Here is a 72,089-nt window from a genome sequence, read left to right as displayed (position 1 = left end):
AAACAGCAGGGCTAGATAAATCTCAGAACATTAAGATTGAATATTAATAAAAAATAACAATACCAATATGCAGTGGGGTGGGAGCTGGAGGCAGCAGCTGCAGCAACACCCAGAAAAATAAAACCAGAACAGAAGCTTAAAATCTAGAGAAACAAAATGCAACAAACAAAACTGATTTGAGAAACCTAGCAACCTCTAATTAATTTTATATCATTTTCCCCATTACAGGCTCAAATAGTTATAGATTAAAAAAAAAAAAATTTTTTTTTTGACAAATCATAATTTTGAAAACTAAGAAACCCGTTGCCGTTGAGTCGATTCCAACTCATACACCAAAAAAAAAAAGCCAAACCCAGTGCCAGCGAGTCAATTCCGACTCATAGCGACCCTACAGGACAGAGTAGACCTGCCCCATAGAGTTTCCAAGGAGTGCCTGGCGGATTCGAACTGCTAACCCTTTGGTTAGCAGCCGTAGCAGTTAGCCGCTATGCCACCAGGGTTTCCTTCCAACTCACAGCAACCCTATATGACAGAGCAGAACTGCCCCATAGAGTTTCCAAGGAGTGAATTAGGGCCAACAGGCCAGAATCTATGAGAAATTTTAAAATAATTATAAGGTAGGTGGTCATGAAGAAAATTCTACTCACTATAAACAGGATGACATATACACTTTAAGGAGAGAGAGAAGGAGTAAGAGGGGAAAGAAAGGTGGAGGGAGGGGAGGGGAGGAAGCAGAGAGAAAGAAGGGAAGGGAAGAAAGGAAGAAAGAGAGGAGAGAAGAGAAAAGGGAGGGGAGGGGAAAAAGGCTAGAAAGAGAAAAGGATGAAGGGAGGAGAAGGAAGGGGAGAACTGAAAAAAAAATGGAAGAAGACACTCTTTTAAATCTCATATCTCCCTAGAAGCCAAGTGTTGTGAGGCAGAACCAAATGGGTGCTGAGGAAAAAGGCCCAACTCTCCTGTACCAACCTTGCATGCTTTGATTAGATTTAGAACCAAGACCAGGTATAAAGACATATCTAGAATTCAATTTAGTTGAACTGTATTTCCTGTTAAATTATAAGAGCTACTAATTTCCCGAAAGGAATGGAAAAGGAAGAAAAAGATAATTTAACATACAAAGAGTAGTGGAAATTATCTTGCTCCTGCAGAATTTCCAGAACCATTAACTAACCATTGCAGATTGGTCATACATGTGGATGTGCAGAGATAAAGAAAACAAAACAAGCAACAAAATAAACCCCAAACAAATGGGAAGATACAACCTTTGGAGAGCATTCTACATGACCTTCTTCCTCTCATAAGTGTCTACTAAGAGTTATGTTGTATGTTTTACTGAACTAGCAATATTCAGGTAAAATTAAAAGTGGAATCTTCTCTCTCTTTTTCCCTGATTTCTGCCTCTCAGTACCAATAAATGAAAAATTTAACTTTCCTTGCATGAAAAATTACCATAGATGTGGATTATTTCTCAAGAAAGCTTAAAGCTAATTTGAAAGCTGTTTTATAGAAAAATTGAAAAATGAACAATACCCCACAAGGATGGCTTAATTATTTTGTGGAATGACTAAAGATGAGAAGTTTGAATTTAAGACTTTTATATTTGGCATATATTTGAAGAAGGATCAGTCGTTGGAAAATACGGCCTTGGTGATAGAAAATGCTGGAGGTCGCATGACAGAGTTTTGCAAGACCAACGACTTCTTCATTGCAAATACCTTCTTTCACCAACATAAACGGCGACTATGCACATGGACCTTGCCAGATGGAACACACAGAAATCAAACTGACTACGTCTGTGGAAAGAGACCATGGAAAAGCTCAATATCATCAGTTAGAATGAGGCCAGGGGCTGACTGTGGAACAGACCATCAACTGCTCATATGCAAGTTCAATACAAATGTTTGAGAGATGATTTGTCCCAGTATTTATGAACGTAATTAAAATTGCCCATGCCTTTTGACCCCATAAACATTGATCCTACTTCTAGTTATCTGAAGACAGGAAAGGATAAGTGTTATAAACAGAATGGATAAGGATATTCATAAAAAATATTTTTGTTAGAAAACATTATAAATAATTCAAATATTCAATAATGAAATGCTTAATTAATTTTAGTACAGCAATAGTATGGAAGGGCTCTCTGGGTGGTACAGTTAATGTGTTTTGCTGCTAATATAAAGGTTGGAGGTTCAAGCCCATCCAGAGAAGCCTTGGAGGAAAGGCCTGGCAATCAGCTGCTGAAAACCCTGTGGAGCAAAGTTTTACTCTGACACATATGGGTGGACATGGGTCAGAGTCAACTTGATGGCAGCTGGTCAGTAAATATAATGGTATGAAAATATACTCACAAAATAATATTAGGGAGAGAATGTGAGAGTGTACAAAATCCCATATAGTCTGAAATTTGTTTTTAAAAAAACACCAAAATATTATACATATAGTTATAAAATGATTGAATGAAATACACAGCTCTTTTTACTGTGGCTTTTCCTCTGTGTTGGGATTACAAGTGATTTACCAACTCTTTGTTACATGTTTCTGCAGTTTTCAGATTTTCTGCACCAAGGACACATTTCTTTCATAATTAGAGGAAAAACATTTAAAAAATGCTTGGTGGCTATGTTTCCCACTTGGGAAAATGCATTTTTTGATGCATTTTTTCTTTCTATACTTCAAAGCCTCTAAATACAGATCTGTTACTCAAAGTTCATTCCCTTTCTAACAGATCCCTCTGAAACTTCTAATTGAGAAAAACTCAATAAGCCTGGAGACATCTTGCTGGCAATTCCCCAAGGAAATTGAATACCCTATGTAAGGAGACATCAACCCAGGTTTTGAAGAACACCCACGGGTTCTCAGCCATGCATAGGGATTTAATTGTGCCTAGTTTTTTTAGTAGCACAGAGGTGAGTTTAGGCAAGTTCAAAATAATACCTACCTTAGGAAAATGCAAATTGCTCGCTAAGAATGCAACAGCTTAAAATATGGGGACAGTTAACAAGAGGCAATGTTAGCAAAAGGCAACATAGTTCTCGTTTCCTTCTACTTCTTCCCACTCATTTCATCATGGCACATACACAAAAGACTGGGGACCCTGTATATTTTGATTCTCAATTTGTCTGGTGTAGGACTATGAAATAATTATTTCTCCACGTGGTGACATTTCTGGAGAGAGATTGTGAGACTTCCATCATGGGAAGGGATCGTTTATTTGAGATACCTCGGCTTAGGAACCAGAGACCATCAAACTCTAAAACTTGTAGTTCCTTTGTATGTCCTCCCTTCCATGGCAGCTTCTGTGAACTCTGGGCGGTAGGATCAGCCATATCTCCAGAAGCAATTTCCAGAAAGTTTAGGTTGCAGGAATATATTCCATGTGTCTTTATAGCCATGGGATCCATGCTATCGCACTGCAAGTGTCTATTTAGTTCTGGATGGCAGGGGTGTCTGGCATTAACTCTGTGCTGCATGGGCTATTTCAGAGGTTAAGGACCATTTTCTTATTAATTTTTTATTGTGGTAAATACATAGGGAATAAAACATTTTCCTTTTCACAAACCTTCACATGTACAGTTCGGTGCCATTAAATATGTTCATCCTATCATTTTCTTTTTTCATGTAACAGAAATACTTTAACCACTAGGAACCTTCAATTTTCCTCGTAACACATGAGTCTTATCACTCAAATCACATGGGTAATTAGAGGATCACTTTATTCTAACCTGTCCTTATTAGGAGCTTAACTTTCCAGTTTTAACAGAGCTAAAAATTAGCACTTTCGTCCTACCTTAAATTTGATATTCCATATGAAATTTTCCAATAATTACCCACATAACTTGCTCAAGATCATACATTGTTGATGCTCAATAACATATATGGGAATGAATAGATGTTTGAATTAGTAAACTTGTGGTATATTTGGTATGTTTGCTACTCCTGAATCTGTAAATGCCTTAAAATACCACTCAACTCTTTCTGCTGCCTCGACAAGAAAGAGCATGCAAAGACATGATAGTATCTATTGTAGTGATCACTTGCCCATTTAGAACAAAAGAGATATTATCTAAATTAAATAAGAAAAGGCAGTCAGTGTTCCTTAGGACTCCAAGAACCTTCTGGCTATAATTCTGCTATTGAGGATGGGTTGTTGTTAGTTGCCACTGAATCTGTTCTGACTCATGGCAACCTCACGTATAACAGATAATGTTGATGGATTTTATCTGTGACATCTTTATGGTCATTGATATGTTTGAGTCCATTGAGGATGGATAGAGAACTTAAAAAAAAAAAAATGTGCAAGGTAGGGAAACCAGAAGGAAATGATGTTGTATCTGACTGAATTAAAAAATTTTAACGGAACCTTCACTAAAATTTCCTAAAACTTACTAATGATGTAGCAATGTAAATACTTTTTTTTTTCTTCTTTTCAAGAACTTCTTTAGCAATTTCACATAGCGGAAAAAGCATGACATAAGATTAACAGAGTTTGAGTACTAAAAATACCAAATCTTTATTAAATCAAATATCCATTACTTTCAGTTATTTTACTGAGCATCTAGAATGTACGATCTTTGTGTGTGTGGTGTTATATAATATTTGTGCTTTTGTGATTGACTTATTTCACTTGGCACGACGCCCTCCAGATTCATCTATGTTGTAAGATGATTCACAGACTCGTTGTCCTTTATATCTGAGTAATATGTCATTGTGTGTGTCTACCAGAGTTTGTTTATCCCTTCATCCATTGATGGGCACTGAGGTTGTTTCCATCTTTTTGCTATTGTGAATAATGCTGTGATGAACATGGGTGTGCATATGGTTATTCACATTATGGCTCTTATTTCTCTAGAATATATTCCTAAGTGTGGGATTGCTGGATCATATGGTGTGTCTATTTCTAGCATTTTAAGGGAGTGCCATATCATTTTCCAAAGTGATTGTACTATTTTACATTTGTACCAGTAGTGCATAAATTTCCAATCTCCCTGCAATCTCTTCAATATTTGTTATTTTCTGTTTTTTTTTTTTTTTAAATTAGTGCCAGTTATGTTGGGGCGTGATTTTATTTCATTGTGGTTTTGATTTGCATTTCTCTAATTGCTAGTGATCCCGAGTATTTCCTCATGCGGCTGTTAGCTGCCTGAATGTCTTCTTTGGTGAAGTATCTGTTCATGTGCTTTCCCCGTTTTTAAGTTGGTTTGTCTTTTTGTTTTAGAGGTGTTGAAGTATTTTGTAGATTTTAAAAATTAGACTCTTGTCAGATATGTCATAGCCACTTTTGTTTTCACAGTCTATAGGTTTTCTTTTTACTCATTGGGTGAAGTCTTTTGATGAGCATAAGTGTTTAATTTTGGGGAGCTCCCACTTATTTAGTTTCTATTCTGGTGTTTGTAAATTGTTAGTTATGATTTATATACTATACATGCCACGTATTAAGGCCCTAGCATTGTCCCTATTTCTTCTTCCATGATCTTTATCGCTTTAGATTTTATATTTATGTCTTTCATCCATTTGAGTTAGCTTTTGCATATGGCGTGAGGTAAGGATCTTGTTTTATTTTTTCACAGATGGACATCCAGCACCATATGTGAAACAGACTGTCTTTTGCCCATTTAACAGACTTTGGGCCTTTGTCAAATATCAACTGCCCATAGATGGTTGGATTTAGGTCTGGGTTCTCAATTCTGTTCCACTGGTCGATTTGTCTGTTGTTGTGCTGGTACCAGACTGTTTTGACAACTGTGGCTGTATAATAGGTTCTAAGATCAGGTGCCGGGAGGCCTCCTACTTCGTCCTTCTTCAGTAATGCTTACGCATCTGGTACCTCTTCCCTTTCCATGAAACTTGATTTTTTTCTCCATCTTATTAAAGAAGGCCATTAGTATTTGGACCAGGATTGCATTGTATCTGCAGACTGCTTTGGATAGAATTGACATTTTTCACAATGTTGAGTCTTCCCATCCATGAGCAAGGTATGTATTTCCACTTATGTAAGTCTGTTTTGGTTTCTTGCAGTAGTGTTTTGTAGTTTTCTTTCCACAGATCTTTTATATCCCTTGTTGGATTTATTCGGAGGTACTTTATTTCCTGGGAGTCTATCATAAATGGTATTTATTTGTTGATTTCCTTTTCAAAGTTCTCATTGTTGGTGTAGAGGAATCCTACTGGTTTTTGTATGTTAATGTATCCTTTTACTTTGCTGAAATCTTCTATTAGTTCCAGTAGCTTTTCTGTGGATTCTTTGGGGTTTTCCGTGTATAAGATCATGTCTGCAAATACAGATAGTTTAACCTCTTCATTAGCAATTTGGATGCTCTTTATTTCTTTTTCTTGCCTTATTGTTCTGACTAGGACTTATAGCACAAGGTTGAATAAGAGCGGTGATAAAGGGCATCCTTGTCTGGTACCTGTTCTCAAGGGATATGTTTTCAGCCTCTCTCCATTGAGAATGATGTTAGCTATTGGTTTTGTATAAATGCCATTAATTATGTTAAGGAATTTCCCATCTATTCCTAGTTTGCTGAGAGTTTTTATCAGGAATGGGTGTTGGACTTTTTCAAATGCCTTTTCTGTGTTGAGACGATCACGTGATGATTCTTTTGTCTTATCTACGTGATGGATTACACTGATTGATTTGCTAATGTTGAACTATCCCTGCATACCCACCTGGTCAAGATGTATTATTTTTTGATATGCTGTTGAATTCTACTGGCTAGAATTTTGCTGAAAATTTTCATATCTATGTTCAAGAGGGATATTGGTCCGTAGTTATATTTTTTTGAGGTGTCTTTTCCTGGTTTTGGTGCCAGGGTTATGGTGGCTTCAAAGAATGAACTTGGTAGCATTTCTTCCTTTTCTATGCTCTGAAATAGTTTGAGTGGTATTGGTGTAAGCTCTTATCTGAAAGATTGACAGAATTCTCTGGTGAAGCCATCTGGATGAGAGCTTTTTTGTTGTTGTTGTTGGGATTTTTTTTTTTTTTATTATTACCTCTTAAATCTCTTTATTTGTGATGGGTCTGTTTAGTTTTTCTACCTCAATTTGTATTAGTTTAGGTAGGTAATGTGTTTCTGGAAACTTTTGCATTCCTCTAAGTATTCAGATTTGTTAGAGTACAATTTTTCGTAGTATCCTGTTATGATCGTTTTCATCTCAGTTGGATCTCTTGTGATATCCCCCATATCATTTCTTATTCATATTATTTGCTTCTTCTCCAGTTTTTCTTTTTCATTGGTCAGTGGTTTGTTGCTTTATTGATCTTTTCAAAGAACCAACCCTTGGTCTTGTTGATTCTTTCTATTGTTTTTCTGATCTCTATTTCATTTATTTCTGCTCACTAGTCTTTATTATGTCCTTTCTTCTGGTGCTTGTGGGCATCTTTTGCTGTTCTCTTTGTTATTTGTTTGAGCTGTAGGGTTAATGTTTTGATTTTGGCCCTTTCTTCTTTTTTGATGTGTGCACTTACTGCTATAAATCGACCTTTAAGCACTGCTTTTGCTGCCCCAAAGGCTTCAGTAAGATGTGTATTCATTCTCATTTGATTCCATGAATTTCTCTATTTCATCCTTGATTTCTTTTGTTACCCAGCAGTTTTTAAGCAAGATGTTGTTCAGTTTCCACATATTTGACTTTTTTTCTCTGCTGTTTCTGTTCTTGAGTTCTACTTTTATGGTATTATGATCAGCAAAAATACTTTGCATTATTTCAATGTTTTAGATTTTGATAAGGCTTGCTTTGTCGCCTAAAATGTGGTTATTCTGGAGACTGTTCCGTGTATGTTGGAAAAAAATGTATACTTTGCTCTTGTTGGGTGGGGTGTTCTGTATATGTCTATGAGGCTGTGTTGGTTGATTGTGGCATTTAGATCTTTTGTACCTTTATTGAGTTTCTTTCTAGATGTTCTTTCCTTCACCAAAAGTGTTGTGTTGAAGTCTCCTACAGTTCTTGTGGGAGTGTCTATTTCTCTTTTAAATGCTGTTAGAGTGTGTTTTATGTATTTTGGAGCCCTGTCGTTGGATGCATATATATTTATCATGGTTAAGCCCTCCTGGTGTATTGACCCTTAATTATTATATAATGTCCTTCCATATTCTTTTTGGTGGATCTCGCTTTAAAGTCTGTTTTATCAGAGACTAGTATTGCCACTCCTTCTCTTTTTTGCTTATTGTTTTCTTGGTATATAATTTTTCCATCCTTTGAATTTCAGTTAGTCTCTAAAGTGTCTCTCTTGTAGATATCATATATAGAGATCATGATTTTTTATCCATTCTGCCACTCTCTGTCTCTTTACTGGTGCACTTAGGCCATTTATATTCAGTGTAATTATTGATAAGTATGAGTTTACTGCTGTCATTTTTTTTTCTTTTGTGGTGTTAACAGTTTCTTTTTACTGCTTACTCTTCTGTACTGAGTTCTTTTTGTTTATGTGTTTTCTTTTCATCTCTTTCATTATTTTTGATTTTGTGTTTGCTGAATGTTTATTTTATTTTTATTTATTTATTTGTGGGTAGGTTTGTTAAGGTTTTTGTGGTTACCTTGAAATTTACATTTATTTTTCTAAATTTTAACCAGTCTTTTTCTTTTTTTGGTATCGTTTTGACTTTCTTTCCATATGAAAGTTCTATCAGTACACCATTTATTCTTTTTTTTGTTGTTGTTGTGACATTGTCATTTACATATTGACGTTTCTGGTACCCTATTTTCAGTCTTTTAGCCTTTTGAATTCCGTATCTGGGTTGGTATCTGGTTGATCTGTCCTATGTCCTAGTCTTGGATTTTTTTTTTTTTTTGATGTTGGTTCTTTGCCCAGAGGACTCTTTTTAATATTTCTTTTAATTTTGGTCTGGTTTTTACATATTTTCTTAATTTCTGCTTATCTGGAAGTAACCTAATTTCATCATCATAACTGAGAGACGATTTTATTGGCTATATAATTATTGAGTGGATTTTTTTTTTTTTATCAAGATATTATATATATCATCCTATTGTCATCTTGCCTGCCTGGTTTCTGCTGAGTAATCATAAAAAAAAAAAAAAAAAAAAATCATTGCTTAGTCTTATTGGTTCTCCTTTGCAAGTGACTTTTCATTTATGCCTAGCTGCTCCCAGGATTTTTTGTTTGTCTTCGGTTTGGGCCAGTTTGATTATGACATGTCTTGGTGACTTTCTTTTGGAGTCTATCCTGTATGGGATATGGTGAGCTTCTTGGATAGATATCTTCTCATATTTCATGATATTAAGGACGTTTTCTGCCAGCAAATCTCCAACAACTCTCTTTGTGTTTTCCATTATCCCCACTCTGTTCTGGAACTCCAATTACTTGTAGGTTTTCTCTCTTGATAGTATCCCACATAATTCTTAGGCTTTCTTCTTTTTTCTTCATTCTTTTTTTTCTGATTTTTCCTCAGACAAACTGATATCAAGGGATTTATCTTCAATCTTACTAATTCTGACTTTCATTGTCTCAATTCTGCCCCTATGACCATCTAGAGTTGCCTAATTCTGAAATTTTATTGTTTGGATTTGTAGTTACTGGTTTCAATTGGTTTCTAGTAGCCTATTCATTCTGTCATTTTATTCTTGCATTGTTTTCCTGAATTCTTCTATTGCTTTGTGTGTTCCTTGGTATAATCTGTGTTGTCTCTGATTGACTTCTTGAACTCTTGGAAGGCTCTGTAGTAGTTTTTTGAGTTCTTTATCAGGAAATTCTATTTCCTTATCTTCCTCTGGCAAGTTTTCTGGTTCTTTATTTTGGCCACTGGCTAGAACCATCTTGTCCTCCTTCTTTATGTGATTTGACATTGATTGTTGTCTCCAAGGCATCAAGAAGTTATTATATCTATTTTATTTTTGTTTTTTGCACCCTGGATTTTTGTTTTGTTTTATTTTGATATGTGCAAGTAGGCTGGGTGTGTTTGCTACTCCAGTTGTTAATCTCACCACGTTGAAGCTCTCGCCTCCTGTCTCCAGGTGGGTGGAGAAATTACGAGGTATTTGAGCCCAGAAATCTGTTCACTGTTCTTGTGGGCTTGCTGAGGATGTAGGTGGTGTTTTCAGCAATGTGATGCATCTGTCCTGCTGATTACCTGGCTGTGGGTGCAGGGGGTGTTCTCCTTGGTCATTCATTGTGTGCTGTGTATGCTCTGCCACTTGCTGAATGATTGTAACCAAGGTGCGTGGGTCATTGGTCACCAAGTGCATGGTGTGGAGGCTCTCATCCTGGTTAGGCAGGGCTATGGGGGTGGGGTGTTTGGAGCAGGCACAGGTCTCTGGTTGCAGTCTGGTGTAATGCGGGGGTGAGACAATAGACTGTTGGCTGCCTCCATGTGCCTGGGTGGAGTGCATGCTCCTGTCTGCTAGAGCGCATGGTAGGGGGTTAGTGCAGCTAGTCTTTGGGTGCCCAGTGTTGTTGGCTTTAGGGATTGTGGAGCAGCACTGGTTCCTAGGCCCTCATTGTGGGCAACTGGATTGACTGGATGGTAACACTAGCCCCCAGGCCCATGGTGTAGTTGATCAAGGTCCCTTCTTTGGGGGCAGGGTGCTGTCAAATGGCACAGATCTGCAGCTTCCACTTGGCTGCTGCAGGTGAAAATGAGTTTCACTGGAATTCCTGCCTGCTTTGTCCTAAGGTCATGCTGTTCCAGGTCAGCCAGCAAAGCACTGGTACAGGTGATCAGCAGGGGTGAGGGGCACTGCAAGTCTGTGAGCCTTTGTACCAGTGTCAGGGCTAAGGGGCAGGCACCTCAGACTAGTCTGAGAGCTACAGGCTTAGGGGATATGGGGTGTCAAATGTCAAAGATCAGAAGTTCCTACTTGGCTGCTGATTGTGAAAATGGATTTCAGCCCGAAACTCTGCCTGCATTATGCCAGTGTAGGTGTGCTGCGCAGAAATGGCCAGCAAGGCATAGGTGGGTGTGATCAGATGTGTGGAGTGAGCTGCAAGCCCATGGATCCCCCCACGCCAGTGGCTGGGTGAAGGGGTGGGTACCTCCAGACCAGGTCTGTGAGTTTCTGGCTTAGGGGATGTGGTGGTGTTCAATGCCACTGAACTGATGTCGGAGTGGGAGGAAGGTAGATAAGGAAGAGAGAGTGCTCCTGGGCCTGTGGAGCTCTGGTGGGGGTATGGGGCTGTGGTAAGCATGATGGGTTGGTAGCATGCACTTCATTTTCATAGGTCTGGTGTCACTTCTGTTTGATTCTGGAGTTGCATGTCCAGTTGGACCTTGCTTAGCTGCACCAGGTGAGGTGGGATCCTTCTTGGGATGCTGCTGCTTATGTCAATATGCCTGCACTGCACAGGTTTGCCTAGCAGGACACCAGTGATTCAGCAATCCATAATTCTCCATTTCTGCTGTTTTTGAATTGTCTCTCCTTCCACCTGTCACTCAGTCTAATTCTTCAGCTTTGTCTTTGTTGCCTTGGGTGTCTAGATTGTCATATATATTTGATTCTCCCTTTTTTTGGGGGGGTCTTTGTTGCAAGGGGGACAAAAGGAAGCACTAGACTATCCCACCATCTTGGCCCTGCATCTTAGAATATATGATCTTGAGCAAGTTATATGATATACTATTGTCTCCTAGTTTATATGAAACATAAACTTTCTTCATAATCTTTAAAGCAGGACAAAAGTATTAATTTGTGGGTTGCTACTTAAACTGTAAAGTTAATCTACTAATAAGGACTGATCATAGTTGGTGATACTCTACTCATATTTGTGTGATTTTAGTGACAAGACTCAGGTACAAAAGTCTGGGGAAAATCTGAGAGGAGAGAGTAGGAATGCCTTTTTGGAAGGAAGCAGACAACTGCAGCCCCAGGCATGTCTTTTTATTGGGATATGGTAAGTGTAATAGGGATGCTGGGTAGAGGTGTGGAAAGTGAGGACAGTTACTTAGACAAAGTATAAAACAACTAGTAGTGTAAAACTGTACTTCTTATCTAATTTTAGACATTATAGATCAAAGACTCAGTCGCTAGAGCTGGAAAAAAGATCTGATTATCAAAATAAGATGAAAGTAAATGACATTTAGGAATCTTAAGGTCTAAACCACTGCCTATTATCTGATCTCTACTCTTATCTCTCTCTTTCCCTTCCATGCAGAAAAAAATTGCTGTTAAAGATTGTAAAAAGCCCTTTTATCGGTCATTATGTCTGGTGCCAATAGCTTCAGCCTGACCCCAGGGTTCTTTATCTTGAATGGTGTCCCTGGACTGGAAAGTGCACACATCCGGATCTCCCTGCCATTCTGCTTCATGTACATCATCACTGTAGTGGGGAACTGTGGGCTCATCTACCTCATCAACCATGAGGAGGCTTTCCACAGGCCCATGTACTCTTTTTTAGTCCTGCTGTCCTTCACTGATGTCACTTTTGCAACACTAGTACACCCAATACACTCTGCACATTCTGGTTCAACCTCAAGGAGATTAACTTTAATGCCTGCCTGGTCCAGATGTTTTTTTGTACACATGTTGACTGCGATGGAGTCTGAGGTGCTCATGCTCATAGCACTGGACCATTACGTGGTCATCTGTTACCCCTTGCATTATGCCCCCATCCTCACCAACCCTGTCATCACTAAGGCTGGTCTTGCCACGTTTCTGAGGAGTGTGATGCTCATCATGCCATTTACCTTCCTCACCAAGTGCCTGCCCTACTGCCAGGGCAACTTCATTCCTCACACTTATTGTGACCACGTGTCTGTGGCCAAAATGTCCTGTGGCAATTTCAAGGCCAATGCTATTTATGGTCTCTTGGCAGCTCTCCTGATTGGGGGCTTTGATATGTTTTCTATCTCAGTGACTTGCACGATGATCCTGAGGACAGTGGTGAGTTTGTCATCTGCAGATGCTCCTCACAAGGCCTTCAGCACCTGTACCTCCCACATTTGTGCTATTGTAATCACATATGTTCCAGCCTTATTCACTATTTTGACTCACCGTTTTGGGGGAAAAATATTCCTCACCATGTCCATATCATTATTGCTAATCTCTGTTGGATGCTGCCTCCACCCTGAACCCCATTGTTTATGGAGTCAAGACCAAGCAGATCTGGGAAGGAGTTATCAAATTATTTTTTAGGGAGGAAAATGTCTTAACAATGAAACAGATTGATGATTTAATACCAAAAAAAAAGGGAAGACAAAGAACACTTTAGAGAAACCTCGCGAGTGTAAAATTAAACCAAAGTGGTCTCATTCCAGAAAGCAAGATTCATTGAATATTTTATATAATATTATCTGAATTATATTTTGTGGCACCCTATCTATTATAGTAAACCCTGGTGGCATAGTGGTTAAGTGCTATGGCTGCTAACCAAAGGGTCTGCAGTTCGAAACCGCCAGGCGCTCCTTAGAAACTCTATGGGGCAGTTCTACTCTGTCCTATAGAGTCGCTATCAGTCGGAATCGACTTGACAGCTCTGGGTTTTTTTTTTTTTAATCAATGATAAAAAATAATTGAATAAAAAATATACCACCTGCATTAGGGAAGTTCTCTCTTAAAAAGAATTCCACATCAGTGTAATTTCTAGGTGGTTAGGAAGCAATTGTATTGCTTAGACTTCTAATATATTTTGCATGTCAAACAAATCTCAAATGTCATGTACATTGGGAAGGAAATTAAAGGATATCCTGATCCTTTGAAGACCTATTCTTGGAGGGAACTAATAATATATTAAAGCGTCTTAGAGTCTGTGTAAAAAGGTCTTTAAAAGTCATTTGTTTCAGTGACTCCTTTTACCACCACTATTTCTTTCACTGCACAGTTTTGTGCGGCTTGTTTTAGTTAAGCCTAAGTTTCATTGGCTTTTCACAATCAAGAAAAATTATATTCATATATTTACATCAGTGTGATCTAAATGAAGAATAGTGGTAAATAGAGTAATGAGAATTTAGAACGAACAATTACTCAAAGGTAATTCTGAGAGTTTTTTTAAGGAGATAAAGACTAAGTCTTATAAATATTTGCAAAGTGGTGGTAAAAAACAGAAGAGATTCACCAGTAAAATATATAAACATTTTGGTTTGGCTGACTTTACAGAATTAACCAAATAGCTATCCCACTCTGGACAGGTGTAAGGGAAGTATATACTCAGTAAGAGAAGATGACAGAGGAATAAGAACTCAGTGTCATGGGCTATCAGAGAAAGGGGAACAAAAGTTGATAAACGTATTACCATTGAGTCAGTTCCTGCATTGGAACCCTACAGGACAGAGTCGAACTTCCCTGTAGGGCTTCCAAGGCTGTAGTCTTTAGGAAGGCAGATTGCCACATCTTTCTCCCACAAATCAGTTGGTGGGATCCAATGCCCACCTTTCAGTTAGCAGTCCAGCATTTAACTACTGCCCACAAGGTTCCAAAAAGTGATAGGAATGGTGGATATACGAGCGAGAACGAGCTGTAGGAAAAGAGAAAGAACAGTTTACTACGCAAAGTTTTGTGCCCTTGCAATTGATATTAATAGGAACAGATCTTCTCTTTCTTGGCTAGGTAGCTGAAGTTCTGTGTTAGATGCTTTATAAAGTAAAGCCTTTCAGAGGACTTATTATCAGTGAGTAGTCCCTCTCTGTCTTAAAAAAAAAAAAAAAAGCACACTTCCTTATGCCTGAAATTTGCTCTTTCTCCTGGCAGAGACTTTGCACATTTCCTTTTCTCTACCTGGAATGTCCCATCATTCACCATTCTTTCTTCTTCATCTTAATAATCTTTCTTATCCTTTAGTTGTTAGTTTAAAAGTCATTCATCTCCCCCTGTATTTTTACTTCAGATGATTGTCCATCCCAATTCATGTAATGTCTGACTCCTATATTGTCTGAGGGCAGGAAATAATACTTTTTTTGTCTTTTGATTTGTTTTACTCTAATTCCCATGTCCACAATAGGACCTGGGACTTAGTAGCTATGCAATATGTGTTTGATATATGAATGAATGGATGAATAATCTGCTTTTGTGCTTAGTCAATACGATATTTAAAATTAGTACAGAAAAAAATGCTAGATTACAGTTGACAAAATTTCTCAACAACCCCCCCAAGCTAAGACAATCTTATTTATTTCATTGTGTATTAAATGTTAGTTCAATTGTAGAGAAAAGATATTTTTTCTAAAAATATATCTTTTGCTGGTTAATAAGTGAAATGTTTATTTTTAAATTACATATTCCTTATTATACTTCTTTTACACTCAAATCTATTCCAATTTTTGACCATAATTAATCAGTGCAGTAAAATGATACTTTCTACAATAGCTAAAATAAAGTAGGATATCTTATCAGCTTTGACAAATTTAGAAACAAAACTACTGAATAATTGGTAAAAATGTAATTCATATACACTAAAATGAATTAGCCTGTATTTTCAAAGTAAGGTAGCCTCACATCACTTTCAAAGGTATCAACTTTTAATCCCCACTACAAAGATTTGGAGAAGGACATCATGCTTGGTAAAGTAGACAGTCAGTGAAAAAGAGGAAGACCCTCAATGAGATGGACTGGTATGGTGGCTGCAACAATGGGCTAAAGGGTAACAAGCATCATAAGGATGATGCAGGACTGGGCAGTGTTCCCACCTGTGGTACATAGGGTCTTGCCAAGAGTTTGAACTGACTTGATAGCACCTAACAAGAACAACAAAAACATTCAATTTTCAAATTTACCATTTCTTATCCATATGACTATCGACATATTATTTAAACTTTTTGTCCTTCTAGTCCCTCATCTATAAATCAGAGAAGATAATGGTATTTCTCTCATAAGGTAGTTGCGAGGATTCCATAAGTAATCCATCAAAAGTTTTTAGAACAATGCCTGGCACACAGTAGGACCCTCCCCCCGCCCCCAGATAACAACAACAACTAGGTACTGTTACTCTATGCACCCAAATTAGAGTTGTCTAAGCCTCACCAGGAAACTGTGGGGGCATAGTGGTTAAGAGCTACGGCTGCTAACCAAAAAAGACGTCATTTCGAATCCACTAGGTACTCTTTGGAAACTCTGTGGGGCAGTTCTACCCTGTCCTATAGGGCCGCTATGAGTCGGAATTGACTTGACAGCAATGGGTTTGGTTTTTTTTAAGCCTCACCACATAATTGCCAGAAATTACTGTATAAAACTTACTTGCCGTTTTTTCTGACAGACAACTTAGGGTTTACTACCATATTGCCAACATTCAAGTTTTCTGTTACACTCTCCATATTGCATCTTTCCCATGCTTACACTCCACTCAAACACCAAGTGTGTGCTGAATGTCCCAATATCGTTACACCCTGAGCTACAGTACAGAGATTTTAGCAGCGCTGTGGTGGATAATCGTCTCCAAATTATGTGTTGCTCTTTCTTTCATGAGCCCAGAATCAACTCTATTACATGCAGAATATCATCACAATCTTATAGCAATATTTGAAACAAAGCCATTTAGAAAGTAAAAGGCCAGAGCCGACAAATAAGCAAAAACAGTTCCACCTTTACTGGTAAACTCTTTTGCAGCCATTTGAGTTTAAACGCGCCTTTTTCTAAGCCTCTCTTCCCATTCCCTGCCAAACGCAAACTCTTCCTCTCTCACGAGAACAAAAATGTAAAATCTCTATCAATTGATTTGAAAAGTTTATTTTTTAAAACAAAGTGAAATATCCTGGGGAAGTGCATGCTGAGGTATCTTACATAATAGCAACAGTATTTTTTTTTTTTCAAGCACAGTGGAAAATTCTTTCCTATAATTTGACTCCAAAGAGACGTTGATGGCTTAGAGCTAATTTACATTAACCCCAAGTCAGGCACAAGCACTGACCTTGTCTTCTGTAACCAGGCCCTGTTCCCATGCAGCAAAACATGAAGCGGCTAAGAAGCTACATTTCGATCTCTGCCGGGTCCCTGTGTAGCCTGAATACTCTGTGCACACTGATCTCCGTGCCCTGTCTTTTTCTATAACCCAGTGCCGTCGAGTCAATTCTGACTCATAGGGAGCCTACCGGACAGAGTAGGATTAAGTAAATCTCATTCTGGATTAAAACCTATTGAGTTTTGTGAATTTTTTTGCTAACCTAAACTTCATACCACTGTTGATAGTTATAAAATGTACATTCATCAATACTTAAGTACATCATTGAGAGACATTAGAAAAGTATGCAATTTTTTTCTATGAGAAATGTTGAAGACTATGATATATAATGTAGAGTTTTTTGAAATTATATTGAGATAAAAGTGCTAACATAATTTAGAGTATCAATTTCTGGTTGCTTTGAGTCACTTCTGACTCCTGATGACCCCTTGTAGGTTGGGCTAGGATTGTGCTCCATGGGGTTTTCAATGGCTGATAATTTGAAAGTATATTGCCAGGCCTTTCTTCCAAGGTGCCTCTGAGGGGACTCCAACCACTAACCTTTCAGTTAATTGTTTGGTGCTTATCTATTTGCTCCACCCAGGGACTCCAAGTTGTTATTAGGTCCTCCTAAATTGGTATTTTGGGGCTTCCAATCAGAATTTCAGCTTGAAGATAAATAGAACTGTGTACCCCTACACCCCAAACACATAGAAAAACTGGTTAAATATATTTTTGAAACTATAGGGAGCAAAACTAAAAGCAAGAAAATAATCTTGAGATTCTGGAAATAAAGAGGGAAATCATAGAGGAAAACAGGAGATGAGAACTCACTGTTCTAAGACCCTACTTAATCACATGCTTTCAGCATTGGGAATTTATTGCCCATGTGAAATGATGATGCATAACACACAACCTAGAATCTGGACTCACTGCACAGTTTTTGAATGGGAACTAAAATATCTATATCCACCAGCTCGAAGACATAGATAAAGTTATACTATTATGATGATCTGAGGAAAGACCAATGTAACACATCTTGCAAAACAAAAAACAAACAAAACCAAATACTAAACTTATTGGCATGGAGTCAATTCTGACTCATGATGACCTCATGTGTCACAAAGCAGATCCGCACCATAGGGTTTTCTTGGCTGTAATCTTTAGAGAGGAAACTCTGGTGGCCTAGTGGTTAAGAGCTATGGCTGCTAACCACCAAAAGGTCAGCAATTCGAGCACACTAGGTGCTCCTTGGAAATCCTATGGGGCAGTTCTACTCTGTCCGATAGGGGTGCTATATGAGTTGGAATCATCTCGATGGCAATGGGTAAGGTAAGGTAATCTTTAGGGAAGTCCCTGGCTGGTGCAAATAGTTAAATGCTCAACTACTAGCCAAAAGGTTGCCAATTCAAGCCCCCTCAGAAAACAGGCCTGGCGATCTGCTCCCAAAATATCACAGCCTTGAAAACCTAATGGGCTCTACTTCGGGTCGACTTGGTTCCAGCAGCTAACAAAAACAAGACCGCCTCATTAACATACCAAAAGAAAATTCTTATTTCCAGACACGGTTATATTCACAGGTACGGGGTAAAGACTTCGACATATGTATCTGAGGTACACAATTCAATCCATAACAAATAGTATGTGCATCATTAAGATTGCAAGATGTTTTCTGAATGTTTCAGCTGTTTCTTCTCATTTGGAGTTGTGTGAGGTCAACAAGTGCAAGTCCTGGAAGCTTTACTCCATCCATGTCATTAAGGTCAACCTTACTCTGAGGAGATGGCGCTTTCCCTGCTCTATTTTGAGTGCCTTACAACCTGAGGGGCTCATTTTCTGGCACTGTATGGAACAATGTTCCACTGCTATTCACAAGGTTTTCACTGGATAATTTTTTTGGGAAGTAGATTTCCAGGTGCTTATTCCCGTCTGTTTTAGTCTGGAAGCTCTGTTGAAACCTGTCCACCATTGGTGACCCTGCTGGTATTTGAAATACCTGTGTCATAGCTTCCAGCATTACAGCAACGGACAAGCCACCACAGTATGACAAACTGACAGACAAGTGAAAGTAACAAATACTATGTGTATCATTAACATTACAAGATGTTTTCTAAATGTTTATACTATTTTGTTAATGTAGAAACAAAGAAAAATATTAGAAAAATAGACATTCTCAGCTTTTCTGTCTTTTTAAGGCCTTTTTTGGTACTGAAGTCTTCAATATGTATTTTATACAATATCTCCTAAAATATGTTGCTTTTTCATAGTAATCAAAAGCTACAAGATACATTATTTTGATTCTTGTGTGTGTTAGGAGTCAGGGGTCAAAATTTATTTTTGTCATATGGATATCCAATTGACCCAACACCACTTAATGAAATAAATGGTATTTCTCCACTAAACAACAGGGCCACTTCTGCATACCTTGCATGGATTTATGTCTGGTCACTCCATCCTGTTCCAGGGGTCTATTTTCTTCCAGAGTTATACTGTCTTTATCACTATAATTTTATAAGGAATGTTAATATTATAAAGTTATCAAATCTTATTTTTCGTGTTCAAAAAACACCACCAAAATACGTGGAATAAAACACAGAAACAAGAGAGCCATTACTTTCATCCATGAAAGAATGGCTAAATTGTGGGGGTCTCCTGCAATTGTCTGGCCTACAGCCACGATCTTGTGTTTGTGTTGCTATAAAAATATCGTGTAGGCTATTGGTGGCGTGTTGCGTTTTCAAATAGATTATCGTATCAGCTTTTTATTTTTAAAAATGAAAAAAATACTGGTAATTTCTGGGAATTTGGTTATTTCACTGAATTTAAAAATCATTTTGGTGTAAAATTTTCTCTGTACTGTGCTTAGTCTTCCAATTCCAGAATGTATAAAGTTTGAAAGTTTACAGTGGAGACTCACATCTTTGGTTAAATTAATTCCAAGAATTTGATATAGTTGAAAAGGTTAGCATTTTTAAATCTTTGTTTTCTAGTGTATGTTGTTGTTAAGTGCCATCAAGTTGGTTCAGACTCAGAGTAACCCTATGTACAACTGAAGGAAACAATGCCTGGTCCTGAGCCATCCACACAATCGTTGTTATGCTTGAGCCCGTTGTAGCCACTGTGTCAATCCATCTCATTGAGGGTCTTCCTCCTTTTTGCTGACCCTCTACTTTACCTAACCAAAGGGTCGGTAGTTTGAATCCGCCAGGAGCTCTTTGGAAACTCTGTGGGGCAGTTCTACCCTGTCCTATAGGGTCGCTATGAGCTGGAATCGACTCGACGGCACTGGATTTTTTGTTTTCTACTTTACCAAGCATGATGTCCTTCTCCAGGGACTGATCCCTCCTGATAACATGTCCAAATCATGTGAGACATATTCTCACCACACTCGCTTTTTGATGATGAATGTGACACCATTCCTCTTCAGTTTGTCATTCCTGGTGTAGTAGACTATATGATTATCTGATTCAAAATGTCCAATACCAGTCCATTTGTCCCTACTAATGCCTAGAATGTCGATCTTCAAGCATTCCATTTCATTTTGACAACTTCCAGTTTTTCTTGATTTGTACTTCCTACATTGCACATTCCAATTATTAATGGATGTTTGCAACTGTTTCTTCTTATTTTAACTCATGCCACATGAGGGGATATAGGTCCCGAACGTTTTGCTCCAGCCACGTCAATAAGGTCAATTCTACTTTGAGGAGCCAGCTCTTCCCGGTTGTATTTTGAGTGCCTTCCAACCTAAGTGACTCATCTTCTGGCACTATATCAGACAATCTTCTGCTGCTGTCCATATAAGATTTCCAATGGCCAATAAGAACTAAAAAGTAAATACAGTCAATACAAATAGGATATTTTTCTCATATTTAGGTAAGACATTTTCCAGAATAAAGCATAAATAATCTCAGAAATATATTCCTTTTTCTGAATAGACTCAGTGACAACAGGTTTGTTCTGGTCATGCTTCCCTTAAGGAGCCTTGGTGGTGCAGTGGTTAAGTGCTCAGCTGCCCACAGAAAGGTTGTCTGTTCAATCCCACCAGCCACTCCGTGAGAGAAAGGTGTGGCATTCTGCATCTGTAAAGACTTATAGCCTTGGAAACCCTCGTGGGCTGTTCTGTCCTACTGGGTCACTATGAGTCAGAATCGACTTGATAGCAATTCTTTTCTTTTCTTTTAATGTTGCTTCTCTTAATTTCTCTACTTGCTTCTGTTGCGTGGATACACAGAGCTTAGAGTTGATTGTTTGGATGTATTGAGAAGAAAATAGAGTAGTGAGCCTATTTTTCAGCAACTTTTGACAATTTGGCATACACTAACCAAATATTTATCAAAAAATTAATTTAAAAGCTGATCTTACTTTCTCAGTAATCAGTTGTGTGTGTATACATAGCTTTTAAAATCTCTTTTAATGATATCTTTGAAAGCAGTTGGAAAAATATGATGTTGTATGAAAACTTGAAGTATGCACATACGAACCTGATAGAAAGAACCTTGATGTCAATTCTGGCCTTCAAGGAAACACTACTTTTACATAGAAAACCCATGTCATTCTTTCAACCATAATGCAAATTTCTAGAATTGTTTTAGCCTTGCAATTCTTAGCTTCGGATCACAATAAATAGGGAAACTAATAAGCAGGTAATAAGCTCCTATATGATTTAAATGAATATACCAGTTTTTAGAACATCTACATCATACATAACAAAGAGGGAAAAAAGCATTTCAGTAGTTTTTTTATTATTTTGATTGTGGAGAAACCTTATTAAACCTGAAGAAAAAACGTTTTGATACAATCAGTTTTAATTGCACTGAGTCAAACCTTTTATGTACTGTTTCTCAAAGTGATCTTGATCAGTGTTTTCTTGCTTTGATTTCTGCCTAATCTTATATTAATATTTTCTCTCAAAATTTTAGGCATATTCTTGGTGTGTTTGATGTGCTTTCTGTTTATCCAGAAAACATTTGAGGGTGGTTTTCTTTCTTGTCTTTGTCTTCTTTTACCTCAAAAACATATTTCACATGAACTCATGGAAATATTGAAAAGGGAAGACACCAGATCCACAAAAGGTGATTTAACACAAAGACTAGGTGGGAGGGAATTTTTGCATCAGAATCGTGCAGCAGCTGAGGGAGTAGCGTTTTTTAGAGAAGCAGGAGGACAGAAGCTCCCCAGAAGGAAGGTAGATGATATAGGGGAGGACAAGAATCGATGTGTTTAACCGTCAAGAAAATAACAGTAAGAAAATGTTTCACAATTTTGACAGAGAGTTAAAATATTTTGAGATAAGTACACCAAACACTAAGCATAAATAAAAGAAATTATTAATCAAAATGAAATATATTGAATGAGGAAGAAAATATTTTGTGACTCAGGAAGAGATAATTCCTACACGATTATAAAGGGTGACCCCACGTATGTGAGAGTGGACCTGGGCTTCACAGGGTTTTCAATGGCTGATTGTGTTTTTTTCCCTGAAGTGATCTCTAGGACTTTCTTCTGAGGCTCTCCTGGGTGGACTTGAACCAGGAACCTTTCAGTTGGCAGCTGAGCTCATTAACCCTTTGTGCTACCCAGAGACTCCAAAAGCTAGTAAGGAGCTAATATATCTGAAAGTGACTGTGGGAGCTGGACTTTAAAAGCTGGAGTATTGGAGCAGGAGATTTTTGTTTTTCATTATTAGCCTTCTGGAACTTTTTGACTTTTAAAAATAAATGCGCATTTCTTTGATAAGAATGAAAAAAATAATAATTAAAAAAAGTTTTAAAAAGGTGCAGTTTTGTGTTGAATTCACAACTCAGAAATTAAGAAGCCTCTTCCATGCCATTTACTCAGTTGTAAAGGGCCTGATTAATAACAGTACTCCCTGGGCTTGTAATGATGATTAAAATAATTAATGTCTGTAAAATTCTTAGGCTAGTGCCTGTTATATATTAAGCATAAATGCAAACCATTGGAACCCTCGTAGTGCTGTGGTTAGAGCTCAGGCTGCTAGCCAAAAGGTCAGCAGTTCAAATCCACCAGCTGCTCCTTGGAAACTTCATGGGACAGTTCTACTCTGTCCTGTAGGGTCAGTGTGAGTTGGAATCGACTTGGTGGTAACTTTTTTTTTTTTTTTTAAGTATGATTCATTAAGAACAACTATAAAAATATCCGCATCATATCTGTTGGATTACTGATGAGGTGATCAATGAGTTTTTCCTCAAGAAAACTACCAAAGGGAGAAGTGTTTATTTATTAACATTTCAATTAGACATCATAACAACATCCTCAGAAAGAACATAACATAATTATACTTGATTACAAATCTATGAAGATTGAATCTATGTTTTTGTGTTAAAATAATCTAGCCATAATATGATTGAATCTGTGACATTGTTATCATTGTTACTGGGTGCTGTCAAGTTGATTTCCAACTCATAGTGACCTCATGTATCTGAGTAGAACTGTCCATAGCGTTTTCTAGGCTGTTTTCTTTATGTTATGGGACCCCGGTGGCACAGTGGCTAAGCATTTCCTGCTAACTGAAAGGTTGGTGGTTCCAACCCACAAATTGCTCCATGGGAGAAACATGTGGCAGTGTGCTTCCATGAAGATTTGCTACCTTGGGACCCTATGAGGCTGTTCTACTCTGTACTCTAGGGTCGCTGTGAGTAGGAATCAGTTGGACAGCAACGGGTTTGATGTCTTTTTAATAATTCTGAGAGTAGATCATCAGATCTTTTCCTGAGGAGCCCCTGCATGGGTTTGAACAGACAACCTTTTGATTAGCAGCAGAACACTTAACTGTTGTGTCACCAGGGCTCTTTATCTGTGACATAACCACCAACAACTAAGCCTAATTCCCTTGAATCGATTCCTGTGACATAAAAACCCATTGCCGTTGAGTCGATTTGTGGAATAAATTGATGAATTAATGAACTAACAAACAATACAGAGTTCGTTTAAACTAAAAAAAAAACTATGTTTCAGTAAATATTCCCTGACGTTAAAAAAATGGTTATTTTGATATTAAAATGCAACATTTGACAGAGAGACGGAAACAGGTGGGGAGAGAGACTACGATGGATCTTTTTATTTCTTCTTTTCCTAATCTAGAGGATTAAAAATACAAAAACAAAAACTGATAAGCTGCTTAATAATCATACCAGCCTGATCATGTTAATGCTGAAGCAAACAGACGTGACCCCAACTTCATTCATTTTCAGAGGGATCCCAGGACTAGAGGACATGCACATCTGGATTTCCTTCCCATTCTGCTCCATGTATGTTGTGGCTATTGTAGGGAATTGTGGACTCCTCTACGTTGTTCGCTGTGAGGACTCCCTGCACAGGTCTATTTACTACTTCCTGGCCGTGCTTTCCCTCACCGACATTGTCATGTGCACTAGTACAATCCCTAAAGCTCCCTGCATTTTCTGGTTCCATCTGTAGAAAATCAGCTTTAATGAATGACTGGTTCAAATGTTCTTCATTCACACCTTCACAGGGACGGAATCTGGGGTGCTCATGCTTACGGCCTTGGTCTGCTATGTGGCCATCTGCTACCCACTGCGCTCTGCAACCACCCCCACCATTCCTGTCATTGTAAAGGGTGGGCTTGCCACTTTTCTGAGAGCAGTGTTTCTCATCATTCCTTTGATTTTCCTCACTAAGTGCCTACCCTATTGCAGAGGCAACATAATACACCATACCTACCGTGACCAGTTGTCTGTAGCCAAGTTATCCTGTGGAAATATCAAGGCCAATGTTGTCTATGGCTTAATGGCTGCTTTCCTGATTAGAGGTTTTGATATTTTGTGCATCACAATTTCCTACACCATGATCGTCTGGGTGGTGGTCAGCCTCTCATCAGCAGATGCTCGGCAGAAGGCCTTTAGCACCTGCACTGCCCACATCTGTGCTATTGTTTTCTCCTACAGTCCAGCTTTCTTCTGCTTCTTTTTTAACCACTTTGGAAGCCACAGAATCCCTCCATCTTGCCACATCATTGTGGTCAATCTGTATCTTCTCCTGCCTCCCACTATGAACCCTATTGTCTATGGGGTGAAAACGAGCAGATACAAGACTGTGTCATATTCTTTCAGGTTCTAAGGACACCAAACCCATAAGTGCATGCAAGAGATATTTTTCAGGGAAAAGAAGAAAAGGGAAGGGAAGGGGAGGGAAGGGGAGGGGAGGGGAGGGGAGGGGAGGCGAGGGGAGGGGAGGGGAGGGGAGGGAAGAGGAGGGGAGGGGAGGTGAGGGGAGGGGAGGTGAGGGGAGGGGAGGGGAGGCGAGGGGAGGGGAGGGGAGGGGAGGGGAGGGGATGTGAGGGGAGGGGAGGGGAGGGGAGGGAAGAGGAGGGGAGGGGAGGCAAGGGGAGGGGAGGCGAGGGGAGGGGAGGCAAGGGGAGGGGAGGGGAGGGGAGGGGATGGGAGGCGAGGAGAGGCGAGGGAAGGCAAGGGAAGGAAATAGAATGAAAGCAATGCTTCTGCCTGCTGTTTAGCCAAGCGTCAATGATGCATTTTCAAGAGTACAGTTTGGCCTTGACAATGGAAAGTGTTGAGTGGTGCATTTTTCTTAAGTGTCTTCAGAATTCCACCATTGATGGAATGTCCACCACTCTCACTACGCAGGTTTACCTCCTCACTCCTGTGAAGGACTGATCTCATTACTAACTCTAGTTTCCATGATCAAAAACCTAATGAGAAGCTGAGGCAATTATGGAGAGAAATGAATAAAGTAAGATATAATTAATCTGCAGCCAGATGCCAGCTTGTTTTGTTTTCAAATAGTGACGGCAGCTTAAAAGTTGGAAAGTGGCCATGAAGGCACAACAATTGTTCTCTGTTCACCTGAAACAACAGAGGAATAAAGGAAGTCAGGAATAGGAGGAGGATATGGACGTGTGGCTAATTGCTTCCATGAACAAGTGCCTCCTCTGCCATGAGGCCAGAAGAACTGGATGGTGCCCAGATATCATTACTGAACACTTTGATCAGAAATTCTATACATGAATCCTGATCAGGGAAAATTCAGAAGAGAATTTCAAATTCTTATGGAATTCAGATTTTCTGGAGCTTTGGAGGTTGGATGAACCCCTGAAACCATTGTTCTGAAATATTCTTTAAACCTGATACCAAAAATATCCCCTAAAGTCTTCTTAAAATCAAACAATAAAAAAAAAAGAAAAACAATAATCCATTGCCATCAAGTCGATTCCAACTCATAGCAACCCTATAGGACAGAGTAGGACTGCTCTATAGGGTTCCCAAGGAGCTCCTGTTAGATTCGAACTGCCTCCCTTTTGGTTAGCAGCAATAGCTCTTAACCATTACACCACCAGGGTTTCCTAAAAGCCAAACAATAGTTTAGCTTAACAATTAGAGAATGTCTGGCTTGAGAATTATGACCTTTTAAAATCTATCTACCCTCCCCCTACAAGCTATTTTTGTAAGTGCCACTAGGTCAATTTTTTACAAGTTGCTGCAAAAAAGTTAGCATAGAGAGCTTAGAAAAATATCTTGAGGGAGGAGGGAGCGGTTGGCAAAGAAACGTAGTAGGCATGCGTTATTTGTGTAAAATACGTATATGGGCTCAAATTAACGACAGTAACTCAAGAGATCAGACAGGAACCTTAAGAGGCAGTGAGTTTATGTTAATGGGGGAGGAACAACTCAGAAAACAGGGGTGATAATGGCTGCACAACTCAAAGAATGTAATCAACGTCACTGAATTGTACATGAAGAAACTGTTGAATTGGTGTATGTTTTGCTGTGTATTCTCAAAAACGACAATAAAATAAATTATCAAAAAATAGCAATTGGAATTTTCAGATTTTAGACAGTTATTATTTTTCTCTGTAAAATATTTTCCTCATCATTACTAAAATTCTGCTTTCTTAATGATATCTGCCTTATGGAGAAGTTAAAAAGTATCCCTTGAAGTTCTTAGTTAAAGGAAGTTTCAGCCTCTGGTTTTCAAATTTAGAAATAAGTTAGTTCGCTGATCCTGTCTCTCCCAGCCTGGCCCAAAGGAAACTGCTTCTCTACAAACTAGTGGGATATGCCATTCCTTTCAAGATGGCCTTCAAAGACACACAGCCTAGAGGAATAGAAAAATCTGTTAATCAAGTATAAGGAGCAATAACGATAAATGTTTTATGAGCAGAGGATGAGGGGGTGGTCAGAAGTACTTTTCTTCTCTTGTTTCCAAATGAAACTCAAGGAGTTAAGTTTACTTTCTCTTTGATTTTAAAGATTCTTAAAAATTAATAATGAGGGGAGGCTGAAGAAAATGGTTATGATACATTAACATCACAGAAACCATGACAATTAAATAGGAGTATAAAGTAAATGTAATTTTTTACTTTAATCTCTCCCTGTCCAGCTCACAAGGATATATAGTTCTTCCTCCAATTCAGTTTATGTGTACTCATTAAGTGGCATTTCATTATTTCGAGTTGCTCTCTACTTTCTCATTTTAAAATTCTACAAAAATCAGTACCCATTCCTCAAAATATACTTGTTCTTCATGTGTCACCCATTTATCTACTCACTTTAACAGCAAACCTTCTATAACTAATTGTCAACATTACATCCTCAGCCCAAAACCACTTTCCCTATAGTTTGTCTTTTTCTTCCCCTGCCCATGGCCTGAAATTGCTTTGGACAATTTCATCAGTGCCTTCCATGTTAACAAAGCAAATAGATCATTCTTTAACCTCATGTAACACTAACTCTCATGAATATGAACGTAATTCATTTATTCTTGATTTCTTGAAATTCTCTCAATTCTTATTTCAGAAACACTACATATTTTGTTTTTCTACACTCTTGTTGAATGCTCTTTATGACCTCATTTCATAGTTTCTCTTTTTTCTGCCATATGTATATATATATAACTTATTTTTGCAAAAATCTCAAAATTTTAATGTGGCTGATTCTATCATTTTGAAAATTACATGTGGATCTTATTTATGACACTACCTGACACCCTAAGACAATGAAATGGTATTCTTCCAGATGTTCTCATATTAGATTTACATACTTATGTTTCAAAACTAGGTTTTAATAGAATAAGATTTCCATTTTGTTTGTGGTTTGAGCCAGAGATATAACCTTATTTTTCTCTGTATATTGAGCCAGTTTTTCCAAATATCATTTATTAATCAATCTTCAATTGTCAACTGTTTTATCAAACTTCTGCTCTTCACCGGGTTTCCATATTTCTGTTTCAAATCTCTAGTTGTCTGTTCCTTTTCTATTATTACATCTTGTTTACTAATATGGGTTTGTATTAATCTATACCTATATCTGCATAGCTATATATATTTTACCTATTATTGATAGCTATTTTTTTATGTACATTTCTATGTTTTCTATATTGACTAGGCTTTTTTTACATCTTTTCTATTCCAAATAAATCTTACAGAAAGATAAGATAAGGTTGATATTTATCTGAATTTATGAATTCACCATAATTTGTGGAAATCTGACATCTATGCAATGTTATAATCTTACCCATGAATACATGTTGACAGGCACTGTGTCATGGGAGTTCAGAGCAAGCCCTCTAGTAGCAGATTGTTACTTCTTTATTGACTTTGGACAAAGTACTTAAATTACCTATGCTTAAATTATCTGTAGTTTTTTCATCTATATAATGGAGGCCATTATGGTACCTCCCACAAGCAGTTGTTATCTGATAGATGTAGCCGTGAATGTGGATGTTGATAGACAGATAAAAATTTTGGTGCCTGAAATAGTGAGTGCTCAGTAGTCTACTGTACTATTTCTGTATTGATTCATGTCTTCCTATGTTTTTCAAAAGCTTTTAAAACTTTATAGATAAATATATTTATAGTCATCTTTTGATTCATTTCATATACTATATACTTTTTTTTTGCTATTGTAACTGTGATTTTTTTTTCTTATTATCCCTTCTATTACATCAGTGCTAGAGGAGAGTAACATTATTGCTTATTCTAAATTGATGTGCTATCCAACTACTCTGTCCCCCTTTTTTATTCCAACTGTCTGTCTCAGTGTTATTTACAGATCATATATTATTAGAAAATAATGACAGTTTTATCTCTCACTTTTATAATGGTGTACCTCTTGAGTTTTTTTTTTTTTTTTCTCTTTTTGACTTGGTTAAAACCACTAGTATATGGTGATGATGAACATACTTGTTTTGCTGTTGATGTTAAAAGATTGAGTTTAAACTATCTTCATTGGGTATTATGCAAGCTTTTTTTTTGGCATATGTGTTTTATCAAATTAAAAATATTCATTCTTTGTTTTATGAGTGTTTTTTAATTGTAAATAGTTATAATAGAACACTACAAAATTGTTTCCTATGAATATTAAGATTGTTGTTTCCTTGTTTAAAATTTCCAGCAAATGAAAAAGTTTGAACATAGTTAAATGTTCACCAAATAATCATTGATTTTGTGTTTTTGTGTGACTAAATGGATGGGCCTTTTATATTGACCTTTTATATGTGAGTAAAACTAATCAAAAGAGTAGAAAGTTCATTGTTTGCGAAGAACATATTTTAAGTTTTTTGAAAGCCTGTATTTGCTAGCAAAGATCAAAGACTGCAACCTTCAGTATGGAGTCTTTGATAAATGCAGAAATGACTGAAGTTGTCAAGGGTTTCATTTTACTTGGACCCACAATCAATGACCATGGAAGTAGCAATAAAGAGATCGGACGATATATTGCACTGGGAAAATCTGCTGAAAAAGACCTCTTTAAAGTGTTGAAAGGTAAGGATGTCACTTTGAGGACTAAGGGGCACCTGACCTAAGCCATGGTATTTTCAATTGCCTTATATGCATGAGAAAGCCGAACGATGAATGAAGAAGTCCAAAGAGGAATCAACACCTTTGAATTTCATTGTTGGCAAAGAATATTGAACGGATTGCCAAAAAAAACGAATAAATTTGTCTTGAAAGAAGTAAATTCAGAATGTTCCTTAGAGGCTTCGTCTCACATACTTTGCACATGTTATCAGGAGGGATCAGTTCTTGGACAAGGACATCATGCTTGGTAAAAGTGGAGGGTTATTGAAAAAGAGGAAGACCATCAAGGAGATGGATTGACACAGTGGCTGCAACAATGGGCTCAAGCAGAGCAAGAATTGTGAGGATGGTGCAGGACTGGGCAGTGTTTCCTTCTGTTGTTCACAGGTCGTTATGAGTCAGAGCTGACTTGGCACCACTTAACATCAAATTATTTATTGACATCTTTTTTTTAATGAATTATGGAATATTTTGCTGATTTGAAAAAAGCAAACCCTGTACTCAGAGATTTTACAACTGTGCAGGGTGTGGGGGGAGAGAAGAGCTGAAGTGAAAAAGGGAAAAGGCTTAAATAACTCAGTAGTATAAGTATTGTTAGCAGTAGGAAATGTATAAAGAAAAGATTTGTTATAGAAATGGAGTTTGGGATTGGCCTCAAAATAAGGCAAAATATGGCCAGTAGAGATTTTAATCTAGTCAGAGAAATCACAAAACCTTGGGATTGTTGTTGGTATAGATGGAGTCCATGGGAAAGAGTGAGCTCATGAATTAAAAATGAAGTTCTACCACATACTAACTCTGTGACATCACACATGTTTCTTGTTGTGCCTCACTTTCCTCATCTATAAAATAGAATAAATAATGAAGCCTAACTCAAAGGAAGTTATTATGAGGATAAATTTTTTGAAATATGTAACACGCTTAGAATAACTTGTGGCATGTAGGAAGTACTGTATAAGTTTTTGCTATTTTTTTATTATGGAGTGGGTGGGGAAGTACTTCTAAATCTCATTTTCATAAAGTGAGTTTATCTGTCATTTGTGGCAAGTGGTCTGGAAAAGTGGGTTGTGGACACTTTATGCTGCTAAGATATGTATATGTAGTGATAAGTTTACAAAATGAAATAATATAAAATCACTTGCTTTTCTGGCTTGGTATTTATTTGTGTGAGGTGGAGGATAAGACTAGGATGGTTGATGAAATTCTTCCTAAAGACCATTCTTGGGGTTACTCACAAAGAATCAAGTCACCCTGAAGCCTACCACAGAGCTAAGAGCATCTTTTCTTCCCTTTCTGTAACGGGGCTCAGTCTACCCAAACGAAATGCAACATGATGCAAGAATTACAAGTTTCTGTTCTCCGATGGTTTATCAATCACTTAATATCACTTGCTATCTAGAGCTCACTAAACCAGTTACTTGCTAAGTGTCTTCCTTTGCTCAAAACTAGACAGGTACTAGAGATACAAGTTAAGAGAAAATGACTATGAAATTTCTGCATTTGCAAAACTGATTATACTTATAGAGAGGGAGAAGTCATATATTGTTTTGTTTTGGTTTTTTCCTTCAAAATGTTTTTCCAAAAGACTCTTCTTAAAGAGAAGGCTACTTAAAACTCACACATTTGAGCCCATGTATACCTACATTTAATAAAATCTAGCTTAACCATTGTCAAATTAGGATATTTGCTTAATAATATGATCTGAGTATTTGTCTCTAATTATACCCACCCCCTGGGTTTGCCTGGCCTCAAGCTGACAAGGGTTTTATGGCTTTGGGGAGTTGGCTTTATCTCCAGCACAGCTGATCCCTGGATTTCTCTGCGCTGGTCATAAAATGCTAGAGTCCATCTGCAGTAGCTGTCAACCAGCTCTTGGTATACGCAGATCACTACTCGAGACTGGATGAGCTTACTCCCTGACAGCCTGCAGTAAGTACACAGTCGGGCTGAGGCCAGCCTTTTCAACCTTCTGCAGAGATTTGGAGAAGCCTTACAGAGCTCTGCTGCTAATGTAAAGGTCTGCAGTTTGAATCCACCAGCTGCTCCTTGGAAACCCTATGTGGCAGCTCTACTCTGTCCTACATGGTCGTTATGAGTGGGAACTGACTTGATAGAAACAGATTTTTTTTTTTTGGAAAGAAGATTAGGACTCAGCTATGATAAGAGCGTGTGCACTAGTCATTGCTCCCACTAAAGCAGCCTTTTTTTCACAATTGTCACCTCTTGTGTTTTTTTTAAATACCTGTAGCCTCCGATTGATTGATCCTGGATAATGCTTTAAGAATCCTCCTGCAAAACTAAGCCAGCTGGTGATATTTAAAACAAAAACAGTTTCAGAGCTAATTCTGGTTCAGGTACAAACGCTTATTAGCAAGCAGACACAGGTTCATAAGACCTAGTCTTTAAATGGTGGATTTCCTTGTTCTCTGCCTTTTTAGGAGCTCCACTAGGACAGTGATGGAATAATACTAGAGGGACAGAATAAACCTCCAATGACTCTTTCGAGTGAAGCACACTCTGAGCCAAATTAACCTGAGTACTGAAAATTTTATAGAAACTTGACATGACATAATATTAAATGTTCCATATCCACTATGTCCCAATATATAAAAATATTAAATTATGGTGAAGTATATTAGCACCAGCATTTTTCGGAATCATTCTCATTGTGGTGTGAGATTTTATTAGTTTTTTTTTTTTTTAATCTTTATAATTCTTCAAAAAGTTTTCCTATCCCAGTGCTCAGCTGGCCTTATAGTTGGTTCAAATGTTCTTGCTAGTTTTTTCTTAGCTCTCTGGCTCCTAATAAACAGGTCCCTGGTGTCAGGTCTTGATGACTACTGTCCTGGCGGAGGGAATAGTCATCCAGACTCATTAAATTGAACACACAAATATTAATTCTCTTTCTATCTTGAAAGGATTTTAATTAAGAACTTTCACAATTCATATGAAATGAGTGATCATATTCATAGAAGTGATGCCTTTGAGTTATGGTAGTAGAGCCCTGGTTTCAAAGTGGTTAAGAGCTATGGCTGCTAACCAAAAGGTCAGCAGTTTCAATCCACCAGGCACTCCTTGGAAACCCTATGGGGCACTTCTACTCTGTCCTATAGGGTCCCTACGAATCAGAGAATATTGAATATACCATGGACTGCCAGAAGAATGAATAAAACTGTCTTGGAAGAAGCACAGCCAGAGCGCTCCTTAGAAGCAAGGATGGTGAGAGTTCATCTCATACACTTTGAATATGTTATCAGGAGGGACCAGTCACTGGAGAGGGACATCACGCTTGGTAAAGAAGGTCAGCAAAAAAGAGGAAGACCCTCAATGAGATGGATTAACACAGTGGTTGCAACAATGGGCTCAAACATAGCAATGATTGTGACCATGTCGCAGGACTGGGCAGGGTTTTGTTCTGTAGTACACGGGGTCACTATGAGTTGGAACCAACTGGTTGGCACCTAAAAACAAGATCTTATGGATTATAACAAAGGATTCTAGGGGCTAAGGAAAAATTTCAAGTTCATAGGGCTACATGTAGTCACATTTTTCTCTAAAACATTTGAACATTTGTAAAAATGACACAATTTTTCACTCTTCTAAAGGGTTCTGTACAGAATTTCTTGGTGTTTCAGTCTAGATCGTTATGTTTTCTAAGATAGATGCCAGCTGTACTTCTTCCTTACTAATCCACTAGCATTTTGCAGTAATGTAATATAGCATAGTGGGCTACATCAATGAGTAGAAATTGAGATTGTGGGTGCCCCTGACTTGTTCATTCAATAAGCAGTTATCTTTGAATTTTCACTAGATAATATATATTTACATTATAAATGTCCTCTTTTTTCCTGGTTTAACTTAATTTAAAAAGTTATAAGTGGATATAATCAAATGCTTCTCTGATATATCTCAGCTGTTGTTACTGTTTCTATTTAATTTCTTAACATAGTTAATTACAATTAAAATATTTCCCATGTTAAACCTTACTTCATCATGCATGAAATGTGTTTTATATGTTGCATAATTAGATTTGCTAATATTGGATGTTCATAGTTGAAATAGCCTAATATTTTTTTCTTTTAAAATGTCTTTTCCAGTGGAACTTAGTTAGCTTATTCTCACGACTCCTTGACAACATACACACTGTAGTAATTATATAATCGAAGATGATTTATGAAAATTCTTTGGCATATTTTTCTGGTGTTTTTAAATTTCCAATTTATGTTTTAGTTTCATCTATTATTTTCAGTCAGTTTTACTGAATTATTTATTCTCTGAAAATTATACAGGAATTTTTCATTTTTAATGATAAAGTAATGTGCTGTATTCTTTAAACCAAAACTGTTGCCATCCAGTTGATTCTGACTCATAGCAACCCTCTAGGACAGAGTAGAACTGCTCCATAGCGTTTCCAAGGAGTGGCTGGTGCATTCAAGCTGCTGACCTTTTGGTTAGCAGCCGAGCTCTTAATATATTCCTTAGTATTTTTTAAATTAATTTTTCTGCTTGACGTTACCTGAGTTTTAGTTATTGTGTATTTCTGTCTTAATTATAGTGTTTTTGTGTCTTACCTTTGTTTTCCCTTACACAATTATTGAGAGTTTTTCTATGTTACAATTGTCTTTAAATAATAAAGCTTTCATTTTTAGAGAATTCTAATTAAATTTTTTCCAATTCAGTAGTGTCTTTTTTTTTTGGTTTCTTTATGTTTACTCAGTAATTAGTTATTACAATTCCTTGAGTTAACCGATTAGTCCACTAATTTCTAAAACAATTTTTGGTTTATACTATGTACATTTGAAGTTATAGATTTATCAAATAAAATTTTAACCATATTCCTAAAGTTTTAAAATTCTCATTGTTCTTTACTTTTTGTGATTTCCATTATTACTTTAATATGGAGTCGTTTATTATTTCATAGTATTGTTCATTTTTTTCCCAAATGTTATGCATTTATTTTGTTTCATTTATATCAGCTATGTTATGGGGCAGTTCTACTCCGTCCTATAGGGTGACTATGAGTCAGAATCTACTCAACAGGAATGGGTTTGGTTTGTTTTTTTTTAGAGGAATGTTAAATACTGGGATTTCCAGTCTATATTTCTCTCTTTTATAGTTGCTTGACTTTAGACATGTCTTTAGCATTTCTGTATATCAGTTTTCACGCTACAATATTGGTATACTAAGCTACTTCATATATTTTAACTGAAAATCAAATAATACTCATTAGTGTTTCACAAACTCTCAAGTATTCAAATAACAAAAAGATTTTTATGCTATTCTCTATTCTTATGTGTGTCTGGAAGTCCCCATGCATGTGTACTTCTACTGTGAGTCTATGTATTCACTCTAAAATTAAACCAACCCATTAACAAACCCAAATGGAGGGGTCCAAGCTGTGGTATCAGCTCACTTTCATCTTGTCCTGTTTCTGGGACTTACTACATGGAAGATCATGAGGAAGGACTTGGTTTTCTCCAAAGTTCTATTTTCTGTTATAAGAAGGTAGAAATGATATGACCTGTCTTACAGAGTTTTTGTGATGATTAACTGAATTAGCTCATAGAATGTATTATCACAGTTCTTGTTTTGTAAAAAATGCCCAACAAATGTTTAGTGGGATGATGAGCATAATGAAGATGATGGTGATCTCTCTTTTAATGTCATGATTGGGAATAACAGTTTTTTTAAAAAAAGACTACGATAGAGATAATCAAGAATAATAACTTGAATAATTTTCCTTTTAGGGAAGGATGTTCCAGTCTCTCAGAAATTCTAACAGCTCTAAGTTCCAGCTCTCTGAGTTCATCCTGATGGGATTCCCAGGTATTCATGAGTGGCAGCACTGGCTCTCCCTGCCCTTGGCTCTGATCTACCTCTTAGCTCTTGGTGCCAATATCCTTATTCTGATCACCATCAACCAAGAGAATACACTGCACCAGCCTATGTACTATTTTCTTTGTGTCTTGGCTGTGGTGGACATGGGCTTGGCTACCACCATCATGCCCAAGACTTTGGCCATCTTGTGGTTCAATGCTAAGGCCATCAGTCTCCCTGAGTGCTTTTCTCAGATGTATGTCATACATTGTTTTGTGGGCATGGAGTCAGGCATCTTCCTGTGTATGGCTATTGATAGATATGTAGCCATTTGCCAACCTTTACGATATCCATCAATAATTACTGAATCTTTTGTGGTCAAAGCAACTGTATTAATGGTACTGAGAAATAGCCTGTTAACCATTCCAGTGCCAGTGTTGGCTGCTCAGAGATACTACTGCTCCCAGAATCAAATTGAGCATTGTCTGTGCTCTAACCTTGGAGTGACTAGCCTCTCCTGTGATGACAGGACAATCAACAGCATGTACCAGCTACTTCTGGCTTGGACATTCATGGGAAGTGACCTGGGTATGATTATTTTATCATACGCTTTGATACTGCAGTCTGTGCTAAGGTTGAATTTAGCAGAAGCTACCTCTAAGGCCCTGAGCACCTGCACTTCCCATCTCATTCTAATTCTTTTCTTCTACACGACTGTTGTTGTCATTTCCATCACTCACAGTGCAGCAATGACAGTTCCCCTCTTCCCAGTTCTACTCAATGTGTTACACAATGTCATTCCTCCCGCCCTCAACCCTATGGTCTATGCACTCAAGAACAAGGAGCTCAGGCAGGGCTTGGGCAAGGTACTTAGACTGGGCATCAAGAACAGCTAATTTGATGATGGTGCTCATGGTTGTTAATTTCTCCATATACTTGCCAATATATTCTCTGAAGATTTCCAAATGGCAGAAGAGATAAGGAAAACGGACAATATTCCAGATTTTCATTAATATAAGGAATCAGTGGCAACTACTGAAATTTAAAAAAGGGGGAAGGGATCACTAATATTTGAAATCTTTGTAAGTCAAGCAAAAATCTTAATAAAATAGAGGAAGATAATGATCTTGATTGTCTTGAGGAATCTAAGAAAAGAAAAATTGGAATATGTGGCCCAAAGTTCCTCAGGCCTCTCTCATATTGCTTCCTATGCATTCTTCATTCTTGCTGCAGAATATCTTTCTTCGTTTCTGAGTTCACAAGGAAAAAAAAAATACTTATTGCCAAAACGGATCATATTCATTAGTTCAAGAAATTTCAGAATCAGTTGGAATATACTATTCCTATGTCAGTTATCCAGGGGAGCATTCTCATTGTCCCAGTTTGGTTTGGGTAATCCATTCTGGAATAATTGATTATGGTCCAAGAGTCATATGTTTGATGGATCACTGAACAGAGTGACTAAATAGTCCTTACAGTACCCACAAAACAAGAATTTCTAAAATCATGAGCATAGTATCCTTTCATTGAACTTATAAAAACTATTACAACCTGAAAGTCTAGAAGAAAAAAAATGTATTTTTTTATACTTTGATAGAACTTAAAAAATTTATATGGTTTAAGCACTCTCATATTTTCATATTTTGAAGAGTCAGGGCCTCTAAACTTAATAAATATATTGTGGCTTATTGTACTGCAAAATGGCTCCCAAGGTTTCATGTTGATAGATTGGCCAGAGATGAAAGGGCAATGCCAGAGAGACGAGGAATGTTACTAAGCAAGCAAGCAAAAATATAAATAAATAAAACAAACAACACTTGATATAATTTATTTTGCGGTGGGGAAACATTCTCATAATTTCACTGTTTACAAAATACTTGGGGAACATTAAAAATGAAAAGGCATCAGAACTGGATTTCATACTGCCAGTGCCATGGTTTCATTATCCTTAAAATACTTCACAGATGATTATAACCAAAAGACCACGGCCTTGTTCAAGATAATTTTTTTCATTTTTCATTTATTCTTCTATCTCAGATCATCCATTATGTCATGGATGCTTCATTTACTCAAAGCCATCCCTCTATTTAACTCAAGCTTATTTGGGGGTCTCCTTTAAGTCACCTAAGTGCTAAATCAAATCATCCTGTGTTTTATTTAAAGTTTATTACTTATATATACAATGTAGTTTATTTAACTGTGAATTGACATGGATTACAAACTGCATGTGATAAAAAGCAACAAAATTGAAATTAATGAAATAGGACCTAACAGATATAGGAACAGGAAAATATAGTCCAGTTACACCATTATTATGCCTTTACACATGTTGGCTTTAAAAACCAAGAATTCTGGTAAATTAAAAATTTGTAAAAGCCAAACTAAAACCAGTCGTTCTGGGGAGCCCCAACATTTCTAATTCTGAGATGGGAGTGGTATTATTTTATTTATTTATTTTAATTATTATTGCACTTTAAGTTAAAGTTTACAAATCAAGTCAGTCTCTCACACAAAAACTCATGTACACCTTCCTGTATACTCCCAGTTGCTCTCCCCCTAATAAGACAGCCCACTCCCTCTCTCCACTCTCTCTTTTCGCACCCATTTTGCCAGCTTCTAACCCCCTCTACCCTCTCGTCTCCCCTCCAGACAGGAGATGCCAACATAGTCTCAAGTGTCCACCTGATCCAAGAAGCTCACTCCTCAACAGCATCCCTCTCCAACCCATTGTCCAGTCCAATCCATGTCTGAAGAGTTGGCTTTGGGAATGGTTCCTGTGCTAGGCCAACAGAAGGTCTGGGTGCCATGGCCACCAGGGTCCTTCTAGTTTCAGTCAGAACATTAAGTCTGGTCTTTTTACAAGAATTTGGGGTCTGCATCCCACTGCTCTCCTGCTTCCTCAGGGGTTCCCTGTTGTGTTCCCTTTCAGGGCAGTCATCGGTTATAGCTGGACACCATCTAGTTCTTCTGGTCTCAGGTTGATGTACTCTCTGGTTTATGTAGCCTTTTCTGTCCCTTGGGCTCATAATTACCTTGTGTCCTCCGTGTTCTTCGTTCTACAATGATCCAGGTGGGTTGAGACCAATTGATGCATCCTAGATGGCTGATTCCTAGCATTTAAGACCCCAGACACCACTCTTCAAAGTGGGATGCAGAATGTTCTCTTAATAGATTTTACTGTGCCAATTAACTTAGATGTCCCCTGAAACCATGGTCCCCATACTTGCTACACTGGTCTTCGAAGCATTCAGTTTATTCAGGAAACTTCTTTGCTTTTGGTTTAGTCCAGTTGTGCTGACCTTGCCTGTATTGTGTGCTGCCTTTCGCATCCCCTAAAATAGTTATCTATTATCTTATTAATGAATATCCCTCTCTCCCCCTCCCTCCCTCCCTCCCCCTTCTTGTAATCATCACAGAATATTTTCTTCTCTGTTTAAACTATTTCTTAAGTTCTTATAATAGTGGTCTTATACAATATTTGTCCTTTTGCAACGGACTAATTTCACTCAGCATAATGCCTTCCAGATTCCTCCATGTTATGAAACATTTCACAGATTCATCACAGTTCTTTATCAATGGGAAGTATTCCATTGTGTGAATATACCATAATTTATTTATCCATTCATCCTTTGATGGGCACCTTGGTTGCTTCCATCTTTTTGCTACTGTAAATAGTGCTTCAATGAACATGGGTGTGCATATATCTATTCATGTAAAGGCTCTTATTTCTCTAGCATATATTCCAAGGAGTGAGATTGCTGGATGGTATGCTGGTTCTACTTCTAGCTTTTTAAGGAAGTGCCAAATGGATTTCCAAAGTGGTTGTATTATTTTACTTTCCCACCAGCAGTGTAGAAGGGTTCCAATCTCTCCATAGCCTCTACAACATTTATTATTTTGTGTTTTTTGGTTTAATGCCTGCCTTGTTGGAGTGAGAGGAATCTCATTGTAGTTTTGATTTGCATTTCTCTAATTGCTAATGATCACGAGCATTTCCTCATGCATCTGTTAGCTACTTGAATGTCTTCTTTAGTGAAGTGTTTGTTCATATCCTTTGCCGATTTTTTAATTGGTTTATTTGTCTCTTTGTAGTTGAGTTTTTGCAGTATCGTTTAGATTTTAGAGGTCAGGCACTGATTGGAAATATCATAGCTAAAAACTTTTTCCCAGTCCGTTGGTAATCTTTTTACTCTTTTGGTGAAGTCTTTAGATGAGCATAGGTGTTTGATTTTTAGGAGCTCCCAGTTTTCTAGTTTTTCTTCTGCATTGTTAATAATGTTTTGTATACAGTTTATGCCATGTCTTAGGGCTCCTAACATTGCCCCTATTTTTTCTTCCACGATCTTTACTGTTTTAGATTTTATATTTATGTCTTTGAACCATTTTGAGCTTGTTTTTGTACATGGAGTGAGGTATGGGTCTTGTTTCATATTTTTCCAGGTAGATATCCAGTTATGCCAGCACCATTAGTTAAAAAGACTGTCTTTTCCACGTTTAACTGCTTTGGGGCCTTTGTCAAATACGAACTGCTCATATGTAGGTGGATATACGTCTGGATTCTCAATTCTGTTCCATTGGTCTATGTATCTGTTGTTGTGCCAATACCATGCTGTTTTGACTTCTGTGGAGGTATAATAGGTTCTCAAATCAGTTAGAGTGAGACCTCCCACTTTGTTCTTGTTTTTCAGGAATACTTTAGCTCTCTGGGGCCTCTTTCCCTTCCATGTGAAGTTGTTGATTTGTTTCTCCATCTCATTAAAAAAATGTTGTTGGAATTTGGATCAGAATTCTGTTAAATACATAGATGTCTTTTGGTGGAATAGGCTTTTGTATAATGTTAAATTTTCCTATCCATGAGCATGGTATATTTTTTCACTTACGTAGGTCTCTTGTTTTCTTGCAGAAGTGTTCTGTAGTTTTCTTTATATAAGTCTTTTACATCTCTAGTAAGATTTATTCCTAAGTATTTTATCTTCTTGGAGGCTACTGTAAATGGTATTGATTTGGTGATTTCCTCTTCGATGTTCTTTTTGTTGGTGTAGAGCAATCCAACTGATTTTTGTATGTTTATCTTGTATCCCAATACTCTGCTGAAGTCTTCTATTGGTTTCAGTAGTTTTCTTGGTGATTCTGTAGGGTTCTCTGTGTATAAGTTCATGTCATCTGCAAATAGAGATACTTTTACTTCTTCCTTGCCAATCTGGGTGCTCTTTATTTTTTTATCTACTGTAATTTCCCTGGCTAGGACCTCCAACACAATGTTGAATAAGGGTGGTGATAAAGGGCATCCTTGTTTGGTTCCTGATCTCAAGGGGAATGCTTTCAGGCTCTCTCCATTTAGGATGATGTTGGCTCTTGGCTTTATATAAATGCCCTTTATTATGTTGAGGAATTTTCCTTCTATTCCTATTTTGCTGAGTGTTTTTTATCATGAATTGGTGTTGAAATTTGTCCAATGCCTGTTCCGCATCAATTGAATAAAATCATGGGATTCTTCTCTTTTATTTATATGATAAAACCCATATGATGGATTACTTTAATTGTTTTTCTAATGTTGAGCCATCCCTGCATACCTGGTATGAATCTCACTTGGTCATGGTGATTTATTTTTTGGATATGTTGTTGAATTCTATTGGCTAGAATTTTGTTGAGGATTTTTGCATCTGAGTTCATGATGGATATAGGTCTGTAATTTTCTTTTTTTGTAGTGTCTTTACTAGGTTTTTTTTATTTTTTATTTTTTACTAGGTTTTGGCATCAGGGCTATGCTGGCTTCCTAGAATGAGTTTGGCAGTATTCTGTCCTTTTCTATGCTCTGAAATACCTTTAGTAGTAGTGGTGGTAACTCTTCTCTGAATGATGGTAGAACTCTGCAGTGAAGCTGGCCGGGTCAGGGTTTTTTTTTGTTGGGAGTTTTTTGATTTCCTTTTTACCCTCTTCTCTTCTTATGGGTCTATTTAGTCGTTCCACCTCTGTTTGCGTTAGTTTAGGTAGGTAGTGTGTTTCTAGGAATGCATCCATTTTTTCTAGGTTTTCAAATTCGTTACAGTAGAATTTTTGATAGTAATCTGATATGATTCTTTTAATTTCAGTTGGGCCCGTTGTAATATCACCCACATCATTTCTTATTTGGGTTATTTGCTTCCTCTCCTGTTTTTCTTTTGTCAGTTTGGCCAATGGTTTATCAATTTTGTTGATTTTTTCAGAGAAAAAGCTTTTGGTCTTCTTAATTCTTTCAACTGTTTTTCAGTTTTCTATTTCATTTAGTTCTGCTCTAAGTTTCATTATTTGTTTTCTTCTGGTGCCTGTAGATTTCTTTTGTTGCTCTCTTTCTATTTGTTCAAGTTGTAGGGATAATTCTTTGATTTTGGCCCTTTCTTCTTTTTATATGTGTGCATTTATTGATATAAATTGACCTCTGAGCACTGCTTTCACTGTGTCCCAAAGGTACTGATAGGGAGTGTTTTCATTCTCATTGTATTCTATGAATTTCTTTATTCCACCCTTAATGTCTTCTATAATCCAGTCTTTTTTGAGCAGGGTATTGTTCAGTTTCCAAGTGTTTGATTTCTTTTCCCTGCTTTTCCTGTTATGGATTTCCACTTTTATGGCCTTATGGTCAGAGAAGATGCTTTGGAATATTTCAATGTTTTGGATTCTGCTAAGGCTTGCTTTATGACCTAATATGTGGTCTATTCTAGAGAATGTTCCATATGTACTAGAAAAGAAAGTATACTTGGTTGCTGTTGGGTGGAGTGTTCTGTATATGTCTATGAGGTCAAGTTGATTGACTGTGGCATTTAGATCTTCCGTGTCTTTTATTGAGCTTCTTTCTGGATGTTCTGTCCTTCACCGAAAGTGGTGTGTTGAAGTCTCCTACTATTATTGTGGAGCTGTCTATCTCACTTTTCAGTGCTGATAGAGTTTGTTTTATGTATCTTGCCTCCCTGTCGTTGTGTGCATAAATATTTAATATGGTTATATCTTCTTGGTGTATTGTCCCTTTAATCATTATATAGTGTCCTTCCTTATCCTTTATGTTGGATTTAACTTTAAAGTCTATTTTGTCAGAAATTAATATTGCCACTCCTGCTCATTTTTGATTGTTGTTTGCTTGTTACTTTTTTTTTCCCCCCATCCTTTGTGTTTTGGACAGTTTGTGTCTCTGAGTTGTGACTCTTATAGGCAGCATATAGATGGATCGTGCTTTTTAATCCATTCTGTCACTCTCTGTCTCTTTATTGGTGCATTTAGTCCATTTACATTCAACATAATTATGGGTAGGTATGAATTTAGTGCTATCATTTTGACAGCTTTTTTCGTGTGTTGTTGACACTTTCTTTATCCCACTTAAGTTTATGCGCTCAGTAGATTATATATTGTCCTTTCCTCATATTCCTTGTTGTTGGTTTTGTTTCTGCTGAGTCTCTATCTTTTTCTTTTCTTTTGATGTGTAGGATATTTAGTCTCCTTTTTGGTTACCTTATTATTTATCCCTATTTTAGTAAATTTAAACCTAACTTTCATTTCTTTGTATCGCCTTGTCTTCCTCTCCGTATGAAAGATCTATGACTACATTTCTTAGTCCCTCTTTATTGTTTTCATGTTGTCTTCTTTTACATAGCAACATCACTTTTTCCCTGTCTTGAGTGTTTTTTTATCTTCAGTTATTTTTGTGATTTCCCTTTCTGGGTTGACTTCTGATTGCTCTGCCCAGTGTTCTAGTCTTGGATTGATGCCTGATATTATTGATTTTCTAACCAAAGAACTCCCTTTAGTATTTCCTGTAGTTTTTTTTTTTTTTTGGTTTGTACAAATTCCCTAACCTTCTGTTTATCTGGATACGTCCTAATTTCACCTTCATGTTTGAGAGACAGCTTTGCTGGGTATAAGATTCTTTATCTGTGTGTTCCTTGGCTTGTTCTGCATATTGCCTCATTTCCTTCCTGATGTCTTGAAGGGTTCTGTATATTAAACTTTTGTATTCTGCATCTGGTAAGTCCAGGAAAATGAACTTTCATCTAGAAGATCCCTTGATTCTTTGTTTTGAGAGCTTGTTGATGTGATCGTGGTCAGTTTCTTTATCTGACTAGGTATTGATTGTTGTCTTCAAGCCATCTATAAGTTATTGTATTAGTTTATTTTATGTTTGCTTACTGTGTCATAGCTTCTTGCTTTGTTTTGTTTTGATATGCCCAGATGGGTTGCTTGAGTGAGTTAGCTTGATTATTTTCACCTTTGGAGATCTGATGCCCTGTCCCCAGACAGCTAGAGGTGTTATCAGGTATATCAGTCTAGCAGTCCATTCACTTTTCTTGTATGAATTCAGTTCAGGTGTCCAGGTAGCTGAACTTCAAGTGTGCAGTACAGACTCTGTCCTACAGTCTTAGAGGGGCAGGGGTGGTTGGTGTAGGTACCGGTATCTGATTGCAGCAAGGGGTCACACTCTGAACAAGGCAGGGGGCTGAGAGTCATCCCCCACGTGTCTCTGAGGAAAGCATGTCCATGTTCTCTAGAGTGTACAAGTGGGTGGGTTCTGCAGATGGACCATGGGCACTCAAAGTTTTTGGTTGTAAGGACTGGGAAGAACCAGTTATCCTTGGACCCCTGTTATGGGTGGCTGGGTGACCTGAGTGGAGCCACCAGTCCTTAGGCCACTGATGTGGGTAGGTGAGAACCCTGTTTAATAGGCAAAGCAATGGCAAAAATCATACACCCTCCTCTCCACTGCACAGCTGAAACAGTTGTGGTCTGCCCACAAAGGGCCTATTCTCCTGAAATAGGCCCACACAGGTCCATGTAGAGGGAAAAGTTTCTCAAAGACCATGGACTGTTTATGCCTGGATGGGAGTCGCTTCTGTCCTGAGCTCCCCCGGTTAGTGGAGCTGGTAAATTATCTTTTCCCCCGGTTGCAAATTTATTCCCCCAAGTCCGGGAGAATGGCTGTAGGCACTCAATAGGGCCTATCTCAGGCCCAGGGAAATCAGCCACAAAGCCAGCTTGGGGGAGAGGACACAAAAAATATACACAAATATTTAATTCTTGCTGAAAGCGCCATTCTCTTCTGGTTCCAGAGGTATGAGTAGGCTGTTTGGCTGGCTGCTTCTGCCTAAGGAAACTGTGGCTGAACACTAGCACCAGCCTGCCACTGCTGCTCCAGGGAATGGTGCCTGACGGCTGCCCATGTTTCAGGTCTGGTAACTCCTCTCCATTTCTGAACCATCTCTTCCTCTCCCTATCCCTCAGTTCATTTTCTAAGCTTGCTTTGATGTTCAGGGCTCCTAGCTTGTCATAAATATGCTTGTTTCACTTGTTTTGTCAGGTCTTTATTGTAAGAGGGCTCCCCAGAAGTGTCCCTATTCCACCTTCTTGGCTCTGCCCCAGAGTGGTATATTTTAAATGGTATCGAATCAAGATCCAGAGCCGTGGCGGTCCAGTTGTTAAGGGTTCGGCTGCTGACCAAAAGGCCAGGAGTCAGCTTCTCCTTGGAAACCCTATGAGGCAGCTTTACTCAGTCCTATAGTATTGCTCGGAGTCTGAATTGACTCGAAGGCCATGGGTTTGGTTTTGATTAACAGGTTATAGGGTCACTATGAGTGGGAATTGTCTTCTCAGCAATTTTTTTTAACTTTTTTTTTTTTTTTTTGGTTTTAATCAAGATCCAATTGGTGCCCTGGAGGTGCAGTTGTTAAGAGCTTGGCTGCTAACCAAAAAGGCAGTAGTTTGGATCCACCAGCTGCTCCTTATAAAACCCTATGGGGCAGTGTTACTCTGTCTTATAATGTCCTAATGAGTTGGAATTGACTCCACAGCAACAGGTTATTATTATTATTTTTTTTTAAATCAAGATACTAGTGGTATAATTTATGGCATTCCCAGTAGCATTTCTACAATAAATACAATTGGATATTTGTTATTATTTTATCATATAGAGTACATCACAATTGGTAGATACCCAGTACATTGTTTTGACTCAAAATAGCTGAGGGGCAATATTTTGAATCCATTTAAAAAAAAAAAAAATCAATGATAGTTAATTTACCATTAGTTAGACATCTTTTCTCTAAATATTTACTAATCCTAATAGTATGAGGCATGCTATTATTGTTTTCTTAATCCTGAAAATACTCATGATGCAACATAATGTCTAGATCAACGTGGGTAGAAGAGTAAGAATAAGAAAAAAATCCAAGGGAAAGACAGCACACTGTACAGGAGAGGTCAGCACAATGGGTCTAAACCAAAAGCAAAGAAGTTTCCTGAATAAGCTGAATGCTTTGAAGGCCAGTGTAGCAGGGGCAGGGGTCTAGGGACCATGGTTTCAGGGAACATCTAAGTCAATTGGCATAATAAAATCTATTAAGAAAACATTCTGCATCCCACTTTGAAGAGTGGTGTCTGGGGTCTTAAACACGAGCAATTGGCCATCTAGGATGCATCAATTGGTCTCAACCCACCTGGATCAAAGGAGAATGAACACCAAGGACACAGTCAATTACAAGCCCAAGAGACAGAAAGGGCCACATGAACCAGCGACTACATCATCCTGACACCAGAAGAATGAGATGGTGCCCAGCTACAACCAATGACTGCCCTGACAGGGAACACAACAGAGGACCCCTGAGGGAGCAGGAGAGCAGTGGGATGCAGACCCCAAATTCTTGTAAAAAGACCAGATTTAAGGGTCTGACTGAGACTAGATGGACCCTGGTGGTCATGGCCCCCAGACCCTCGGTTAGCCCAGGACAGGAACCATTCCCGATGCCAACTCTTCAGACATGGATTGGACTGGACAATGGGTTGGAGAGGGATGCTGTTGAGGAGTGAGCTTCTTGGATCAGGTGGACACTTGAGACTATGTTGGCATCTCCTGTCTGGAGGGGAGATGAGAGGGTAGAGGGGGTTAGAAGCTGGCGAAATGGACACGAAAAGAGAGAGCGAAGGGAGAGAGCGGGCTGTCTCTTTAGGGGGAGAGTAATTGGGAGTGTGTGGCAAGGTATATATGGGTTTTTGTGTGAAAGACTGACTTGATTTGTAAACTTTCACTTAAAGCACAATAAAAATTATTAAAAGAAGAACAAAATCAGAATAAACATAGGCAACAAACCATAAAAATCATACATACAAAACTTTGTATTTTGAAGGAGGAATACATTTTAAGGCAATGCATGAAAGCAATTAGAATAGATACTTTTAGAAGAAAAAGAAATGACTCAGAATAGGGAATTAAAGTTAAAAAAAAAAGTAAGAATAATATGAAGCAATGGAGTAGCTTTTCACTGGTATTAATTTTTTTAATAGTAGTATACCATGACCTATGTTCAGTTTATGTTGTGCCTTTCAATTCCAAGAAAAAGAATTGTATGTATATGCCATTTTAATTTGGTTTGTCTTTTTATATATACGCATACACATTCAACTCAATTCAGTAATGACAAAACTTTCTAAAAAGATTTTGGATTATAAAATGACCCCCTTCGCAGGTGAATTGGTGCTATTTACCAAGCAAGGTATTTCTTTGTGATGGATTTACAGGCAATAATCCAGTTTGCCAGTTTGTGGCTGACAGAATACTTGTTTGTGTGAGTTACATAAACCAGTATTTTAAGCAATAGTGTCCTTTCTCAAAGCAAATTGAGGGACTGAGTAACAAGGGAAATAATACACAAAGAGGATATAGATTTGATGTTTTCATGCACTTTATTTAAATCAGATTGCTGTCTGGAAATGTGGTGGACAATCAAGGTCAAACCGAAGAAGTTTAAACCTCATATTGTTAAAATAGGTCCCTGACTGGCTGCCCTCTTCCCTCCTCCCCCATCATTTTTTTTTCTGTGCTGTCTATTGCTGTCTCAAATTCCCTGATTTTTTCACCTTTGATAGCTTAATCTGCCATTAATCACATCCGATAAGATTGGCATTTCAAATAATCATTTATCTCATTATATTAATATTTCCCTTTGAATAATTAAGAGTATTTATTTAAAAAAAAATTGGCTTCGAGTCAATTCCAACTCAAGCAACCCTATAGGAAAGGGAACTGCCCATAGGGTATTCAAGGAGTGGCTGATGGATTCAAACTGCAAACCTATTTGTTGACAGCCAGCTCTTAACTACTGTGCCAGCAGGGTTCTATACTTATAATAGTTGTTTTAAAGTTCTTATATGCTAATTTCATCATCATATAATTCTGGATCTGATTCTATAGGTAGGTATTTAAACAAGTCATTGCTTATGTTTTTTACCTCTTAATATATCAAGTAAAAATTTGTATTGTATTCCAGACCTTCTAATTTTTATGCACTCAATGTTTTCCTTAAAGAGTGTTCTGGCCAGCAGTTGAGTTATTTGTGGATCAGCTTCATCATTCTGAAGTTTGTTTTTATTATTCGTTGGGAAAGCCTAGAGTAGCACTTATGCGAGGGCTCATTTTGCCCTACAGCTAGGATGTGTCCTTGCTGGGGTCTGCAGAGAATGCTCTGCACCTTCAACAAGGTCTCCTAATTCTGAGTCAGAGCTCAGTGCCACTTGCTACGACAACTGTCTAGTCTACAGCTTTCCAGTTGTTCTTTATCCAGTCTCACTCACAGAGTTTCACCTATGGTTAGTATTCAGCAACAGACTTAAACATTCACTTATGTAGATTTATGGAATTTTCTCTGCATAGCTCTCTCCTCTCCAGTATTCTCATCCCAAACTTCCAGCCTCCTCAGTCTTCCTGAATTCCAAGTCTCTCTTCTCTACTCAGTGATAATGTCATGCTCTGTTTGGGCTTCCCTTCCGTATACTGTGGCTTAGAAAGCCCTTCAAGGCAGAAAGCCATAGCAATAAGAGATCTCACTTCATTTTTTTTTTTTCCTTTCTTTCTTTTAGGGATTATATTCCTTCACTGCAAGTTGTCCAACGTCTTAATAAATTTCTTTCATATATTCTGTCCAATTTTCTAGTTGTTTACATTGATAGTATAAGTTTAGTCCCAGTTACTCTCTTGTATCTAGAAGCAGAAATCTCTTATGATTTATTTGACTTTGACAAAAAATACTTAGTTTCTTTTAAACACGTGAATAATTTATAAGATGCCTGTGATGATTACATTAGAGAATGCAGGGATTGCAACATTACCTCTACAGTTATCTTCTTGCTAGACAACACTAACTATATTTAAAATATAAAAACTTATAAAACATAACATTTTTCCAAAAGGGAGGAGGAAATCCTTTTAAAAAGAAATGTACACAAAAGTAATGGACATATAAATGTACATATCACAGGTAAAATGTGCCTAAATTTGCAAATGAAGGGAAATAACAAAGTAAGGCCCTGAAGTTCAGGTAGAAAAGAATATGTCTTTCCCTGAAACAAAATCAAAATGGTTCAGCAAGAGCTTATGACTGGCAAGTGTTCTAGACTTCTAGAATTAGAATACCTAAGCACAGAGGATCCTGAATTTTCGAGGTGGAGAAACCAGGAATCTGAGTCACAGATACAGGCAATTTTGTCCTTCAAAGAAATCACAGAGGAGTCTTGAGCACCAACTTACTCCATTATGTTTTGCCGCAGCTGTATTTTTAGCTATTTTCCAACCCTCTGTTTTACAAATCAAGGCAGATATTTATGTGAATTATGGAATTTCCTATGTTCTTTAGGTAGGGACACTGATGGTGAGTACATCTCTCAGCTTTGTTCATGCCCCTGCCCCCAAACACAAACATGAGTAAACACAAGATTTACTTGATACTTCAGAAGTGCAGCCTTGGGGAATTCCTGCTTGCTTTTTCCTCCTCCACCTTTTCATATTTTAGATTACACACCCTGATCCAGATCCTGCACCATCTCAGGCTCCTCTGTTAATCCCAACCTCTGACAAAATCCCACAAGTGGCTCGTTGTAGGTGTGAACAAAAAGGTCATTGGACCTGGAAGTGGATATTGTGAAGAAAGGTCCTTAGACAAAGCCCTGAGGTGACAGACCTCACAGGCTTAATAACCTCTGTGAAATCAAATGTAGCTACTTAAATGTTTTGCAGATGTGACACTGAATTACTCCAAAGAAATTTTGAAAAAAAAATGTTGAAGAACATGTGAAGAGCTAAAGGACTGTGGATAGGCAAATGCTGTCCTCATTTCCAAATATAGGGAGAAAGTAGATGCCATGAACTGATAAGCTGTCTATGAAAAAGATAAATTCATGGCTTACTATCTCCATAAAAAAAAAAAGAGAGAAAATACGGAAACGAGGACAGAAAATTCTCATGGATTAAATTAAGGAATTATCCTCAGAGAGGATAAACAAACCAGTAGGAAATATGAAAAAATAAGAAAAGAATAACTTTTCAAAAAGTAGACTGTGCTCAATAGTGTCCAACTCTGTAGAGTAAATAAATGAAATGAGGCTAAGTAGTACCTCCTGGATTTATAGTATTACTGCCAACATTACTAAGAGCAAGTTCTCATTCCATTGAACTTAACAATAATTGTGGGCAAGGGAAGGAAAGGTAGAAAATATTGTTTCTTGTGCAAAAGTTTGTTTTTAAATGATGGGCACAGATGTGTTGAGGGAATATTCTGGGGGAATGTGAGAGAGTATGTAAGCAAGGGAAAACTGAAAGAAACTTTAACATGTTTATTGCTTGCAAGAAATAAGCCACAGGAATGTATTCAATCTTTCATGCAATAAATATGTATTGAATGCCTATTAAGTTTCAGACACATTCTTAGACGCTCTGTTCAGAAACCGGTATTAAGTGTTTAAGATTTCAGAGGTAACACCACTGTGAAGGCGGCAAGTTGATTGCACTGGAGTTGCTGTGAATATTACTGGCTTGAGATAGTCAAGAACTTGGACATCTTTATTTCTCTTTTTTTTTTCCTGCCACCAAGACTGAAACAACTATTTGAAGTGTCCTAGCCATTTCCTCAACAGCATAATTAATTTGCTGAGAATAAGTTTAGCAATTAAGGGACCCTGGTGGTACAGTGGTTAAGAACTCAGCTGCTAACTCAAAGATCTACAGTTTGAACCCACCAGATGCTCGCTCTGAGGGACGTAGATGTGACAGTCAGCTTCTGTAAAGGTTACAGCCTTGGAAACATATGGGGCAGTTCTACTCCTTCCTACTCAGAATTAACGCTATTGCAATCGATTTTTGTGATACTTTATAATGGTTCACGCATTTATTCATGTATTTAACATATATTACATATGTGTGTGTATATATATACATATATATGTTAAGGGCTGTTTCAGCTTAGTATATATAGCAGCAAACACATAAAAAAGAAAATGAGAAACAGGCAAAAATCCTTGACCTGAATGAGCTCTTTTTGGAAGGTAAGTACACAAAAGAAATGAGAAAAACATATAGTACATGTCAGATGCTAATAAGTTCTATGGTAAAGGACAAAGGAGGGAAGGAGGTAAAGGTGTAAATGATAATTTAAAATACAAGTATCAGGAAACCATTTATAGGTGTGATATTTGAGCTAAGCCTGAAGGAAAGGAGAGAATAAGTCCTTAGGCTCTCTGGCAAATGAGTATTCCAGGAAACGGAAAAAAAAAAATCTTAAGGGCAGAATGTGCCTGGATAGAATGAGAAGCAACCAGTATGCCTACATGGTATGAGAAAGGGGAAGATTATAGGAGATGAGGTCAGACAGCAGTAAGATACCAGGATTTTATGGATCCTTGAAAGCTGTTGGAGCCCTGGTGGTATAGTGGTTAAGGGTTTGGCTGCCAACCAAAAGGTCAGCAGTTTGAATCTACCAGCCACCCCTTGGAAGCCCTATGAGGCAGTTCTACTCTGTCCTATAGGGTCACCATGAGTCGAAAGCAAAGGAGTTTTAAGAGCTATTGTGAGGACTTTGGCTAAGGTGGAGTAGAGTGCAACGAATTGATCTGTATTTTTTAAAAGGATTTCCTTGAAAACGGTTTTGAAAATAAATGAATTCATATGAATTCTTCGTGTTATCACTCTTTAAACAATGGTCACATGCTCTACCAAAGCGACTTCCTCTCCTTTTTTCCTCAGACACCAAAACCTATGAATTTAAAACTAAATCAAGCTGATCTTCTATAGTAACTCAGGGCAGCAATTAAATCTGGTTGTGAGGTTAGGACAGTATTTTTCAAATAGTAGAGAATTGAACATGTTTAGATGTTATTTAGAAGGAACAAGTTGAAAGATAGGTAGAGAGAATAACGAATAGAGTGAGATCTCTCAAAAAGTGGGAGTGATGTAGTCCGGTGTATGAGTGGAGAGCCTTAATGAGTAAAAAAGAATCACTTTTTCACTGTAATAGAAGGAAAAAAGGTTGGGTGCAGATTTAGTTACGTGTGGTTTTATTCAGGGCATTGGTGGCTCAGTGGTAGAATTCTCATCTTCCATGCAGGAGACCAGGGTTTGATTCTTCAGCAACACAACTTGTGTGTAGCCACCGTCCCTCAGTGGAGGCTTGTGTGTTCTTCTGATGCTAAACAGTTGTCACAGAGCTCCCAGACCAAGACAGACTAGGAAGAAAGGCCTGGTGATCTACTTTTGAAAATCAGCTGATGAAAATCCTATAGAGCATAACGGTCAGATCCAGTTATGCATAGGCTCCCCATGACTTGAGGGCTGATTCCATGACACCTAACAACAACAACACATTTATTCAGGAGATACTAAGGGAGAATAAGGGTCCGTCTTAGATTGCAGCCTAACTTGATTATTCATTCTTGTCTGAGCAGGAAAATACTTTCTTCTTGGCTCTGTTAAAACTTCAGATTTTGTACTGGTAAAGCCAGCACAACTTGTCTAAGGCAAGGTCATGGAAGCTCCATAGACACATCCAAATACCCTAAGGGACTAAATTACTGGGTTGGGGACTGCAGGGACCATGGTCTCAGGGGACATCTACCTCAGTTGGCATAACACAGCTTATAAAGAATATGTTCTACATTCCACTTTAGTGAGTAGAGCCTGGGGTCTGAAAAGCTTGTGAGCGGCCATCTAAGATACTCCATTGGTCTCTCCATTATCTATACAACATTCAAGTATCAAACACATCCTCCTTAAAGTTAGTAATAAGATAAAGATGGCTATTATCAGTAATATTTTTAATATTTTCAGACTATTCAATATGACAAATTCAGTGAATGAAAAGTTAAATTGCTTGTGGATAATATTATTGCTTGACCCCATAACCCAAGAGACTTGAACAACCACAAAATGATAATAATAGCAACCAAATCATTAGAACTGATATGAGAGGTCAATAAGATAGCTGGTTGCAAAATAAAAAGGAAAATTGAGTCACTTTCCTTTTTATCTTTGACAAGAAATTTAAAAAAATACCTTGGAAATTAGTATCATTAGTAATATATGCAGAAATCATAAAATAACCAAAAGTAAATTTAACAAATAGAGTACTTAAATACAAACTACTAAAAGACTTCATAATGAACTGTGAAAAAAAGTCACATATATGGAGAAGCACACCATACTTACAAATGAGAAGACAATGCCTCAAACACCCAAGCTTTTATATAAGCCTCCAATATGGTTCATTTGAAGATTCCAAATTGCAATCGAAATTTTGAAAAGATACAATGGAACGAATGTAATTCAATTAATTCTAAAACTGTCTTCAATTACATATACATAATTGGCCAAATGGGCATGATATGACTGCCTTCTAGAACAGATTAATTTAAATTAAAAGAGAAAAATCAAATACAATTTAGACTGAGAGAGATAATGCATTAGTGCTCCTCTAATTTGAAAGAAAAGCAAGAATAATATACAAAAAGTTAAAAAGAAAAAAGAAGGAAAATGAGACAGAGAAAGCGACAGAGATTCCGTTAGAAGATTAAAGATTCAGTTAAAAGGAGCATTCAAGGGAAGAACAAAAAGTACTCAGAGGCCTAATCTCTTCATGCATCATAACCTCTGGAAAAGGGTGAACAATCTTCTCAATCAGATCAAATACAGGAGGGCGTTGTGCTATGGCCTTGCGTATGAAAAATATTACTCATATAAATTCAGAGAGAGGAATACTGTGCTGTGGGCAAATTAAAGGCCTCAATTCAATTTATTGATCAAAGTCTAGGACAACTGACTGGCAAAAGTGTTCAGGTTTATCATAACCCTGTGCCCTAGTGTATGGAGAATGGATTATTTTGTAGTCAAGTACTAGCAAGTGTATTAGCTTTTTCTTTTTTTGCAGATGCTTGACTCAATAACTTACCTCCCATGGCTTTTACAATCTACTGTTTTTCTGGTTATTAGAGCTTCACATGCTCTAGTTTCGTTGAACTTCTATTCCAAATCTATACTAAAGCTTTTTCTTAGCTCCTGGTTTATTCTCTTATTTTACTTAAATTTTTTACATTAAAGTGTTTTTCTAATTACGTCAATAAATGCACAGGCCATAGAGTCCCAGTAACGTTCTAATATATGGATTTATATATTTACACACATATGTATATACATATGGAAACCCTGGTGGTGTAGTGGTTAAGTGCTATAGCTGCTAACCAAAGGGTCGGCAGTTCGAGTCTGCCAGGCACTCCTTGGAAACTCTATGAGGCAGTTCAACTCTGTCGTATGGTGTTGCTATGAGTCGGAATCGACTCAACGGTGCTGGGTTTGAGTTTTTTTTTTTTTTTGGTATACATACATACATATATTTAAATTTTATTTTTGTAAAAGAGATAGATGATAACCCAATCAAAATATGTGTAGTAAAGATTAATATTATCCTGACTGACAGATGTACAATGTTTTAAATCCCAAAGTCCTACTCAAGAAGTGTTCAGTTGTAGATAAGTCTTCTCTCCAAGCTCAGCCTTTTTACATACATATACATAAAGCTAAGGAGGTTCTGCACCCAGCTAGCCTGGCTGTCTGCTATGACCACCTCACTGAGCCTGCTGCCTCTCTTCAACTCAGGCTTATACAATTTTGAACAAAACTATGGAGCAGGTATGGTATAATACACACTGGCATGAACAGAATTCCAACTTATTATCTTTAGCTCCCTTGAAGGTATAAACATAGAGCTCACTTACTTTTGGACATGTCATCAGGAAAAACCAATTGCTAGAGAAGGACATCATGTTTGGTAAAGTAGAGGATCAGTGAAAACAAGGAAATAGCCCAATGACATGAACTGACACAATAGCCTCAACAAAGGGCCCAAATATATCAAAGGTCATGGAGATAGCACAGGGCTAGGCACCACTTTGTTCTTTTATACATAAGGCTGCCAAGACTTGGAGCCAACTCAGTGGGAATTAACAATAATAACAAGAGCATAGTTCCTAACAAATACAGACTCATTCATTTAGCCACTTAATATATACTAGTTTTTTTTAGTCATGCCTTATGCCTGAATAAATATATATCTAGTGCTTTCAAACACAACACGTTCTAGTATTAACTACACAAACATCTAAATAAATAAACACATAATTATGTGTGTTATGATAATACAGTGAATGTGGTTCAAGGAATAGGGAGAGATTAGTTCTATTTTAAGCTTTAGCTTGGCTGATAGAAATATGTCACTGCTGTGAAAAATAAAATAATGAAAAAGTAATGAATCAATCAATTATTTCACCAACTGGCTAACATTCAGTTGAGAAACCCACGCTGTATATCAAATAGAAGCTGTATTGTGATTCCTGGAGTATTCGAGCCCTGTGTGTCAGTGCTAGAAAATGTGGTGGCACTGGATACACAAAGGAAAATCTGAAATTAATCTATAAACAAAATTTTACCTTTAGGGACATCCCAGGCAAGAAAATGTCATTTATTTTGTATTAGCTGATTACCACTAAAGACAAGAAACTTGCAGATGCTCTGACATAACTAGAAAAATATCTTAGACAGATATGTAAGAGGAAAGTAGTAATTAGCCCAAATCAAAGACTTGATTAAAACAAGTGATGGATAAAAAATAACAGAAGGCACCAAGCTAAGTAAAAACTCAGAATTAGTTATAAATTTCTCCACTATCTTTGCAGAAAACATACTCTGGGCTAGATAATGAGAAATACATGATACCGAACATTAGTGAGCAACCAGTTTCTTCTTTGCTGTTTTTCACTTGTATTTCCTCTATCTAATTTCAGTTGTCCTGGATCAGCTTGGACATTTCTTTCCATGGAAGAGATGTATGACACTGTCTCGAATCTGTTTTGTCTTTACTCCATAAACAATAGGGTTCAGAGTTGGGGGGAGAAGCAAATATAGATTAGCCACAATGATGTGAAGAGAAGGAGGAGCAGTGTGTCCCCCAAAACGATGAGTAAAGAAAGTGAAGAATGCTGGAACATAGGTGATAATGATGGCAGATATATGAGCAGTGCAGGTGCTGAAGGCCTTCTGACGAGCATCTGCTGAGGAGAGGCTGACCACAGCCCGGAGGATCATAGTGTAAGACACAGAGATACAGCAGATGTCAAATACTCCAATCAAAAGAGCAACCATCAGACCATAGATGACATTGACCTTGATGATGGCACAGGATAACTTTCCCACAGACATGTGGTCACAATATGTATGGGAGATAATATTGCTTTGGCAGAAAGGCAAACGTTTGACCAAGAATGGGAAAGGAATCATCAACATCACACTCCTTAGGAAGGTGGCAAGCCCAGCTTTGGCAATGACAGGGTTAGTGAATATAGTAGCATAACGCAGTGGGTAGCAAATGGCCACCTAGCGGTCCAGAGCCATGAGCATGAGGACACCAGACTCCACACCTGTGAACCCATGGACAAAGAACATCTGGACTAAGCAGCCATTGAAGTTAATTTCCTTGAGATTGAACCAGAAGATACAGAGTGCATTGGGTAGAGTGGTGGTGCAGGTGAAGAAGTCAATGAGGGAGAGCATGGCCAGGAAAAAGTACATGGGATGATGTAAGGATTCCTCAGAGCGTATGAGGTACACAAGGCCAAGGTTACCCACAAGGGATATAATATACATTGCACAGAGAGGAAGGGAGATCCATTTGTGTACTTTTTCCAGACCAGGAATGCCATTAAGAATAAAAGATTCTGGTGCCACATATGAATTGTTAGAAATCAGCATAACTAAATACACAGAAGATCTCTCTATTTTTCCTGAAGCCTCTCCCTTGAGAAGAAGGAATTAAGACATAGAAAGCTTGATTCAGAGCTTCCTTGTGAATCCAAACTTAAATTTTGAATAAAATTACGTTCATAATAGTACAAAAAATTCAAATAATAATGAATATAAAAATAAACTATTCAATAATTGTGTATCTCAATATTTTAAAAGATTTGCAGTAAAAGGATAATTTTTAAAGCCCATTTGCAAAGTTGTTATTGTTTTCTGCCATCAAATAGAAGAAGAAACTGAGACCCAGAGAGATTGCATAAATGTCAAATGTCACAAAACTAGATTTGAGGCTAGAAATGGTATTCATATATGACGCAAAATGCATGCAGTATATTTAACTGTCTGTCCTGACTGGACAGAGCACATATTCTGTAATAGAAAGTTATAACTGCATGTGAAGGATCCTCTGAGATTTGTTTATTGCACTAGTTTTTGTTGTTGTTGCAGCAATATGCAATGGGAGACTATGGGTGTTTCTGCCAAATAGAATCTCATTTAAATTTCAGCTCCTTCTATACCAGTTGTGTGACTTGGTGATATTTACTTTGATGTTGAAGCCTCAGTTGTTCATCTATAAAGCAAGGCTAACAATATCCACCTCAAAGATTTCTGAAACATAATCAGAAGTCTATTTCACTCCTAGGATTGTATCCTGGAATAACCCACTGCCGTCGACGTATCTACGTGTATCTGCATTTCTAAGGATTATTATATCCAATATTCCAGGATATTGGAATATTCCAGGATATTGGATATACTAATCCTTAGAAATGCAGATACACATGTAGATAAGTCAAGACAATGGCCATGAAGCTAGAGCTTACTTGATTGCCCCAAGAAGTAAACAAGAAATCTCCCTATTACCATTCTTTGTCTTCTGTTTTTACATAATTCTTGAGAAGCAGATTCTCTGGACTTTCCCTTTGTTCTCTCTCTGGGAAATATTTCTACTCTCATGACCTCGAGTATAACAAACATACTGATAATTTTCAGGTCACTAATTCTGTAAGTAAGCTATGTCACAACTGATGAGTCCTCTTTCTAAGGCATGCTGGATATTTCTACCATAAATTTCCATACACCAAAAAAACCCAAACCCACTACCATCGAGTCAATTGTGACTCATAGTAACCTTACAGGACAGAGTAGAACTGCCCCATAGAGTTTCCAAGGAGCGCCTGGCAGATATGAACTGCTGACGTCTTGGTTAGCAGCCGTAGCACTTAACCACTACCCAACCAGTGTTTCCATAAATTTCCAAGGACACTTTCAATTTACCTTGCCTAAAACTGAACTCATCATTTCAACTTTACTCCCCACCAAAAATATATTCCACCTCCAAGTTCTGTCCTTTGGTAATAGTGCCATCACCCACCACATTATCCAAATTCAAATTTTTTAATCTTCTCTGACGTTCCTTCACTTTATCTTGGGAGTAATTTCTTTATAGCTCAAAATTTCTTCATTGTTACTTCATCCAGACCACCTCAGCATGTCTATTATCTGTAGTAAATCCTCAGGGAATAAGAACTTGTATTTCTAATCCAGGAGTATTTCTAATATTAGCCCTTTCTTCCTATACTCACGTATCTCTTTTAAAGACCACCTAATGACATCCACCTATTTCTTTTCTTTCCTTCTTGAATTTTTCAGATCTAATTTGTCCTACAACATAATTACGAAGACTTATTAATCTACTGCTTAATAATATTCAATATCTCTTTACTTTAAGGGTGGGGCTCAACTTCATTGGCTTGATATACAATAGAGTAGGTTTTGGATTTTATCTTTCCTTTCCAACGTTATTTCTTGCCATTTCCTTAAACTTTCAAAAGTGTCCTGGTTTGGGGATAAATTATGTGGTCACTGTATCTTAGCATTTCATGTTTAAACCTTGCTGACTACTTGCAAATTCAAATATTGTATAGACATACACTTTACATGTTATATGTACTTTTCCTTATTTCACGCCTATGTTGATCTTGCTCAATTTCTTTCCCTTATTTGCAAATCTCCCTGCCATATACACATCCAGATAAACTGCTATTCACCTCAAACTCTAAGATATAAAGTCACTTCCTATGAGGATAACTGTATACTAGAGTCCAAGGTGAGCTTCCCTGACCCAGGTACAGGATGTTTAATTCACTTTCCCAAAGTTATTAGTGATTGAGAGTCAAATCCAGGTTTTCCTAGATTTCCTCATCTGTTACCCTAAACCAAGTCCTTCATAAAGGCAATTAATGGAGAAATTTTGAACTATCAAGCAGTGGATCAATCATTTGTACTTTATTTGCTTTTATGTTTGGTTGGTTGATTTCTGTGGAGGAATTAGGGGCTTCATGTTTCTAACTTGGGACTTCTATGGCTCCTGCTGCTTACAGTTTCTCCCCTGAGCAGCATTATAGGAAAAGAACAAGGGAATAGTGTTAGATGATTCATACTTTCTCTTCCAAAGGATTAAAGATTTGCTTACAAGTGCCATTTACACTTACCCTGAGCCCCTGCCCCTTTTTTGCCTGTGGTTCTGGGGAAGTACAAAAGAGACAAAGTCTAGGAAGAATGATGAATGTAAAGTTACAACAAAACCACAGAGAAAGAAATCCCTTCTGACTGAAGGTCTTTCCTTAGTCTTACATCAAGACTTTTTCAATAAAATAGACAAACAACATTCTGTAACTAGAAAACAGCATACCACATCTAGACATGATGCATCATCCCAGTACATATCAAACACAATTTCCCTTCCCTCCTCAATGACAGTAGGTTCCAGGTGTCTAACCCCCCAGGACCTGAATGAAGGGATAGAGTTTGATACTATCTCTGCCTCTTCTTTTGCTGTTTCCTCATCCCACACTAGGCATCCATTTGACACAAAGGGTGTGCCGCACCCATGCTTGCCTTTGGCTGTTGAAAACAGAAAAGAGGTCCTTTTGGATTATCACTTAATCTCAGTCTTCAAGAAAATCAGGATGAATCAGGCACTGCTTAAGAGCTAAGAAAGCCTAGGAGTCTTGCTTTTTAACTTCTTTCATTTCCATATTATGCTTCTCTAGTGATGGCCTAGATGAGCATTTTTTTTTTTCTTTTTTTGGAAAAAGTCAGGAACTGGACCACAAAATAAAATCCTACCACCTATCTGAATAATCTTCCTGAATTCCCTAGAGAGGAATGTCAGGAAAGAGCCGAATACGGGAAAGAGGGTTCTAGATTCCCTGCTACTGCTTCATCTTCATCTTTTTTCAGAAATATTGTATCCAGACCTTTAATAACATGAAGTGCAATCACGGAGCCTGAGTAATGTCTTAAGTGTATGGACTCTACATTAAGTTAAACAAAATCCCATTAAGCATCTGCATTTTCCAGGAAATGCACTTTTGGCACTTAGCAGAAGCCTTCTTGTGCCTCCACTCTAGTACTTTTAGATTTACCTGAAACATAAATAATCAACCTGCATACAAATTCATACATTTACCCACATGCCTAGGGGAAAGCCACCAGTAGTACCATCTGAGTGTCTGTACTTACCAGTTACTATTTAGTTTATGAACTCACTCATGTTCTTAAAATGAGTCTACCAATTCATAACCATTTATCTGAGACTCAGTACGTTCAATGGTTTGTCTGAAGGTACACAATATTTGTGATCTTTACACAAAACACTGGTGAAACACTTGCCTGTCTCTCTATTTGAAAGTCATCTTTCTTGTCTATGTTTCCCTCATTCTTTCTCCTTCTTTCATGATGATTATAACTTGGTGGCCTGGGCCAGAACTATTTGGGTGTTTATCATGTCTCTTTACTGACTTGTGAACTGTTTTAGTGTATGGTTCAAAAAATCTTTCTCCTGTTTCACTCCAAGAATGAGGGAAGTACCTGAATAAAAAACAAAAGAAACAAAACAGCTCATTCGGTAAGTTGGAGTTGGATCAGCTGACTGAAAGTTGTGTGACCTAATTGAAGAAGTAAAAAGATGTGGGGAAGGGTGGGCTAGTGACTTGGAGAGAAGACAATGTATGTATTCACCCTTCCTTGATTTGGGGGTGCTCAAAATTTTTGCTACCTAATTCTCTGTCTCTGGCATTGCATCCTGTGTTTGAAAAACAATGAATAAACACGAAGAGTTCTGTATACTCTGAAGGAAATTTTGTGTGCATCTGACTTGCCCCTTGCCCACACAAGAACACACATCTGTTGCCAGTCCTATCTTTGCTTTTCATGTGAAGTGATCATGATTTTCTTAATTGTTCACACACAGAGACTAGTGAGACATGAAATGCAAAATCCTCTGTACAGCCTTCTAATCTCTGTGATAATACAGACAGACTGGGACAATTCTAGGACCACTGGTGGTGCAGTGATTAAAAGCTATGGCAAGCTATTGCTGCTAATCAAAATGTCAGCAGTTCATATCTACCAGCTGCTCCTTGGAAACCCTATGGGGCAGTTCTTCTCAGTCCTATAGGGTTGCTATGAGTCAGAAATGACTTGACAGAAATAGGTTTGGTTTTGGGTTTTGGGACAATTCTAGACTTTGTCATGCAATAAATGTCAGGAAGGTAGAAAATGTTCCTTACCCACAATGGAGCTCCAGAGAAGAAAGAACGTGAAGAGTGGTCATGCCAGAGCAAGGGCCCAGAATTCATGCTATGCCAGGTGCACCCTGACTTCACCTTATAGACCTTGGATCAGAAGTGTTTAGCCCAGCTGTCTTCCCACAGGAAATAGGCATGACCTCTGAAATCCTCAGGAGTCCTGAGTTCTGTCAGTGTGAACAGAGCTTAGGCGCCCCCAGAGAACACACAGCCCTAAGAGAATGCAGGATGCCAAGTTTCATAGATTTTGGGGTGGGGGGAGATTCATCTACAATAGTTGGGCTCCAAAAGATGGCAATCCAGAAAGGAACTCCCATGCCAGACGGTCATTTGGAGCAGAAATTGGAAATTTGTCCTTATGCAATTAAAAATAAAGCAAAGATACATAGATGTGTAGGATTTTTAAAAAAGAAGTTTTTAGTTGTTTATTATTCTGACCTTCTGAAATAGTAAATGGTCATTGATTAAAATAACATGTACTACTTTACACTCAGAAATACCTGCTATTAGGATTTTGTTACCTTTGCTGTAACAATTAAAAAAAAAAAAACAGGATCATAATTTACAGACTATTTCATAACTGCTTCCACTAAAAATACGTCATGAATATTTCAACAGTAACTCTTCCTCAGCATGAATTCCTCAATATGAATTCCAAAGTTAGCGTAATAGTCAACTGATGGCTATAAACTCTCCTTTAAACATTTAGTCCTCTAATTTAGGACATTGAGTTCATTTTCAACATGTTATTTAACAATAATATTATAATAAATAGAAACATATTCATAATTCCATAGGGAAATGTTGCAACAAAAATTAACTCATTTTAAAGGATTTCTATTGCAAAATTTTCCTCCAGGAATTTTACACCAAAACTTTCTACTCCATGCACTTAAACAAGGGCAATTGTATATTTCACCTCCTTCTGTGAGGCTTCCTAAGCGTAACTGGTCTCCTCTACCTCTGGGAGTATTTTTCGTGCATTGCTTTCATGTTATTTTAAAATTTCCTAAAAATTGTTTTTACCAAATTATAATTGTTAGTTGCCATTGAGTTGGCTCCAGTTCATGGTGACATTTACAACAGAACAAATTCTTACCTGGTACTGCACAATGCTCACAATCGTTGGTATCCTTGAGTTCATTGTTTTGACCACAGTGTATTTTGAGTTCCCTTTGATCCAGGGGGCTGGTCTTCCAGCACTACATTGGGCAATATTCTATTGTGATACATATACTTTTTCATTGGCTAATTGTTGGAAGGAGATCACTAGGCTTTTCTTCCCAGCCTGTCTTAATCTCGAAATTCCACTAAATCCTGTCCACCATGGGTGACCCTGCTGGTATTTGAAATACTAGTCGCATAGTTTTCAGCATTATAAAAAACTCGCCATTGAGTAGATTCCGACTTATAGCGACCCTATGGGACAATATAGAACTGGCCTTCAGGGTTTCCAAGGAATAGCCAATGGATTCAAACTGCAGATCTTTTTGGTTAGCAGCTGAGGCCTTAACCACTGTGCCACCAGGGTCCCGAGCAAGGTGCAAACCACCACAGTATGACAAACTGACAGGTGGTGCTTCTCTTTTTTCCTGTTCTTAGCCTTCTCTGATCAGGCTTATTGTACTCTTGCAGTGTCTTCAGAGCTGTGGGCATTCTTTCTTTCCTTTTCTAGACTGATGCCACTAACTCTTGAATCCCATATTTCCGTCTACTTTGCTTCATTCTCTAATTTCTCCTGAGTGCATCCTCGCATAACTTACTAAGAAAAGTAGCTATCCAAGTCAATTTTTTTCAAATCTGAATATTTTCACTGCTTTCATAGTTGATTGATTATTAAGTTGGGTGCAGAATTTTGGTCTAATGATGTTTATTATTGTAAGTAAAAAACACTGCTCCTTTGTATTCCAGCATTAATACTTAGCAGATGCTGGTAGATATCTTTTTTCATATGCTTAAACGTGCTTTGCTTTTTTTTCATACTTGAACCTCCACCTATATCAATTTCGCAGGGATGGGTCCAGGTTTGAGTCTTTTGTAAATAATTTTTCTGGGTATTTTGGGGGCTACTTCAATTAAAAAATTTGAATTTAGTTCTAGAAAATATTATTTTATAATTGTCTGAGTAAACTATTCACTTTGTTCAGTACGTCTCTCATTTTAGGGTAATCCTAATACATTTGATATCCTGTAATTAAACTTTGTTCTTGGGTGTAATCTTAACAACCAAAAATCAAAGGCATAGCTGACTAATACTGAGGTTGGAAGTTTTAGGTAAAGGAAACTTTATATAATATTTTGTAGGCATAAGTAATTGACAGATAATATAATTAAGTTAAATCCCTCTGGTCTAAAACAGAGAGGTAGGTAAACTAACTGAAGTTCAAACACAGCTTGAAGTAAAAGGAGTAGTCACCAGAAGAACAGCATCAATGCACACATACACACACACACACACACACACACGCAGCCAATATTTTAAGAGTCTGTCTCTCAAAAGGAACTAGATAGAAACATTTTAAAGATGGAGACTTTTTTTATATATATACAATTGTATTATCATAAATATTTACAAATATTCACATATTATTTGCACTAAATTGTTTACCTCTCACGGAAACTAAAATACACATATTTTGTAAACCAGAGACAGGCAGTACAGGAGGCAGGGCAGAATCATGTTTCACAATTTAGAGAGGTCCTAGTATGTGCTCCAGACATATTCTTTCAAAGAAGTATTTTATTGGAGTACAGAATGCATGCAGAAAAGTGAGCCCATCATACAACTACAGCTTGACTAAATATCACCAACTGGACACACCCTGAACTGCCATACAGGTGAAGGACTAAAGCATTGGCAGGCCCGCAAAGGCATACCTCATATTCTGTCCAATCACTACCTATTCTCTCATTCTGAAAGGTAAACATTATTCTAATTTTTAACACTCTATGTTACTTTTGCCTGATTTTGAACTTTATACAGATGGAATCATATAGTATACATATTTGGCTCGATATTATATTTGATTATACCACAATTATTTTATACACTTTGCTGCTGTTGAACATTTCAGTTAATTTTATGTTCTGGGTATTCCGAATATTCTGCTATTAACATCTTTTACAAGACTTTTTGGTGAACATATGTATGATTTGCTACTGGGTACATAGCTGGAGAGACTGTTAGAGAAAGCAGATCAGAACTTCAGAAATAAGAATGAACTCAAAATGGTTTTGGCAGGAGATTGCTGAAATATATTAGCACAGACATTGATGAAAATGGGTTAATTTTGCTAGGAAATTAAAAAAAAAAAAAAGGTTCAGCTCCAGTCCTAGTGATCCAGCCATTGGGCTGCAAACTCATACAGGTTGTCATTCAAGGTAGAGTTCTCTGTCCTCGATAATTAAATGCAATGAACTTTGAAGTTCCCTACAAATAAAGAGACTTTGGAGAACATGGGGTTTCAGAAGAGTGGATCTTTGCCTACATGACCATGGTGATACCCTTTTAAAAGAAGTTGAATTATCTGAGTCATGTGAAAATATTTTGAGTGACTAAGTATCTCGTTTCCTTTGCTTGGTTCCTTATTGACTTGGTGATCTCAACCTGGCTAAGAAATCTCCAACTTCACAGAAGGTTCTCTAAATGTTATGAGAAGAAATGTCCTTTCCCTTAAACAGGAACCTAATGACACATTCACGTATCTGCTTGGTTTTCACTCCGTACACAATAGGGTTCATTGTGGGAGGCATGAGCAGATAGAGATTAGCCATGATAATGTGTATGTGGGGTGGAATGGTATGCCCCCCAAAACGGTGTGTAAAGAAGGTGAAGAAGGCTGGAACATAGGTGATGCCGATGGCACAAATGTGGGCAGTGCAGGTGCTAAAGGCCTTCTGTCGAGCATCTGCTGATGACAGACTCACCACTGCTCGAAGAATCATGGTGTAGGAAATAGTGATGCACAAGATATCAAAACCCCCAATCAGAAGGGCAACCATCAGACCATAGACAGCATTGACCTTGACATTACCACAGGATATCTTCGCCACAGACATGTGGTCACAGTAGGTGTGGGGTATGACATTGCCTCCGCAGTATGGTAGGCGCTTAGTGAGGAAAGTGAAAGGGATAACAAGCATTACACCTCTAAGAAAAGTGATGAGCCCGGCCTTGGCAATGACTGAATTAGTGAGAATAGTGGCATAGTGCAGGGGGTAGCAGATGGCCACAAAGCGGTCCAGGGCCATGAGCATGAGCACCCCAGACTCCATCCCAGTGAACGTGTGGACGAAGAACATCTGGGACAGGCAGGCATTAAAATCAATCTCCTTGAGGTTGAACCACAATATGCAGAGGGTGTTGGGAAGTGTGCTGGTGCACATGAGCACATCTGTGAAGGACAGAAGGGCTAGGAAGATGTACATAGGTCTGTGTAAGTCCTCTTCAGAGTAGATGAGGTACATAAGGCCAAAGTTCCCTGTAATGGCAATGCTGTACATGGTACACAGGGGGAAGGAGATCCACAAATGCACTTCTTCCAGCCCAGGGATGCCATTAAGGATGAACGAAGCTGGGATTAGGCTGGTATCATTTAGAAATGACATAACAACTGTTGGAAGTTCATAGTACAAAAGTTACAGAATTGCATCTGTAAGCAGAAAATAAAATAAAATAGATCAGAGTAACTGACAAGCAAAATTTTCCCCATGATACCTAACTTAACTTTCTTATAGATCAATAACCATACATGCTCTCCTATGTTGAATACGTGGCATATACTATGTTTGGGTCCATGTCTTTGGCATTAGATTTTCACAAGATGAATTAACTTGAGTCCAGCTGATGTGCCTGGATAGGGCCTTTTCTTACAATGTAGTTCATTCCCCAGGCTGAAGTTGGCCACCACCTGAACAACTGGATGACCAAGGATTGATTAAATATTTACTGTCTTCTGGGTGCTCACCACCATAGAGATGTCTATTTTATTCTGAAATGTTAACATTCTTCATTGTATGCCTTTCACATTTAATCAGTCTTACGTCGTAGACAGGCTGACTATGACATTTTAGCCCAAATGTCTACCTTCTGGCATCCAGAAAATTAGGAATTAGTTCCTTTGTGCCAATACCTTTCTTTAAGCAGAATCATAGAATTATCCTAAATGTGAAAAAATAATCACCTTCCCAGTATTGTCAAAAGGCCGTCTATTGGCATTCTTGCACCATAGCCTGAACTTCAGCACTGGAGACAGGTGTGACTCGCAGGAAGTTGGTTATTACTATTATTATTATTAATTAGGTAAATACTTTTTAAGGAGCCCTGGTGGCGCAACGGGGATTGCAGCCTAGGGAACCCTGTGGGGCAGTTCTGCTCTGTTGAATGGGGTCACTAGGAGTCAGAATCCACCGAACAGGACCTAACCACAACAACAACAAGCACTTTATTAAAGAATAAAAGCCAAAGAATAGTTTAGCTTAACTGGTAAATAACAGTTGAGCATTACGCACTTTTAAGAACTGTCTGTATTGGATAGAACTCAGAAAAGCAACTCAAAAGATTAGACAGGAACCTTCAGGAACAGTGAATTTAGGTTAATGGAGGAGAAACAACACAAAAAAGGAAGGTGAGAATGACTGCACAGCTAGAAGAATGTAATTAATGTCACTGAATTCTACATGTAGAAACTGTTGAATTTGTATGTTTTCCTATGTATATATTCTCAACAACAAAAGATAAATAAAACAAATTTAAAACACATAAAAAAAAGAAAGGTTATCCATTAGTCCCTTTGATTTTTAAATCAGTATTACAGTAAATAGATTGTGAAGAATCACTGGAAATGCAATAAATCATGAGATGCTAATGTTTTTCTGAAGTTAGAGACATATATGTAATCCAATAAGAATAATATTTATCATTTCAAAGTAAATCGATTGAAATTCTATTTAGAACATGGTCTGTATTTTTTACTCATATCAAAAATCTAAAGAGCCATAGAGTCGAATATTTCTCAGTCGAATATTCTCAGGCTACATAATATGCAAAGATAATTTATTCTAGCAAAGAAAGAAATGCTCAATATATATTTTTTCAGTCCACAGCAAAAGAGGGTCTGCGAAAACAAAGAAGGACAAACACAAGCAGTGAGGCAAAGAAGACTTGGTGTGATGATATGTTGTGAGGAAAAAAGAGGAGCTGAGGACAAAGTGGTGACCGAAGGATGGAAGCACCTATGATGCAGAAGTCTGAAGAGCAGCCTGTGTTGTGCTGGCATGTGCTGCTTTAGGAAAACATGTTCAAGGAGAATGACAAGGAGTGCAGCCCTAGGGAGGGGGCTATTGGAGGGAAGATAAATAGGCTCTTTAAATACAAAACATCAAATTTCATAGTGCTTTCTGGGCACATGGGAGGTGGGCTGCCTATTGTTTCAGAAGTGTCTCTGTTGGAAATTAAAGGTGGGGTGGAGTTGGTTCTTCTTTCTTCACATGCGTCTTTAAAAAAATTTTAATTCTTCGTGTATTTATTTATTTTAAGGGCGTGAACCGAGTAGATGAGCTTCAGGGTCATACGAATTGACAAGTAACTCAAGTATCATAACTATAATGCAAAATGCAGGTAACAGCAGGAATAGTAGACAAGTAATAGAGAAATTATGGAAAAAGCAGTCATCACTCTGATCTTGTTTCCCACCACAGGAGAAATTCCTTTTTCTCTAAAATCCTGTTTTTAGCTTTCACAGTCAGTGGAACTGATTACCTCTCATAAGAACATGCCCACAAGTTTGTACTGCCGGCGTTGAAACAAGAATGTTTTATCCAAATTGAAAATGGGTCAAAGAAACCAGCATTTAAAGCAGCCATATAGTACTGTCATTGCACCTTTTCCAAAGTTTACAGAATAACTCTATCTGACAACTCTCATATTCATTCTCCACCACCCCCTCAGCTATTAACATCTGCACTCATCCCTTTATATTAAGAATGCAGCCCAATTTAGAAATGTGCTCACCCTGAAAGCTCCTGGAGTTCCTTCAGAAACTGTAAAGCCGTATTCATGAGGTAAGTCATATTCACACCTATGGAATGCTCTTGGTCCTGAAGCAGGGATTCAAGACCTGTATTGAGACCACGGGGGGAAGGTGGAATGGGGGACATTTCCACTATGAGTGTGTGCCTGTGATGTTTGTGTGTGAATGAATATATATTCTGAAGTGGAGTCGGGAAAGCTTAGTCGTTACTGTCTCATCTACTCTAGTCTCAAAGGAGAAATATTTCCCAAGTGTTATTTTTTTATAATACGGAAAAGAGAGAGAGAGTGGGGAATCAGATATATCTGTGCCCTAAGATCGTTGGCTGAGCCATTGGGAATTGCCTTAGGAGCTAAAACATCATAGTCTAGGATTCCTACCTAGGAATGACATAGTCTAGTCCCACATTCTAGTCTAGAATTTCTAAGGACGTAATATTTTATAGGTACAACAGAGAAGATGTGGGCCTGAAACCATTTTGGAATTTCAGAATTAGATCCTTTTGGAACACAGACCTATCTTCTACCTTTTTCAAAGCTCAGCACAGAGTCATATGCAAAATGGGTATTGAAAAATACTTTTTTTTGGAGAAAAACTAAATAATACTGGTATAAAAACAATCCACTTTTATCTGTGATCTTATATTCATCAAATCTGATAAATTTACTTATAGATTATAACAATTTTTCTACAGGTTATTTTGGATTATCTAACATTAGATGGCAATGGTATATCAGATCTCCAGGAAGAGCCAATATCCAGAAATCCCCCATATCCTGCTTATTTTCTTTTCCCCAATGCACATTCATTCACCTGATAAATGGTTCCAGGTCCTTAGGAGGAAGCAAAACCAAACCTGTTGCCATCCAGTCGATTCTGACTCATAACGACCCTATAGGACAGAGTAGAAAGGCCCTATAGGGTTTCCAAGGAGTGGCTAGCAGATTCAAACTGCCAGCCTTTTGGTTTGCAGCCAAGCTCTTAACCACTATGCCAACAGGGCTCCTTATTGGGAACACTGGAAGAAAATTATATAGTGGAATTTCTTGGCTATTTAACAGTGTCTTTCTTGAAAGGGCCATGACTTTCCCATTTACTCAAGGGACTTAGAATATGAAGAAGAAATAACAAACAATTTCAAAGATTAGAGAAAGATGAAACACTTACATCTTGTTTACTGAGGCCGTATGACTTCAATATGAAAACCTTACAAAGACACTACAAGAAAAAAAATTTACAGGCCAAAATGTCTTTTAAGTACTGATACAAAAAAATTCCAAAGTGTGAATATTAAAAATTAATTCTAGAAATATATTAAAATGATCATTTCTCATAATTATTTGGGGTTTATTACAGAAATGTAAGGATGGATAATATCAAAACATCAATTGTTTTTTTTTCTATATTAACAGGAGTAAAGAGGAAAGCCATACATGTATCCTTTAAAACTCGAAACACATCTTTGAGATGTTGTTGTTGTTAGGTGCCATCAAGTTGGTTCCAAATCGTAGCGACCCTACATACAACAAAACGAAATACTGCCTGGTCCTGTGCCATCCTCACAATTGTTGTTATGCTTGAACCCATTGTTGCAGCCACTGTGACAATACATATTGTTGAGGTTCTTCCTGTTTTCCACTAGCCCTCTACTTTACCAAGCCTGATGTCCTTCTCTGGAAAATGATCTCTCCTGATAACACGTCCAAAGTATGTGAGATGTAGTCATGCCATCTTTGCTTCTAAGGAGCATCCTGGCTGTATTTCTTCCAAGAAGGCCTTGTTTGTTCCTTTGAGAGTCCACGGCATATTCAATATTCTTCACCAACACCACCATTTCAAGGTGTCAATTCTTCTTCCATCTTCCTTATTCATCATTCAGCTTCTGCATGCATATGAAGCAAATGAAAACACCATGGCTTGGGTCAGGCACACCTTAGTCTTCAAGGTGCCCTTTTCACTTTTATTTTGAGATTGATACCATTATTATAGTCCTACAGAGATGTTAATGGATTAGTCTCTATTGAAGCCTGCAGATGATAAGAAACCTAAATGAGTCCATACAGGCATTGAGGAGAATTTTTAAAAACTCATTGTAATTGAGTCCATTATGATTCACGATGACCCCTTGATACAGAGTAGAACTTCTCCATAAGGTAATCTTACAGAAGATTGGTTATAATCTTTCTGCCCAGCCTTTTTCTTGTGGCGCTGCTAAATGGATTTGAACTACCACCCTTTAGGTTAGTAGCTGAGCGCAAACCATTTGTGCTACTCCAGGAACACTGAGTAGAATAAAATGCTTCAAATTCAGGTCTATCTTTTGCTAAAGACTGTTATACACATGCTGCAATGCGTAGCCTTTACACACCGACTTTCTGCCTGCCGAAGCCAAATGTGTTATAACTAATACTGAACACTCATCATCAAGCCTGCAAACCATGGCTCAGGAGTCATATTTCAGGGCACTTTTGGCCTACAGAATTTTAGGAAACTCTTTTGGATATTTGACATATCTCAGACAAAATCATCAGGAAATAATTTACGCCAAATTTGACTTAGAGAGGCTTTCTCAAAGAAAGCAATATTAACATAAATTCCCAAGCACTTATATACTCATTTTATCCCATCTACTTAATACTGGAACTGTTGCTATTCATATAATTGGATAAACAGAGAAATTTCTAATACCATTCTGTCAATTGGAACTCTTGCTTATTTATTATTCACCTAAGAAAACGAAACTCCTCATAACTGGACCAATAAGCAACATCATGAAAAACAGAGAAAAGATTGGAGTTGTTAAGGGCTTCATTTTACTTGGATCCACAATCAACATCCATGGAAGCAGCAGTCGGGAAATCCAATGACGTATTGCATTGGGCAAATCTGCCGCAAAAAAACCACTTTGAAGTGTTAAAAAAAAGAAAAGCAAAGATGTCACTTTGTGATCTGAGGTACACCTGGTGCAAGCCATGATATTTTCCGTTATCCCTCCCACCCCTGCTCTAGTACTCCAATACCTTGTAGGTTATTCCTCTTGATAGAGTCGCACATAATTATTAGGGGTTCTACATTTTTTTAAATTTTTTTATCTTATTTTCCCTCAAATAAATTGGTGTCAAGTGCTTTATCTTCCATCTCACTAATTCTCACTTCCATTTCCTCAATTCTGCTCATATGACTTTCTATTGACTTGTCTAATTCTGAAATTGTATTTTTAATCTTTTGGATTTCTATTTGCTCTCTCTCTATGGATTCTTGCAGCCTGTTAAATTTGTGATTTTGCTCTGGTATAACCTTCTTAAATACCTCTGTTGCTCTACCTGTGTGTTCTTTGGGTTGGTCTGTGTTTTGCCTGATCTTTTGAAGAGCTCTGTATATTAATCTTTTGAATTTTACCTCCAGTAATTGCAAGATCTTATTTTCCTCCAGGAGGTTTCCTGGTTCTTTGTTTTGGTTGCTTGCTGAAGCCATCATGATCTGCTTCTTTATGTGATTTGCTATTGACCGTTGTCTCCAAGCCGTCAATAATTTATTATATTTATTTATATGTTTGCTTACTATATTCTAGCTTCTTGTTTTGATATGCCCAAATAGGCTGGTCATGTGAGCTACTTTGATTATTGGCATCTTTGAAGCTCTAACATCCCGTCACCATGTGATTAGAGCTGCTATTAGGTATGTGAGCCCTGGAGTCTCTTTACTTTTTTTGTTTGTTTGTTTTGGTTAGCAGCTGAGCTTTTAACCACTGTTCCACTAGGGCTCCAACCTACTCAGAGGTTCCTCGAAATACAGGCCTGGTGATCTGCTTCCAAAAGATCACGGCCTTGAAAACCCTGTGGGGTTGTTCTACTCTGCACACAGGTGTCTCCATGAATAGGACTGGATAGCAAGTTAACAACAAACTTAT

General features: G+C 37.7%; 3 protein-coding genes and 2 pseudogenes across 3 annotated transcripts; 3 read left to right on the top strand and 2 right to left on the bottom strand.

Moving 5' to 3' along the window:
* Window positions 1–9,537: 9,537 nt before the first annotated feature.
* LOC111748953 (olfactory receptor 52N2-like) lies at window positions 9,538–13,340 on the top strand (annotated as a pseudogene).
* Window positions 13,341–23,008: 9,668 nt separating this feature from the next.
* Window positions 23,009–31,868, top strand: LOC100663104 (olfactory receptor 52N4-like; annotated as a pseudogene).
* Window positions 31,869–35,004: 3,136 nt separating this feature from the next.
* On the top strand, window positions 35,005–36,973 carry LOC100663384 (putative olfactory receptor 56B2). The gene has a single exon (XM_023542053.2). The coding sequence runs from the start codon at window positions 35,363–35,365 to the stop codon at window positions 36,320–36,322; it is 960 nt and encodes a 319-aa protein (XP_023397821.2). The 5' UTR covers window positions 35,005–35,362; the 3' UTR covers window positions 36,323–36,973.
* An 18,575-nt stretch (window positions 36,974–55,548) lies between these two features.
* LOC100663667 (olfactory receptor 52N5-like) lies at window positions 55,549–56,502 on the bottom strand. Its single transcript, XM_003422898.3, is given in 1 exon segment — window positions 55,549–56,502. A coding segment is annotated over 1 exon segment (954 nt).
* An 8,025-nt stretch (window positions 56,503–64,527) lies between these two features.
* LOC100663948 (olfactory receptor 52N1-like) lies at window positions 64,528–65,873 on the bottom strand. The gene has a single exon (XM_003422899.3). It carries the CDS (start codon window positions 65,754–65,756, stop codon window positions 64,791–64,793), a length of 966 nt encoding a protein of 321 aa, XP_003422947.2. The 5' UTR covers window positions 65,757–65,873; the 3' UTR covers window positions 64,528–64,790.
* Between the last annotated feature and the right edge of the window lie 6,216 nt (window positions 65,874–72,089).

The sequence above is a fragment of the Loxodonta africana genome, chromosome 7 (assembly GCF_030014295.1).
Source record: "Loxodonta africana isolate mLoxAfr1 chromosome 7, mLoxAfr1.hap2, whole genome shotgun sequence".
Lineage (NCBI taxonomy): Eukaryota > Metazoa > Chordata > Mammalia > Proboscidea > Elephantidae > Loxodonta > Loxodonta africana.
This window is presented reverse-complemented; position numbering and strand designations above follow the sequence as displayed.

What these genes read in the sequence shown, in the direction of transcription:
- LOC100663384 (XM_023542053.2), top strand. Translation starts at nt 35,363, where the DNA reads ATGTTCCAGTCTCTCAGAAATTCTAACAGCTCTAAGTTCCAGCTCTCT.
- LOC100663948 (XM_003422899.3), bottom strand. Translation starts at nt 65,756, where the DNA reads ATGTCATTTCTAAATGATACCAGCCTAATCCCAGCTTCGTTCATCCTT.